This window comes from Oncorhynchus mykiss, chromosome 25 (assembly GCF_057628025.1).
Source record: "Oncorhynchus mykiss isolate SJ-2025 chromosome 25, ASM5762802v1, whole genome shotgun sequence".
Taxonomy (NCBI): domain Eukaryota; kingdom Metazoa; phylum Chordata; class Actinopteri; order Salmoniformes; family Salmonidae; genus Oncorhynchus; species Oncorhynchus mykiss.
In genome coordinates this window covers 69,050,499-69,122,587 of record NC_143046.1, presented here as the reverse complement: position 1 = coordinate 69,122,587, position 72,089 = coordinate 69,050,499, and the positions used below count along the sequence as shown (strand labels likewise).

Here is a 72,089-nt window from a genome sequence, read left to right as displayed (position 1 = left end):
CTCTCAGTCCCTGCCGCTGAAAAACATCCCCACAGCATGATGCTGCCACAACCATGCTTCACAGTAGGGATTGTAACAGGTTTCCTCCAGACGTGACACTTGGCATTCAGGCCAAAGAGTTAAATCATGGTTTGATCAGACCAGAGAATCTTGTTTCTCATGGTCTGAGAGTAATGAAGTGACTTTTGGCAAACTCCAAGCCGGCTGTCATGTGCCTTTTTTACAGAGGAGTAGCTTCTGTCTGGCCACTCTACCATAAAGGCCTGATTGGTGGAGTGCTGCAGAGATGGCTGTTCTTCTGGAAGTTTATCCAATCTCCACAGAGGAACTCTAGAGCTCTGTCACCTCCTTGACCAAGGCCCTTCTCCCCCGATTGCTCAGTTTGGCCGGGTATCCAGCTTTAGGAAGAGTCTTGGTGGTTCCAAAAGTCTTCCATTTAAGAATGATGGAGGCCACTGTGTTCTTGCGGACCTTCAATGTTGCAGACATTTTTTTGGTACCCTTCCCCAGATATGTGCCTCGACACAATCCTGTCTCGGAGCTCTATGGGCAATTCCTTCGACCTCATGGCATGGCTTGGCACTGTCAACTGTGGGACCTTATATAGACAGGTGTGTGCCTTTCCAAATCATGTCCAATTAATTGAATTTACCACAGTTGGACTCCAATCAAGTTGTAGAAACATCTCAAGGATTTTCAGTGGAAACAGGATGCACCTGAGCTCAATTTCGAGTCTCATAGCAAAGGATCTGAATACTTATGTAAAATGTCTACAAACCTGTTTTCGCTTTGTCGTTATGGGGTGTTGTGTGTAGATTGCTGAGAATTTATTTTTATATAATCCATTTTAGAATAAGGCTGTAATGTAACAAAATGTGGAAAAAGTCAAGGGGTCTGAATACTTTCCGAAGGCGCTGTATGTGCTGGAGACGCAGCAATAACTTCTGTCTTATCTTTAAAAGCTTTTCACGGTGTACAAGAAGCCCCTAAGCCTTTGTGTGCTGTGTGGGTATTAATCTGAGGTGATTACCTTACTTTACCTTCGCAGGGACTCCGTGGTGGAGCAGCAGCTCCTGGGCAGCAATCACTGCCTGAAGCTTAATTGACACAGTCTGTCTGTGGGGGGGATGCTGCTGGTTTGTTCCTGGCTGTGTTTTATGACAGCATAGCCTCTCCACCCCAGTGCTTCATGAGATGTTTACATAGAGTAGGGTGTTAGATGCAGCGTTAGATGACGGACTGGCTTTGTGTTAAGGGGTTTGAGGAGTCAAATCAAATTGACTCCTCAAATTCCTCCGTCCGTACTGGTGACTCTCTTTAGAACTAGTCAGAAAGCCACCTTTTCTGTACTCATCATAGCCCTGGAGCTTCCACTCTTATTCTCCCCTCTCCTAGGATTCACCATGCTAAAGTTGTAATGTCTGCTTCCAACTCACGCTCTCAAACACGTAGATCCCCTGAACGCAGCTCACTCTCCAGCTCACACTCTCAAACACACAGATCCCCTGAAAGGCAGCTCACTCTCCCGATCTTAATCGCCTGAATTCTGATCACCTGTTCACACACCTGTATGTCATTTACACACACACTATTTAGTTTAGTTCTTCGCACCCCATCAATGTGGGGTATTGTTTGTTTTGATACACATTTCTATTCAGAGCTCTGTTTTTCCCGTATTAGTCCTCATGTGTATCATAGTTTTTGCCATTACTAACGACGCTTTTTTGCCTATTCACTGCCTGTACGTTTGCCTATTGGATTTCCTGTCATCAACCTCCTTCCTGATCTCCCTACACTACATTACTAGCCTTTTCCCTGCCCGTATCGTTGCCTTTTTGGACCCTCTATGTATGACCTTCTGCCTGCCCGTGGACCCAGCTACCTGCCTCCTCCTGTGGTCCTTTACAAATAAACACCTGCTGCGCCCTGCACTTGAAACCAGCTCTCTGTCTCCCATCGTATTCATTACAAAAGTAATGTACATAATGGGAGGAAGGACTTCTATTCAATGTAATAATTTTCTAGAAAAAGCTTTTTTGGATTTCCTATAAAACAATGGTATTCAACGTTGTTGGTGGTTTCATTTGTTTTGGGTTCAGCCACGCCTAATTCAAGAATTGTTTGATGTAGACTTATTGTGGTATAAAAATGTTTTTAGAATTCATTGTATATTCTGTGGATTAAATTGGGATTTTGTAGTTCATTTAAAATAAATGTTTTGCTGCATATTTTAGGATACATGTGAAATAAAAAAAGTAAAATAACGTATAAAAAAATATTTCTTGCATTTGAAATACATTCCAACATAAATTACGGAAATAATGGCACCTACAGAGAGGGCTGCCGTGCTTGTAGCTCTTAGGAAACTTAGCAGTATTTTGTTTTTTTTCTGTATTATTTCTTACATTATTAGCCCAGAATTGTTTTTGTGTTATTACATACAGCCGGGAAGAACCATTGGATATCAGAGCGGTGGTAACTCACCAGCACTACCAGCATTACGACCAGGAATACGACTTTTCTGAATCGGTTGCTTTGTTCGCACGCCCCCAGGGCAATTGAACTTATTCCAGAGGCCAACCCAAAACCCCGCCCACAGAGGTGAAATACTCAGTGGTCTTCTTGTCCGACTTAGGATGCGCACACACCACCCACAGCTTCTGAGTATATTACTCGCTAATGTTCAGTCTCTGGATAATAAAGTTAATGAGCTCAGGGCAAGGATTTCTTTCCATACTCTGTTTCACGGAAACATAGCTCGCTCGGGATATACTGTCTGAGTCCGTCCAGCCAGTTGGGTTCTCAAGTTCATCGCGCAGACAGGAATAAATATTTCTCCGGGAGAAGAAGGGCGGGGGTGTATGTTTCATGATTAACAACTCAAGGTGTGATTGTGATAACATACAGGAACTCAAGCCCTTTTGTTCACCCAACCTAGAATACCTCACAATCAAATGCCGACCGTATTATCTCCCAAGACAATTCTCATTGGTTATAGTCACAGCCATGTATATCCCCCCACAAGCTAACACCACGACGGCCCTCAAAAAACTTCACTGGACTTTATGCAAACTGGAAACCACATCTCGAGGCTGTATTTATTGTAACTGGGGATTTTAACAAAGCAAATTTGAGAAAAAGGCTGCCAAAGTTTTATCAACACATTGACTGTAGTACTCGCGCTGCTAAAACACTTGACCACTGCTACTCCAACTTCCGAGATGCCTACAAGGCCCTCCCACGCCCTTCTTTCTGCAAATCTGATCATGACTCCATTTGGCTCCTCCCTTCCTATAGGCAGAAACTCAAACAGGAAGTACCCGTGCTAAGGACTATTATACACTGGTCTAACCAATCAGAATCCCTGCTTCAAGATTGTTTTAATCACACGGAATGGGATATGTTCCTGGTAGCCTCTGAGAATAATATCGACAAATACAGTGACTGAGTTTGTCAGGAAGTGTATAGGAGATGTTGTACCCACTGTGACTATTAAAACCTACCTTAACTAGAAACTGTTGATAGATGGCAGCATCCGTGCAAAATTGAAAGAGCGAACCATCGCATTCAACCATGGCAAGGTGACTGGGAATACAGCCGAATACAAACAGTGTAGTTATTCCCTCCGTAAGACAATCAAACAGGCAAAACGTCAGTATAGAGACAAAGTGGAGTCGCAATTCAACGGCTCAGACACAAGACGTATGTGGCAGGATCTACAAAGGGAAAATAGGGAAAATTCTTTGAGGTTAACACAGTGCCACCGACGAGGCCCGCTACCAAGGACTGTGGGCTATCTTTCTCCATGGCCGACATGAGTCGGAAAGCAAAGGTAAGAAGAAGAAGAGTAACTGAACTAAATGACTATCGCCCATAGCACTCACTTCTGTCATCCTGAAGTGCTTTGAGAGACTAGTCAAGGATCATCAATCAATCAAATTTATTTACAAAGCCATTTTTACATCAACCCATGTCACAAAGGATGCATGCTCAGTCCCCTCCTGTACTCCCTGTTCACCCATGACCGCGTGGCTACGCACTTTTCAACTCACTAATCAAGTTTGCAGATGACACAACAGTAGTAGGCCTGATTACCAACAATGACGAGACAGTCTACAGGGAGGAGGTGAGGGCCCTGGGAGTATGGTGCCAGGAAAATAACCTCTAACCCAATGTCAACAAAACAATGGAGCTGATCATGGACTTCAGGAAACAGCAGAGGGAGCACCCCCCTATCCACAGCAACTGGACCGCAGTGGAGAAGGTGGCAAGCTTCAAGTTCCTCATTGTATCACTGACAAACTGAAATGGTCCACCCACACAGACAGTGTGGTGAAGAAGGCGCAACAGTGCCTATTCAACCTCAGGAGGCTGAAGAAATTTGGCTTGGCACCTAAAACCCTCACAAACTTTACAGATGCGCAATTAACCTCTTGAAGCTAGGGGGCACTATTTTTATGTTTGGAAAAATAACGTTCCCAAAGTAAACAGCCTATTTCTCAGGACCAGATGCTAGAATATGCATATAATTGACAGATCAGGATAGAAAACACTAAAGTTTCCAAAACTGTAAAAATATTGTCTGTGAGTATAACAGAACTGATATTGCAGGAATACTGATGTTGAGGAAAATCCAATCAGGAAGTGCCTCTTATTTTGAAACCCTTCTGTTCCTATGCATTGCCTATCCTCCATTTAAAGGGATATCAACCAGATTCCTTTTTCTAGGGCTTCCCTCATGTGTCAAGAGTCTTTAGATATACTTTCAGGCTTTTCTTTTTTTTAAATGAGCGTGAAAGATCACATTGCGTAAGTGGATCGGTGGGGGCTCTCAGATTTGCGCTACAGAGTAAAGCGGCCATTGTTCCACCCGGGGTTATTGAAAAACCTACACACTCGGTTGATATATTATCGAATATATATTTTAAAAACAACCTGAGGAATGATTATAAAAAACATTTGACATGTTTCTGTGGACATTATGGAGACTTTGGAATTTCCGTCTGCGTTGTCATGACCACTCTTTCCTGTGAATTTCTGAACATAATGTGACAAACATACGGAGGTATTTTGGGTATAAAAATAGTCTTTATGGAACAAAATGAATATTTGTTGTGTAACTGGGAGTCTCGTGAGTGAAAACATCCGAAGATCATCAAAGGTAAACGGTTAATTTGATTGCTTTTCTGATTTTCGTGACCAAGCTTCCTGATGCTAAGTGTACATAATGCTATGCTAGGCTATCGATAAACTTACACAAACGCTTGGATTGCTTTCGCTGTAAAGCATCATTTCAAAATCTGAGACGACAGGTGGATTAACAAAAGGCTAAGCTGTGTTTTGCAATATTGCACTTGTGATTTCATGAATACGATTTTTTTTTTTGTATATTATTTGACTGTGGTGCTATGCTATTCAGCGGTTGCTGACGAAAATGATCCCGCGACAGGGATGGGTAGCGTCAAGAAGTTAAGAGCATCCTGTCGGGCTGTATCACCACTTGGTATGGAAACTGCACCGGCCGCAACCGCAGGGCTCTCCAGAGGGTGGTGCAGTTAGCCCAACGCATCACAGGGGGCAAACTACCTGCCCTCCAGGACACCTACAGCACGTGATGTCACAGGAAGGCCAAATAGATCATCAAGGACAACAACGTCTATCATTCTGAAAGCGAGGTGAGTACAGATGCCACAAAGCTGGGACCGAGAGACTGAAATACAGCTTCTATCTCAGGGCCATCAGACTGTTTAAATACTGTTAAATAGTCATCACTAGCACATTAAAGGCTGCTGCCCTATATACATTGACTTGGAATCACTGGCCACTTTAATAATGGAACACTAGTCACTTTAATAATGTTTACATATTTTGCATTACTCATCTCATATGTATATACTGTATTGTTACGGATACAGGTATCCTGTGTCTGTGTGTATCCTGTGTGTGTTTCTTTTCTCTCCTTCTCCCCTCACAGGTGAAAATCATTACTCATCAATCAGTCAACAATCAACCCATCAATCAGAAGACACACCTCCTCCTGTTTCCTACCCAATCACAGTTCCTTTCCCTTGGTTTAAAAACCCCATCAGTTGTTTGCTCTAGAGCTCAATCTCTCTGTAAATGCCATGTATGTAGATCTCTGTGTTTCACTCTCTCTTTGTGTCTTAACCTCTCTTTTGTTTGAGCACCTCCAAATCACTTTGTCATCTCCTGTGAGTATTGTTTTTGCTTATGGTGTTTGCTGGTGGGAAAAGGGGAAACCAAGACAAGTCGCCCATGGGCATACACTACCCGTAGGTGAACTTTGTTAAATACACTAGTTAGAACTGGGCGGACCACCCACTGTATTTTTGGTTAGTTAGCTGTTGTTAAAGTAGGCTAGTCTAGCTTAGGGGTGTTTTTGCATACTTATTGTTTCTTTCCTTGGGTCCAGCTCAGCCCCTTTTCCTGCTCCCCCCATTACCGTGTGTTTATAAATAAACCTTGAGTTTGACGGTAGATTTCAGTTGTCCTGGTTATTTCGTTCACACTTTTACTTTGTCACAATTATAATTTGCATGAGTTATGTTATGCATCTCATTATCATCCCCCCCTAGACTGTCGGGCCAAAAGGGATTCGTAACAGTATTCTATCCTATTCTACTGTCTCTTCGTCTATGCAGCTCTGACATTGCTCGCCCAAATATTGATATATTCTTAATTCCATTCCTTTTCTTAAATTTGTGTGTATTGTTGTGAAATTGTTAGATATTACTGTACTGTTAGAGCTAGAAACACAAGCATTTTGCTACACCCGCAATAACATCTGCTAAACACTTGTATGTGACTAATAACATTTGATTTGAAATTAAGTAATGCATGTAAAATGTATATTACAATATATGTTTAATACATGGGAAAATAATGTGTTTTAGAATATATTATCACATTAATTTATCAATGTATTTGGTATTATTTTTAAGTATTTGGAAATGCTTCATAAAATATATTTCAATATGCATTTAAATATATAAATTTAAATGTATGGCAAATCAAATTGTAACAATGGTAACTCTAATCAATAGATCTTTAGTACACTTTGATATCACATGCAGTTTTGTCAGTCTCATTAAGACTGCAGAACTGGCAGTGTAGAAGTTTAATCTTTAAATTATAGAACACAATATAACACAACTGGCATGATAATCAATCTCATGGGAGGCCAAAATGCACTAACTGAGACAAAGCCACGCCCCCAATAAGCCATGCATCCAAGTCTTATCGGCTGCTGCTGTTACAATATATTTTGTCAGAATGCATTTTTATGGTACTTAACACATACCAAAAGCACTAACATGTATTTAAATGCATTCAAATGACTACTAAAATGACTGCAAACATGATACATTATGGTGATACACTTTCATGGGAATATGACAAATAAACAAATAAACTTGACGAGAGCATTGCAACCAACGAGTAGAACTTAACATGTACTGGGTATTTTGCGCCCCTTTTGATATGTTAAGTAGAAACTATGCTTATTATTTAAAAGCCTGATATATGGAATCGAGTGCCCTTTAATATAGAACACATGGAGAATTAAATGAATCTGATTTTCAATATGAATAAACTCTTGCTAAAGTGCAGAAATTCAGCATTTTGACATGTCCCTTAGTGCACCCTCTGTGACTTCTAGGAAGATTTTAACCCACTAACCTACCCCCCCAAAATACTCAACGTTTTCACCATCATTGAAAAGCCCTAGTTATTTAGTTGCTTTGACAAAGTTATTCCTGAAGATGATTATTTATTTCATGTGATTAGTGATTCATTTATGCCTGTCCCTCATTTTAAGGTCAACCTTGTTACGTGAACTGAACTCTTGTTTTAATACGGTGAAACTATTCATTTTAAAACATTTATTTCAAAAGAAACATAGAACATCTAATAGTCACATCATTGTGTAAAAGCAGGTGAGCTGATTCTACAATTTTTTAATTTTTTTTTTTAGCAATTTTCTGGTGTTTTGAGGTGAAAAAGTGTTACCCATAGATAGACAGCCTAGAAATCTTTTAACAATTTATATATTTTTTGTAAATCTTGCATTCAATTGCCCCTCACTGTTAAACACAAAAAGCTTCAATTTCCCCTGTCACAAGGGTTCATGGCTGATTTTAAATAGTAATTACCAGTTGAAGGGTCATTCCAAGTGAATTTTTCCCACTTCCCACTTGGTTAATACCACTCAATGGAAGCACAAGACCTACACCTTCACTGTGACATAGTTTTGGAGCGTTGTACGATGTACAGCTTTTGTTTGAAACTGTTCTCGGACACTTTATTTGTTTCATTATTTAATTTAGCTGAAGAGAGGCACTTATTTTGCCAAACAATGGGAACATGTACTTTTTGAACGTGTACTTTTTATGACAAAAAATTTGGTCAATTATTTTTTTTTTACTCACCATCACAATTTAAATGATGTCACTGCCAAAGTTTTGGCTTGGTAGACAAAACATTTGTCTACATTGATCAATGCGTAAAGAGTCATTTATGTCGAATTAGGAACCACTTTGGTCACACTGTAGAGTAGATGACATAGCCATGCATTTCTGGAATACTGTCAGGCATTACATGCATTTGAGCAAAGATGCAAATGTATCTACATTCATCTATTTAAAATACATTTTACGTGGCATTAAATATATTGAAATGTATGGGGTAACGGATCCCTTTGGGTCGCCTTTGAATTTGTTGTACATATTTATAAAATTCTGTCTTTTCCATCCTAGATGGTGGAACTCTGTTTCACTCCAATTCACCAAATGTCATCATTATGAGAATGTATTCTATGGATTACATGATGGAAGTTTCAAAAGAAAAAGTAGGTTTGAATGAGAGCAGTGCATATTGGAGTCCTGGAAGTCTTTGATGGCCACACTACATTTACATACCAGTCCAAACAAACGTTAATGCAACAATCACCATGATAATAATCATCCTTAATGTCACAGATTAGGTTCAGCCCAGATTCCAGTAGACTAGAGAAAGACGATGGATTCCAGCATAGCAAGAGAGACAGGTGTAAACGCTGCTCTTATCAGTTCTAAACTATGTTGTGGGGCTATAAAGGAAATAAAGCCATAATGGGCTATTTCACACACCTTTGTGCAGGTGCACCTGCTGCTGTTCACACACTGAACCTGTAGGACTGCCGGTGGTCTGCCAGCCACACACCTGCTGTGTGTGTGGGCGTGTGTGTAAAGTGTTGTGAGTGCTCCTATTTATCAGACTTGTGGGGTGAGGTTGAGGTCAAGTAGTTTAGGTGGCATGGCTCAGCTTGGTCAGCGGGCTGTCAGGTGATCAAACACTCAGGTCCTCCAAAGGCTTCTGCCCTCTTGAGCAGAGGTGAGATAAAGATGCCCGTGAGAAAAATGCTCCCTCTTTCCTCTCTTCCCCTTCTCCTCTCCTCTTACCCGTGGGGGAATGGTCTGTTATTGTCAGGCTCCAGTCACTGTTTTTATGGCTATTTTATATGATCTCCACACCACCTGTAGGAAAGACAACAAAGGCAAGCCACAAGACTGACTAACATTGACTATTTATTAAAGATGAGACCTTGGTTTGTATTCTTCAGGATTTAAGACAGTTTCCTACAGCAGGAAAATAATTGTGCACCAACAGGAAAGGTGAATTATTATTATTATTATTAATTTACATTTTTGTAGGGGTTGATACATTTTTAGAAGGGAAGATGAAGTCTGAAATGTCAAAGTGGAAACTTCAGATGCTTTTTTAAACATAAAATACACTACATGTTTTACATTTCCTGCATTGCAGTAAAGTTCTCCTGATCAAATAAAGATCCTATGTCTGTAGGATTTGTAAACGTTCATACGACACCACTGTGTGTTCATGTGCTGTATGGTGTGCATACGTTAAAGGTGACTGTGTACAGTACTGTATATTTGCAGACATGATAAGGAAATGTATATGTTTAAAGTAATAATAAGAGAATCTGAATGACATTAAGAGTAATGACTAAAGTATTTCACCCTAATAGTTACAGAAGCTTAGACAATGTGTTTAGACATAATACTAGAACATTGTGAGACAGTGGGAACATTGTGTTTGTGTGTGATAAAGAGGAACTGACAACAGACATGCTTTGGTACTGTGAGACCAAGGACAGGAGATAAAGTTCCTCCACCCAGGGAGGAACAGATGCACTTCTAGACTTGTAGGAGTTATACAAACGGCTATGTGCATTATGATTTTTAGAGCTATCATTAATAAACAACTATGAACCTTTTGCAGAATCTGAGTCTTTGCCTAATTGTTATTAACCCTAGCTTTACAACCTCGGGGGAATTGGTCAAAGCTATAGTGATTATTGTCATCATTGGGATTGAAAATTCTCGTGACAAGGCACTCATTCTTTCTCATTTTCTTCAAGCCACTATACAGATGTAGGATCTTAATTTGAGCTAGTTTGCTACAGCAGGAAAATAATTATGCAGCAACAGGAAATATAAATTATTATTGTCACGCACTGACCGTAGAGAGACGTTTTATTTCTCTATTTGGTGAGGTCAGGGTGTTATGTGGGGTGGGCATTCTATGTTTTGTATTTCTTTGTATTTGGCCGAGTGTGGTTCCCAATAAGAGGCAGCTGTCTATCGTTGTCTCTGATTGGGAATCATACTTAGCCTTTTTCCCACCTGTGTTGTGGGATCTTGTTTTTGTACAGCTCTTGTAGCCTACGGAACATTACAGTCGTTTTGGTTTCAAGTTATTTTGTTCCTGGTTCTCATTTAATAAATATGATGACCACAAATTACGTTGCGCCTTGGTCTCCTTCAAACAACGGACGTTACAATTATGTTGATAATAATGAACAGACATTTTGTTGGGGTTTATACATTTTTTAGTATGGTAAATCAAAGTGGAAATTAAACTTTAGGAGCCTTTTTCAACCTCAAACACAACAGAGTAAGGAAATTAAGACCCTGCATTTGTAAGGCTATGCAAGATATGAACACAGAGGGAGAGGGACACCAGTGAAAGGGTAGATCATAAGAAAACAGGTGTGATACAGGCACGTGCAGTCAAAAAATGTGATTTTCCTGTACTTTATATATCCACACTGAGGTTGGAATAATATTGTGAAAATTATGATAATGTCCTTTTAGTGTAAGAGCTGTTAGAAAATAATGCATTTTGATGGGATTGAGTTCTGACCTGCCTGGTGACATCAATAGACCAATAAGAAAGAGTTCTAAACTTCTCTGTCAATAACAGATAGTTTTCAGTTTTCCACTCCCCACTCAGACCACTCCCAGACAGTCCTAACAAAATTCTTGCTTGAGAAATTAAACTTTGCTAAGAAGCTATTTTTGTTTATTTTTGACCATTTTAATTTAAAACACAGTAAGATACTTAATTGTTACCCAGAAATGACTTGATATTGACATATTTTTTTACATTGGACCTTTAACGACCGGATGCATGAAGAAATCAACATGGCAATACAAAAAAGAAAAGAGTGAGGGAGAGAGAGAAGGAGAAAGGTGACTCCTCCTGTGCAGGTACATACACGCCAGGCATGTGTAGCAGTATATACTCAGATATCTGATTTAGGGATTTGCAAAACTGACCAAAGTGGTTAGAGACGGCCACTCACCCTTGAGCAATGCAGTAAACACAAAGTGTTTCACATTGATGACAAATTAGTACTATTTCACTGCTTGAACAAATAGTATTGTGTCTGCATTGCACAACATCTCAGATCTTTAACACTGAAAGAGCAGCACATTACTGGGCCTATCTGTGCAGACTTTAGTGGACAGATATTTATGTTCCTTTGTCTTTGTTCCGCATTAGAGCAGGCCAGAAATGTAAAGGGGACTTTATATTGTTCTATATTTCTTGATCCCTCAGACAATCAGGTCCACAAAACACATTTTCAACAGTTGGTCATGAAGGGTAGGTTTTGAGGACACTCTCCCCAGGTTTCCTTAGCAACTTAGACAGATACTTGTCTGTATAACAAACAGCACTGCACATGGATTGTCAGGATAGCTGTAGTTGTGCATACCATAAGTGTTACTTAACGTTGTAATTTACCATCACAAATCCTACAAGAGGAGTAAAGTTGTGTAACTTTGTCAAACAAATGGACCTCATTCCTTTATCCAGTTTATCAGGACCACCAGTGTTTCCCATGGTTCTTTATCATGTGTGATAAGAGCCATTATAAAGGGCTGAACAGGGGAGATCCAAGGAGAGGAGAGGGGTGTAGGGAGAGGGGTATGGGGAGAGTATAGGGGTGTGGGAAGAAGAGAGGAGACACAAGGCAGCTGTCTGCACCTGCTTCCCTGGCCGGAAGAGAGGAAACATAAAGCATGGCGCTGGAGGAGATGGTTGCCATTTTACCGGCTCCTAACCAATTGTGCTATTTTGTGTGTTTTTTCGCATTGTTTGTAACTTATTTTGTACATAATGTTTCTGCCACCGTCTCTTATGACCAAAAGAGCTTCTGGATATCAGAACAGCCATTACTCACCTCCAACTTGACAGTGATTTTTTCTTTAACGAGTCGGAGGCGAAGGATTTACTCCAGATACCCGACCAGGCCCAAATCCCCGCCATTTGCATGAAGAGAAGACGTTGATACAGGGGACGCTGTGAGAATTCATCGGCGAGTGGGTAACCCGCCTCTACCATCCGTCCTATTGGCCAAACTGCAATCATTGGAGAATAAACTGGAGGAGCTCCGATCAAGACTATCCTACCAACGGGACATTTAAAAACTGTAATATTTGATGTTTCACTGAGTTGTGGCTGAACGACGACATGGATAATATACAGTTGTCTGTTTTTTCCGTGCATCAGCCAGATAGAACAGCTGCCTCCGTTAAGACAAGGAGTGTCGGTCTGTGTCTATTTGTCAATAACTGCTGGTTCGCAAAATCAAATATTAATGAAGTCTCAAGGTTTTGCTCGCCTAAGGTAGAGTTTCTCATGATAAGCTGTAGACCACACTATTTACCAAGAGTTTCCATCTGTATTTTTCGTAGCTGCCTATTTACCACCACAAACCGATGCTGGCTGTCACACCCTGATCTGTTTCACCTGTCTTTGTGCTTGTCTCCACCCCCCTCCACGTGTTGCCCATCTGCCCCATTATCCCCAGTCCATTTATACCTGTTTTCTCTGTTTGTCTGTTGCCAGTTTTGTCTTGTCTCATCAAGCATACCAGCGGTTTTCCCTGTACTCCTGTTTCTTGTTAGTTCCTGTTTTCTAGTTCTCCCGGTTTTTGACCATTCTGCTTGCCCTGACCCTGAGTCTGCCTGCCGTTCTGTACCTCTTGACACTGCCCTGTATTACTGACCCTTGCCTGCCCTGATCCTGAGCCTGCCGTTCTGTACCTCTTGACTCTGCCCTGGATTACTGATCTCTGCCTGCCCTTGACCTGTCATTTGCCTGCCCCCTGTTTCGTGAATAAACATTTGTTATTTTGAACTGTCTTCATCTGGGTCTTATCCTGAGGTCTGATAGCTGGCACTAAGACCACACACAACCAGCCGTATAGAGGTGTAAGCAAACAAGAAAATGCTAATCCAGAGGTGGTGCTTCTAGTGGCCGGGAACTTTAATGCAGGGAAACTTATCTCTGTTTGACCTAATTTCAACCAGCATATGCAACAAGAGGAAAAAACTCTAAACCACCTTTTCTCCACAAACAGAAATGCGTACAAAGCACTCCCTCGCCCTCCATTTGTCAAATCTGACCATTATTCTATCCCCCTGATTCCTGCTTATGTAACAGTATAACTTTAGACCGTCCCCTCGCCCATACCCGGGCGCGAACCAGGCACCCTCTGCACACATCAACAACTGACACCCACAAAGCATCGTTACCCATCGCTCCACAAAAGCCGCGGCCCTTGCAGAGCAAGGGGAACTACTACTTCAAGGTCTCAGAGCAAGTGATGTCACCGATTGAAACGCTATTTAGCGCGAACACTGCTAACTAAGCTAGCCGTTTCACATCCGTTACACTACAAGCAAAAACTAAAGCAGGAAGTACCAGTGACTCGCTCAGTATGGAAGTGGCCAGATGACTAACATGCTAAGATACAGAACTGTTTTGCTAGCACAGACTAGAATATGTTCCGGGACTCATCCGATGGAAATGAGGAGTATACCATATCAGGCACTGGCTTCATCAATAAGTGCATTGAAGATGTTGTCCCCACAGTGACTGTACTAGAGGTCGACCGATTATGATTTTTCAACACCGATACCGATTATTGGAGGACCAAAAAAGCTGATACCAATTAATCTGACATTTAAAAAAAAATTAATGTATTTGTAATAATGACAATTACAACAATACTGAATTAACACTTATTTTAACTTAATATAATACATCAATAAAATCAATTTAGCCTCAAGTAGATAATGAAACATGTTCAATTTGGTTTAAATAATGCAAAAACAAAGTGTTGGAGAAGAACGTAAAAGTGCAATATGAGCTAACGTTTCAGTTCCTTGCTCAGAACATGAGAACATATGAAAGCTGGTGGTTCCTTTTAACATGAGTCTTGAGTCCCAGGTAAGAAGTTTTAGGTTGTAGTTGTAGTGACTATTTCCCTCTATACCGTTTGTATTTCATTAACCTTTGACTATTGGATGTTCTTATAGGCACTTTAGTATTGCCAGTGTAACAGTATAGCTTCTGTCCCTCTCCTCGCTCCTCCCTGGGCTCAAACCAGCAACACAACAACAACAGCCACCACATCGAAGAAGCGTTACCCATGCAGAGCAAGGGAAACAACCACCCCAAGGCTCAGAGCGAGTGAAGTTTTGAAACGCTATTAGCGCGCGCTAACTAGCCAGCCATTTCACTTGGTCACACCAGCCTCATCTCGGGAGTTGATAGGTTTGAAGTTATCAAAACGCACGAAAGTGCTGTTTGAATTAATGTTTACGCACCTGCTTCTGCCTACCACCGCTCAGTCAGATACTTAGATACTTGTATGCTTGTATGCTCAGTCAGATTATATGCAACACAGGACACGCTAGATAATATCTAGTAATATCATCAACCATGTGTAGTGATTATGATTGATTGCTTTTTTTATAAGATACGTTTAATGCTAGCTAGCAACTTACCTTGGCTTACTGCATTTGTGTAACAGGCAGTCTCCTTGTGGAGTGTAACGAGAGAGATGCAGGTCGTTATTGCGTTGGACTAGTTAACTGTAAGGTTGCAAGTTTGTATCCCCCGAGCTGACAAGGTGAAAATCTGTCTTTCTGCCCCTGAACGAGGCAGTAAACCCACCGTTCCTAGGCCATCATTGAAAATAAGAATGTGTTTTTAACTGACTTGCCTAGTTAAATAAAGATTAAATAAAGGTGTAAAAAAAAAAAAAAATTGGCGCCCAAAAATACCGATTTCTGATTGTTATGAAAACTTGAAATCGGCTCTAATTAATCTGCCATTCCAATTAATCGGTCGACGTCTAGTATGTACATACCCCAACCAGAAGCCATGGATTACAGGCAACATCCACACTAACCTAAAGAGTAGAGCTGCCGCTTTCAAGGAGCGGGACTGTAACCCGGACGCTTATAAAAAGTCCTGCTAGGCCCTCAGTCGAACCATCAAACAGGCAAAGAGCAAATACATGACTAAGATTGAATCATACTACACTGGCTCCGACCCTTGTCAGATGTGGCAGGGCTTGCAAACTATTATGGAATACAAAGGGAAGCCCAGCCGCGAGCTGCCCCGTGACACAAGCCTACAGGATGAGCAAAATTACTTCTATGCATGCTTTGAGGCAAGCAACACTGAAGCATGCATGAGAGCACCAGCTGTTCTGGACGACCGTGTGATCATGCTCGCCGTAGCTGATGTTAGTAAGACCTTGTAACAGGTCCAGAAGGCTGCAGGGCCAGACAGATTACCAGGACGTGTATTCCGAGCATGTGCTGACCAACTGGGAAGTGTCTTCACTGACATTTTCAAACTGTCCCTGGCAGAGTCTGTAATACTTACATGTTTGAAGCAGACTACCATAGTCCCTGTGCTCAAAAACCCCAACCTGCCTAAATGACTACCGACCCGTAGCACTCACATGTTTATCCATGAAGTGCTTTGAAAGGCTGGTCATGGCTCACATCAACACCATTATCCCAGAAACCCTACACCCACTCCAATTTGCATACCGCCCCAACAGATGATGTAATCTCTATTGCACTCAACATTGCCCGACACCGATCTCAACAAACCATTTCTGTATGAGCCTCGCTTTGTGCACGGGGGTATTGTCATGCTGAAACAGGAAAGTGTAGGTAGCATTCACTTGGCATCCGCCAAACCCAGATTAGTCCATCGGGCTGCCAGATGGTGAGGCAATATTCATCACTCCAGAGAGCGTGTTTCAACTGCTCCAGAGTCCAATGGCGGCGGGATTTGCATCACTCCAGCCAACGTTTGGCATTACGTATGGTGATCTTAGACTTGTGTGCGGCTGCTCGGCCATGGAAACCCATTTCATGAGCTGGGTTTTTCCACCGAGGACAGACAATTTTTGCGCGCTACACGCTTCAGCACTCGGTGATCCCACTCTGTGAGCTTGTGTGGTCTACCACTTCGCGGCTGAGCCGTTATTGCTCCTATACGTTTCCACTTCACAATAACAGCATTTACAGTTGACTGGGCAGCTCTAGCAGTGCAGACGTTTGATGCTGACATGTAAAGGTGGCAACCTATGACGGTGCCACACTGAAAGTCACTGAACTCTTCCGTATGGACCATTCTACTGTCAATGTTTGTCTATGGAGATTGCATGGCTGTGTGCTTGATTGTATACACCTGTCAGCAATGGGTGTGGCTGAAATAAACAAATCCACTAATTTGAAGAGGTGTCCACCTACTTTTGGCCATGTAGTGCACATGGAGTTCACTATGCTTTGGTCATATTATTGCTCACACAATTTCTGTTTGGTGCAACATTTTAAAACATTGTAACTGGGAATCAAAATTGCATACCCATACTCCAATATTTCACAATAATGCCTTGCAGTCTGGAGGGCAGCCTTTTGCATCCCCCCAATTGTCCAAATGTGGAATCTGTACCCTTAAAGATATCATGGGCAGTAATGGTTTGAGAACATTCCAAGATGTGAAAGACATACTGTACACATCCCCAGGCAACTCCTTTTTAAATATTTACAATAGCTACTCTGTATGCTGGCCTATGGAGTCCCTTGATGGGATTTATAAATACATTATCTGAGCTCCCAAAAGGACTGATCTCTATAATATAAAAACAACTTTTGGAAAGCTCATATTCTGAGCTAGCCATTAAACAAGTATGGTCCACAGATCTAAGTGAATCTGAACAACCCTTTAACTGGAACAGAATATGGAAAAATATTACCTTGGCATCCTGTAATCCGAACCATAAATTAAAACATTTTAAATTTGTTCACATGCTGTATTTAACATCAATACATTTTTTATGATGCAACTGGCCCCAACCCCCAACTGTTCAGTGTCCCCTAAATCAGGTAGGCACATTCCATCATATGATGTGGGAGTGCCCTGCAGTTAAATGCATGAAGGAAATATTGAATGCGTTGCATCTGCTATGTTACTTAACGATGATAGCTCCTTGAATCTCTCAAATACTACTGGCAGGCAGCGGTACTGCGAAAAGGATGTTGACTCTTAGGTTGAAATCACCCCACTCTCAATCCGACAATGGATACGGTTACTATATGAAGTTATAACATTAGAATTATCAACAGCGAGACTGAATAGTGCTAGTCAAGGAACAATTGAGGCCTGGACAAATATACTCTCAGCTAAAGCCCAACACATACATACAGTGGGGAGAACAAGTATTTGATACACTGCCGATTTTTGCAGGTTTTCCTACTTACAAAGCATGTAGAGGTCTGTAATTTTTACCATAGGTACACTTCAACTGTAAGAAACGGAATCTAAAACAAAAATCCAGTAAATCACATTGTATGATTTTTAAGTAATTAATTTGCATTATATTGCATTACATAAGTATTTCATACATCAGAAAAGCAGAACTTAATATTTGGTACAGAAACCTTTATTTGCAATTACAGAGATCATACATTTCCTGTAGTTCTTGACCAGGTTTGCACACACTGCAGCAGGGATTTTGGCCCACTCCACCATACAGACCTTCTCCAGATCCTTCAGGTTTCGTGGCTGTCGCTGGGCAATACAGACTTTCAGCTCCCTCCAAAGATTTTCTATTGGGTTCAGGTCTGGAGACTGGCTAGGCCACTTAGTTGCCCTGGCTGTGTGTTTCGGGTCATTGTCATGCTGGAAGACCCAGCCACGACCCATCTTCAATGCTCTTACTGAGGGAAGGAGGTTGTTGGCAAAGATCTCGCGATACATGGCCCCATCCATCCTCCCCTCAATACGTTTCAGTCGTCCTGTCCCCTTTGCAGAAAAGCATCCCCAAAGAATGATGTTTCCATCTCCATGCTTCACGGTTGGGATGGTGTTCTTGGGGTTGTACTCATCCTTCTTCTTCCTCCAAACACGGCGAGTGGAGTTTAGACCAAAAAGCTCTATTTTTGTCTCATCAGACCACATGACCTTCTCTCATTCCTCCTCTGGATCATCCAGATGGTCATTGGCAAACTTCCGACGGGCCTGGACATGCGCTGGCTTGAGCAGGGGGACCTTGCGTGCGCTGCAGGATTTTAATCCATGACGGCGTAGTGTGTTACTAATGGTTTTCTTTGAGACTGTGGTCCCAACTCTCTTCAGGTCATTGACCAGGTCCTGCCGTGTAGTTCTGGGCTGATCCCTCACCTTCCTCATGATCATTTATGCCCCACGATGTGAGATCTTGCATGGAGCCCCAGACCGAGGGTGATTGACCGTCATCTTGAACTTCTTCCATTTTCTAATAATTGCACCAACAGTTGTTGCTTTCTCACCAAGCTGCTTATGGTGGAAAATAAGTATTTGGTCAATAACAAAAGTTTATCTCAATACTTTGTTATATACCGTTTGTTGGCAATGACAGAAGTCAAACATTTTCTGTAAGTCTTCACAAGGTTTTCACACACTGTTGCTGGAATTTTGGCCCATTCCTCCATGCAGATCTCCTCTAGAGCAGTGATTGTTTTGGGGCTGTTGCTGGGCAAAACTGACTTTCAACTCCCTCCAAAGATTTTCTATGGGGTTGAGATCTGGAGACTGGCTAGGCCACTCCAGGACCTTGAAATGCTTCTTACGAAGCCACTCCTTCATTGCCCTGGCGGTGTGTTTGGGATCATTGTCATGCTGAAAGACCCAACCACGTTTCATCTTCAATGCCCTTGCTGATGGAAGGAGGTTTTCACTCAAAATCTCACGATACATGACCCCATTCATTCTTTCCTTTACACGGATCAGTCGTCCTGGTCCCTTTGCAGAAAAACAGCCCCAAAGCATGATGTTTCCACCCCCATGCTTCAAAGTAGGTATGGTGTTCTTTGGATGCAACTCAGCATTCTTTATCCTCCAAACACGACGAGTTGAGTTTTTACCAAAAAGTTATGTTTTGGTTTCATCTGACCATATGACATTCTCCCAATCTTCTTCTGGATCATCCAAATGCTCTCTAGCAAACTTCAGACGGGCCTTGACATGTACTGGCTTAAGCAGGGGGACACGTCTGGCACTGCAGAATTTGAGTCCCTGGCAGCGTAGTGTGTTTCTGATGGTAGGCTTTGTTACTTTGGTCCCAGCTCTCTGCAGGTCATTCACTAGGTCCCCCCGTGTGGTTCTGGGATTTTTGCTCACCGTTCTTGTGATCATTTTGACCCCACAGGGTGAGATCTTGCGTGGAGCCCCAGATCGAGGGAGATTATCAGTGGTCTTGTATGTCTTCCATTTCCTAATAATTGCTCCCACAGTTGATTTCTTTAAACCAATCTGCTTACCTATTGCAGATTCAGTCTTCCCAGCCTTGTGCAGGTCTACAATTTTGTTTCTGGTGTCCTTTGACAGCTCTTTGGTCTTGGCCATAGTGGAGTTTGGAGTGTGACTGTTTGAGGTTGTAGACAGGTGTCTTTTATACTGATAACAAGTTCAAACAGGTGCCATTAATACAGGTAACGAGTGGAGGACAGAGGAGCCTCTTAAAGAAGAAGTTACAGGTCTGTGAGAGCGAGAAATCTTGCTTGTTTGTAGGTGATCAAATACTTATTTTCCACCATAATTTGCAAATAAATTCATAAAAAATCCTACAATGTGATTTTCTGGATTTTTTTTTCTCATTTTGTCTGTCATTTTGTTTGCCCCACTGTACATACATACATACATACATACATACATACATACATACATAAAATGACTTTTTCCACATTGTGTTACGTTTACAGCCTTATTCTAAAATGGATCAAATTGTTCCCCCCCCCCCTAATTAATCTACATACAATAATGACAAAGCAAAAACAGGTTAAGAAATTTTGCAAAAGGCTCCAGCCACTCAAGTCATAGACTGTTCTCTCTGCTACCGCATGGCAAGCGGTACCGGAGCGCCAAGTATAGGTCCAAAAGGCTACTTAACAGCTTCTCCCCCCAAGCCAAAAGACTGCTGAACAATGAATCAAATGGCTACCCGGACTATTTCCTATGTCCCCCCCTTTCTTTTTTACATTGCTGCTACTCGCTGTTTATCTATGCATAGTCACTACCCCTACCTACTGTACATGTGCATATCACTTTAATTACCTCGACTCACCTTTTCCCCCACACATTGTCTCAGTACCGGTACTCCCTGCATATAGCCTCGTTATTGTTATTTTATTGTGTTATTTTTTAACTTTCGTTTATTTAGTAAATATTTTCTTAACTCTTAGTTTCTTAAAAATGCATTGTTGGTTAAGGGCTTGGAAGTAAGCATTTCACAGTAAGGTTGTATTTGGTGCATGTGCATTTGGTGCATGTGACAAATAAAATGTGATTTGATTTGAAAGGGGAGAAAGCAAAATAACATTTGTTGCCTTTCATTTAAGTCATTGCACATCAAGAATGCATGCAGAGTATGTGTGAACGGGGGTCAAAAATGCTCTCCCTGGCTATTATTTGGCAAGCTTGAACAATTTCATTAAGAGATAACTGAGAAATGTACCTAAGGCACATAATAGAGTTCATGGGTACCTAATGGAAATTTGAATGAGTAATATTTTTGGTGGGTTATTTCCAGTCTCTATTTTCAAGTGTGTACAGGATGTGTCATTATTTGTACAACAATACTATAAGTGTCTTCTGAGCCCCAAGTGTGTGTATGGTCTTACTCTTGACTTATATTCAGGCTACTTAGTGTGTCCTCCTAATAAGACATAATAAAGAATATGAATTCATTGTGGGTATAGAGCTAAGCCCAGTGGTCCTGCAACATAAACAGTAGAGGGGGCTGATAGATATGTTTCTCTACTTACATGTAAGAGAAGATGCCTTCTCAGGTGTCCTGTATCTGTATCTTGGACCACTCTTCACATACTTTGGACATCAATGTCTTGTAATTGTAAATACTGACAATTGATTCAAGCCACATATCATTCCAGGCTATTTTTGCAACAATCATGGTAACTTCAACCTTTATTCTGTAGTAACATAAGCAAGCATTGTTTGTAAGAAATAGTCAGGTATAAAAACTGTGGACTGATCTTGAAAAGGAAAAACATAACATAGTTTGTCTAAACATATATTTGTTTCTTATCAAAATCGTACCAAACTCAGGCGTAATTTGCATGGCACTCCGCCCCCCGCCTCTATGGTTGGCTCGTGGCGGTTCCTCAACTGTTTAAGCCAAGAGTGTGCAAATGGTTTGTTTAGCTGTCAATCAAAGAGCCATACCCGGGCTTGGCTTCAACAGTGAAACCATGAGTGAAACCGACCGCTGGCCTTGCTGTCGAGTGATTCGACCGTGTTTCTGGTCTGGACCAGCAGTGCGCTGCCTCGGCTGTCCTTAGTAGTACGCATCTTATGTTTCTGCTTCATTCGGATATATAGTAGGGGAATAGATCACGCTTTCTCATTGTGCATGCCAGGAGAAGAGGATACAATCACCGGTCAACGGCAGATTCTTAGAAATAAAGACATTTTCCTAATGGTATCATACACTAATCAAACGGAGACATGTGGAATTGTATGGGGATTTCGAAGTGTCTGTCAATAGTGTGTCTTCTGTTGGTGTGGACTGAGGTAAGAACTTTTTTATTTTATATTGACAGATCAAACGAATTGATCCGCAGTTGCGCGAGTTTATCGTGCACACGAGGTCTCATTCAGTTTGTGAATTTAATTTTTAGAATTCCATTCCTAATGAAATTACGTAGTTAAATCATGTGATCTTGGAATTCTACTTTGGAGCTTCCCTATGGATGAATTCGTTTTGCATTCTTCTTGGATCAAGGCAATCAGCGCAATGTATAGACAGTGTGTTATTACATGCCTGTGTTATAGGCTAATCAAGGTATCTATTTCCGTGGGTAAAAATCGGATGTTTAAAAAAACATACATTTGTTGTATAAAGCAGCATTAATCATATCAAATAATTATAAATGAAAAACAAACAATTGCCCAAAACCTCTGCCATTACTATAAATATAATGTGCAAGTAGGTCTAACACCACTAGCATCACATAAAATGATGTGTAGAAAAGCATTCAGACTGAAACATCTAAACATTTTGAAAAAATAAAAGTTCAGGTGTACAACATGCACAACCTTCTGTAGCCTACTTAAAAATGGTACGCGCTTCATGTATTTATTTTATATTAAAATGCTATTCATAGGTGTCCCAGTCTTCGGGCTCTTTTGAGCTGCAGTTGATTGCTGTACAGAACGCTAACGGTCAGTTGTCGGACGGGGACTGCTGCGACGGAGAAAGGAACGCGCAGGATCTCCACTGTAGCAGGGATGAGTGTGATACGTACTTCAGAGTGTGTCTAAAGGAATACCAAACGGAGGTCACGACCACAGGCTTGTGCATCTATGGAACTGGATCTACTAACGTTATCGGTGGGAATACTTTTCAATTTAAGAGCACCAAAAACAACCAAAACCGAATCAACGACGGTGGAAAGATTGTCATCCCATTCCAGTTCGCTTGGCCGGTAAGTTGACGACAAGTCATTATTACATCTGTTGATCCACTGCATATGTCCTGCTTTTATTCATTTACTCATTAATAGTCAAATATAGTCACTAGTCAAGTCCAAACCGGATGAGGTTGTGAGTGTGCCATCTTCATTGCCAGTGGCCACTTGGCAACTTTGGAGAACACCTCAGTTTATGAGACTTGTCTGTAAATAATAACATATAAAACGTTTTCTCATGGAATACATGGTTTCTGGCTTAGTGAATTCCACAAAAACTATTTTTTTTGTGTGCCTATTTTACACAGCACAAATGTCAAGAACACATACACTTTTACTCGTATCTTTTCAAATTACATCTATTACATTTGCTTTTGCTTTGATTCCATAAATCACTGGCTACTGTGCCTTTCTCCTAAGGTCTGAAAATCGAAATTGCTGACAAAGTACAATTGTGCACATGGTGGTTGCAATCATTCATTTGTACATCATCATAGTAACATAGTACTAATCTGCAATTCCTATATTTGGCTGCTTCTACCAAACAAAGATAGGCCTACAGTCCAGCACATAGACATGGAAGCTCTCAAGTCATCAAGAGTGATATTGAACAAATACCTCTCCCCATGAACAACATCTCGCTGCTTGGTTGGCTGTGTGACCTATCCATTCATCAGTCCTTGTGGTCAGCTGTCAGGGGAGGGAAAGATGGAAGTAGTAACTTGGGCCCTGGGCAGATACGGTTACCACTAAGTTGTGTGTGACATAGGGAGTGGATATCGGTGTCACCACTATACTCAAACAAGTGAGATCCTAGAAGATCCCTATAGATCTGTGCTAGGGGATGCCTTTACCTCTGGCCTCTCAGGTTCACTGAGTCGGGTCAGTATTATCCTCAATGTAGACAGGACAAAAGAGAGGATTGTAGTGCCGGGATAACCCTTTCAAGTTTTCCATTGTTGTGATGGGCAGTCAAGGGCATATTAGTGGATGTGCTTTTCAATGTCCAGACATTGATCTCGAAATTGTTTTTAAAAGTCCAGAAGATGGTAAACAATGTTTTCTCCCATTAATAACTGTAACTGTTGGTTTATTGTAGCAGCATGTCTAGTGTTGTGTACTTTTAGTGTTGGACCTGAAACCATCAGGGTGTGCGAAGCTGGCCAGCAACCTCACACTCCGAACACTACATGACAGCTGCAGTTTAAATTTGATTTGAGGCTTGCTGTCAGTTGCTAGGAGACCCCTAATAGTCTTAGTATACCCCCTCTTTCCACATGTATTTTTACATGAAAAAGAAAAGCTACCCAGTTTGCTTTCAAAGCAAATTACAGACCTCTGTAGTAAACAACATATACAGCATACTGGTATGTTGTTGACTGATAACCCTAATAGAGTTCATATTATCAAGGCATGCCTTGTAGCCTATGACAGTATGATCAGAATTTCTGGGCCACTAGCTCCTGACATGAATTAAAGAGAAAAATGCCTTTTTTCTGCCACTCGATCATTTCCTCATGGTTAACCTCTCACCCTGTCTGTGTTTTTAGTGAAATCTTTCTCATGAAATGGAGGGGGGAGGGATGCCGGTAAAGAGAGAAAGGCTGCCTCTTCTCTTTCCTCTGTGAGAATTCAGTCACGACTCATGAGGGAGAGATATTTTTAGGATCCGGCTCAGTCACTTAAGACTCTGTGTTTGACTCCACAAGAAAAACATCAATTTAATTTGCTCCCTGTTCCTCCTTATTCTCTTATTTGTGGTATATTTAGAGGCAGTCTGTCCTTCCATCCCCCCATGGGAGTAAATCATAGGAATGAGGGGCAGTTACTCTCCATTTTTGTGGTTGTTTCCGCAACCGTCGGTTAAACGGTTATATGATACCAGCCCTGTCAACAAAGTCACTTCTTGTGATAGGGTTTAGTTTGAATGACCATGGTGGCTGAAGCGAATCTCGTCAGAGGTCTGATGTCAGTCAGAGGCCATACAGTATTGGGGTGTTGTTGTTGGGTTGACGTGCTTCACAGCATCTAATCCTCTGTCCCTGCCTCCTACCCCTCCTCTCTGTCTCTAGGTCACTTTAATAAGCCTAAAAGCATTGGTAGCGCTTCTCTAGTTGGGAGAGGCTGGGCTACATTACGTGAGTGTGTGTGAGGTAAGGAAAGGTGAGGGATAGTGTTGTTTAAAGCCCTGTGCTCCTTTAATTGTGGTCAGGAAAGGTCTGCTCATCTTTCTGCTGCCGCCATGACCCGACTCGAGTGACTTCCTCTGGTTCCACTTTAGATGACCTGATTTTGCCTGTAGCCCAGCCGTGTAAAATGTCTGATTACTGGCTGCATGTTTAATGTTTTGGAGACACTGTTATGAGGTTGGGATAAGGGATAGCAGATTGATGAATTTCTTATTTGTTTGTGTGTTTTATTCTGTGGATGTGTGTGCATGCGTGCCTGTTTTCGTGTGTGTGTGTGTGTGTGTGCGCGTGCTTGTATGTGTGCTTGGGTGTGTGTGCTTGCTTCCCCTTCCGTGTGTTTGTGTGTATGCACTTTTGCACCCATTTGCGTGTGCATGTGTGTGATAAATGCTAATGGTATGCATGTATTGCAGCCAGGTGCTGCTGAGCTCAGTGCAGCTGTGATTAAAGCATGTTATTTCACAGCCAGTAAGTGTCATTTCCACTTGCCCTCAGTACCTGTTCACATGGCTGTTGGAGCTCTGCTGGAGCCAGCCAGCCCACCAGGCCAGGAGGACTACAGCAAAGCCTCCCTCCCTCCCTCGCTCGCCCTCTGCTGCTTTGTGTTCAGGGCTAATTAAATCCTAGACTTTATGTATATCATTAACTGAGACCTCCCTTTACACACCACATCTCTCTATCCCAATACCTCAGCAGATGCCCACTGTAAGAGCATTGTATTGGCATTTTGTATGCATGTCTGTCTTATACTTTGGTGGTGAAATATTCTGATAATTTGTCATCAGGTTGTATTTTTGATCGTGAAATGGTTAGGTCATAATTGACTGTAGTGGGGTCTTTCCAAGAAATGAGTACCTTTTGCATCCCTTTGATATTTTGAGTACAAATTGTGCACCAATATAGCATTTTAAAAGCCTGTCATATTAAATGAAGTGCCCTTTAATTTAGACCATATGGAGAATTCAATAAATCATATTTTTCATGGGAATAAAGACTTGCTAAAGTGCTGAAATTCAGCATGTTGACTTATCCCTCCATCAACCCTGGGTCACCTCTAGGAAGATTTTAACCCCCTTAACCCCAACATTTCTCCAAGTTTCACCATCAGTGTAAAGCCCTGGTTATTTTGTTGCTTTGATAAAGTTATTTCTGAAGATTATTATTTATTATTTATTTATTCATTTTAAGGTCAACCCTGTTACCTGAACTGAATTCTCATTTTAATATGGTGAAAATATTCCTTTTTAAGTATTTTTTTTTTTTACAAAAGAAACATTGAACATCTAATAGTCACATCATAGTGTTAAAGCAAGTGAGCTGATTCTACTCTCTTTGGCCATTTTCTGGTGTTTTGTGGTGGAAAACTGAGTGGGTCTGGCATAACACGTCAACCCTCTTACCCTAGACAGGCAGGATAGAAATGTTTGAACAATGTCACTCCCTGTTGCACACAACAAGCTTCCATTCCTCCTGTCACAAGGGGATTTATGGCTGATTTAAGATGAAATTGTCAACCATGTTACTTTATTTGGCACTTGATAGGCACTTATTACTTTGTATGTAAAAAAAAAAAAAAATGAAATGGGAAAATATGTTTTTATTTAATGAAGTTGAACATGTGCTCTTTATGACAGAATGTAAAAATTTGACCAAGTTCCACTTTTCAAAAGGCATCGAATTGGTGGAATGACCCAGTTGAGTGGTTCAGTGAGCTTGTCTGTGTGTCACAGGAACTCAGGAATGCTGTTGTAACTCTGCTCTCTCCTCTGGGGTGAAGGGGGTGAGGGTTCATCCACATTAGGGTTTCTCAATTGTTGGTAGCCTAGTTACTCAATTCTTGTTGTTGCAGGGAACCTCTGTAAAGCCAGGATTTAACTCCAATTTATCATCCAGCAGTTATCAGGCCGTTTGTGTGTGTGTGTGTGTGCTTATTTTCTACAGATTTTATATTGTGTTATTGACTGTACGCTTGCTTATTATGTGTAACTCTGTGTTGTTGTTTTTGTCACACTGCTTTGCCTTATCTTGGGCAGGTCACAGTTGTAAATGAGAACTTGTTCTCAACTGGCCTACCTGGTTAAATAAAGGTTAAATATATATATTTTTTAATTGCTTGAGAGCCTCACAGTTTGCCAGTCCAGTGGGTGCACATTAATACATGTGCAAGAATACATGGTTTGATAGTGATTCCAATGTGATTGGGGTCTTAAACCCAGCTGAGTTTGCTCTGCTGTGCTGAGTGATTGGGGTTTTCCCAACCTGGGTTATCAGTTTTCCAAGCCCTTGGAGAACAGGAGGCTTCCCTTTTGTCACTGAGCCTTTCAGGCCAAACAATGAGTTTATACCTATGTTTTTTTATCTGCATTTATGGTGTTATAAAAACAACTGGAGGGATGGAGAAAGAAGATGGTGTTGGGTTTCCTGTCTGAAGTGATGGGCTGTTGGCAGAGGAGGCTGATTTATGACTGCATTGATGTCCTGGGAAAACTAAAGACAATGCTGCTCTATAGACAGGGATGGTAGAGGGTGTGTCAGGCTGTCTTTATCAGGATATCATCAAGGGGACTCACTACTTGGTGCATATATGTAGAATTTGAGCATGCTGTCATTCTCCAAAAGTTGTCATTGCTTGTAATCTTGGTGTCAGAATAATCTGAGATGTTAATCATGAAAAGTGTTAACCACTGAGGATAAAAAAAAAAGTTTAGTTTTTCTTGTTACTAAATTGGAAAAGATGATGCAAGACCTACTGCACCATGTGGAAAGCTCAATTATGTGACTGAAGGAAAGTTTCAACAGCTTGGCTAATAAAAATGAGAAATAGTTTCAACAGCTTGGCTAATAAAAATATGCTGGGTCATTTAGCATATTTTTATTTTATTTGTTTTGATGTAATTTGTAGAATGAGGATCCTGTGTAGGAGATGCCTTATTTAGAGTGGGGCTTTTTTGTTAATAACATGCTAAATTAGCCAGCCTCACTGTACCCTACTGGGACCCACATGTTTTATTCATTTCAATGTCTTAACAGGTGTGAGATGACAGGTGTTGCTGTTTTTCCCCCTCTCATCTCAATATTTTACTAAAGTTGTTAATTGGGTGTTAGAATGATGCCAGGCATACTTTCTGTGAGACCCTATTGCTATTAGTGTTAAAGGTCCAATGCAGCGGTTTTTATCTCAATATCAATTCATTTATGAGAAACAATTAAGTACCTTACTGTGATTGTTTTCAATTAAAAGGGTCAAAAATAAACAAAGGGCAGTTTCTCAAGCAATATTTTGCTAGGACTATTTGGAAGTGGTCTGAGTGTGGAGGGGAAAACTGAACATTTCCTGTTGTTTTCAAAAAGGTTTGGAACCCTTTCTTATTGGTCTATTAACTAATTTATGCCTAAGCTCCATCCCACCTTAACAGGCAGAAATTTCAGGCTGTCTTTTAAAACAGCTCTTAAACTAAAAGATCATTATCATAATTTTCCCATCTTCACAGTTTTATTCCAACCTCATAGTGTGAAAATATACACTGAGTTTACAAACCATTAGGAACAACTGCTCTTTCCTGTATCACAACTGGCGTGATTGAGAGTCCCATAGGTCGGCGCTCAATTGGCCCAGCGTCGTCCGTGTTTGGCCGGTGTAGGCCATCATTGTAAATAAGAATTTGTTCTTAACTGACTTGCCTAGTTAAATAAAATAAAAATAATTCCATGACAGACTGACCAGGTGAATCCAGTTGAAAGCTATGATCCCTTATTGATGTCATCTGTTAAATCGACTTCAATCAGTGTAGATGAATTGGAGGAGACCGGTTAAAGAATAATTTTTAAGCCTTGAGACAATTGAAACATGGATTATGTACATTCAGAAGGTGGATGGGCAAGACAAAATATTTAAGTGCCTTTGAACGGGGTATGGTAGTAGGTGCCAGGTGCACTGGTTTGAGTGTGTCAAGAACTGTAACACTGCTGGGTTTTTCACACTCAACAGTTTCCCGTGTGTATCAAGAATGCTCCACCAACCAAAGGACATCCAACCAACTTCACACAATTGTGGGAAGCATTGGAGTCAACATAGGCCAGCATCCCTGTGGAACGCTTTCAACACCTTGTAGTCCATGCCCCAACGAATTGAAGCTGTTCTGAGGGCAAAAGGGGGTGCAATTGAATATTAGGAAGGTGTTCCTAATATTTTGTACACTCGGTGTATATTAAACACAGGTAAATCACATTTTTGACTGCACTGGGCCTTTAAAAGATAATGCTGAGTTGAGTCATCTTCTTGATTTTAATGTAGAAAACCCCTAGTTAAAGCAGTACTACTGTATCTGTAGTGGGTTGAGACACAGGCGATGGAAGGGGTACAGTCATTTATTCATTGAACAGGTGAAGACAGTGAGGAGTGGGCTCATTTTTCTCCAGCTAATGAAAATGCAAATCCCTCTGACTCATGTAAAATGGTCTGGAAGGTGTCAAGTGACGACTACTGTGACTGCTGCCCTGGCCTGGTCCATCAGGTTGTACTACAGTCAGACATGCACCCCACAACCACACACTTTGCACCAGCCTCTCCCAGCCTCCAGTCTCTCCTCAATGCAATGACACATACACACAAGAAGCCCACCAGTGAGTCAGAGCCCGGAGAGACTACTGGCTGATTGGAAGTCAGTCTTTGAGACATTTATGATTTAAGGAAGATTGAATAAGATATCACACTGTTATTATCACTCCATATCATAGATGACGCCTTGGGCTCCCCAGCCTCATAAATCATAGCCAGTCATATTTGACTGACAGGGCAGGAAGGAGAATGGGAGGCAGTAGTCTGATCACTCAAAGGCCAGTAGTAGTGGGGAGACACGGGAGGACAGCAGAGGGGCAGGGAGGCAGCCTCTCACTGTGCCATGCCCTCCACTGAGCTTTTCATGAAGAATGCTCATTGTGTGATGTAAAAATATGTATTGTAGATGTGATAAAAGTAGATGGAGTATTACATCACACACTGTGGTGATGAACTAGTTTATGTGACTCAGGTCTGGACCTTTGAGTTATCTGTGGCTGTGTAAAAGAGATGTCTGTGGTCAGATTGTCTCCTCCTCCTATCTGTCTCCTGGGGGACTGACTGAGGGCCCACTACTGGGACAGCTGATGATGCAATGGAAGGTTTACTTTTGGGGGAAGGTGAAGATAAAGCCAACTGTATGTCCTTGGACCTTTAAAGAGTTAATTATTTGCATTCGGAAACGGCCAGAGTTAGTGGCATGTGTTTTCGGATCAATCTGGAGAGAGGCCATACTAGCTAGATTAATGCAGACTTCAGTTACATACAGGGTTTGTTTAAATAGAAGTGATAAAGGGGGACTGTGGTATAAGTCACTACTGGGGGACGGGAGATCAAAGAACGAAACTTCTCTGCCTTCCATATACTCAGCAGTTTAGCATTATTAGAAGTCATATTTGTGAAATATGCAGTTTCCTCCAACAGCTTTGAGCATCCAAGAATCTAAATGACAGAAATGTTTAGCTCCTTTTTCACCCCTTCTCTCTAATCTGACCAGTACTGTGTAATCTACCTCGCCGACCTTCTTTTGGTGGAATGGGCTGTACTGGCCACAATCACCTGACAGAAAGCCAGCTCCTTTCTGGCTTTGGTGTACTGGTACCCAAATAACTCCCCAGGAATTTCAGTTTCAGAAACCTGCTGCTGTTAGATTTTGAATTGTTTCAGTATGTGTGTGCCACTTCAGGGGAATGATATCACTGTACAGTAAGTACAGCAGTGAGACTTGAGCTAACAGCTTAATCACCTGTTTTGTATTAGAATGTGTTCAGTGCCGGTGGTTCAACTTCAATTTGTTATCCCTACAGTAGTAGTTGCACTTGTTAACTTCCCTCGGGCTTATATCCAGCTAATCAGTGACAGCAGTGTGGGAACCAAGAGCTATTTTCTCACCAGCAGCATCCACAAACGGTGTATCTGTGTGTGTGTGTGTGTGTGTGTGTGTGTGTGTGTGTGTGTGTGTGTGTGTGTGTCAGTCAGAGGAGGCTGGTGGGAAGAGCTATAGGAGGACAGGCTCATTGTAATAGCTGGAATGGAATAAATGGAATGGAGTCAAACCCGTTGTTTCTATGGGTTTGATAGTTTTGGTACTATTCCTCCTATAGCTCCTCCCACCAGACTTTTCTGGTGTGTGTGTGTGTTATCATCATGTATTCCTTGTGTAATGCATTCCACATTCTGTGTGTGTGTGTGTGTGTTTGTCAGTGTGTGTGTCTGTCAGTGTGTGTGTGTGTTTGTCAGTGTGTGTGTGTGTCTGTCAGTGTGTGGGACTGGGGAGTAAGAATTCTTACAACCCCCTAATGATCCCGTCTGTGTCTCTCTTCCAGCGGGCGTACACTCTGATTGTGGAAGCGTGGGACTGGGACAATGGTACACACAGCAGCAGTGGTATGTACAGTATACTTCACCTTTCCAGGTATTTACTACCACATGAAAGGAGAGTCAGCCAGGCCTCAGTGTCTCCCATCAAATAAGTCATTAGGTGAGGGGTGAAGGATGTGTGTAGTGTTTATTTTGAAGTGACAGGGGTATTTACTTTGACATAAAAAGACGGGGAGGTCCATGGCAGCATCTCAGAACCAAGGTTACAGGTGATGTCAAAAAGGAGATGTGCGTGATTTATGTGATTTATCTACTCTAATTTAGACCAAGGACCTTTCCTCTCTCATTAGTAGCTGTTGTGATTGAGGAAAAAAATCTATACAGTTACATATCGCAAAATAATTTTGGACAATATTATATCGATACTTTATCCGCAAATATCGATTTGAAAATTTTTTGAAAAATATATTTCAAAAAATTTGCTAGGTAGCGTCAGCAAGTCGGCTGTACCTGCGCCAAAACTCTGGGATTTTTCATCCTATAGCTTGGCCTCAATCTTCTTTTTAAATAGCGAACCAAAATGTTTTCAACACTTTTATTTCCATGACTGATTAAAACTAATTTTCTCATGCTTTTTCTAGTCTCTCTTTAGCAGACATACCGTATCGTGAGCATGTTTGGAACATCAAATCTCAATAAAATCGCAGTATTGAATAGCAATACAAAAATAATTGTGAGAATTGTGAGAATCTCAATACATATCGTATCAGCACCTATCGTGATAATATCCTGAGGTTCCCGGCAATTCTCAGCCCTAGTCACTGCAGGGATGGGGCAAGTGAAGATGTGTGTCTCTGTGAGAAGAGCTTCATTAAAGGTGACTAATTGTCTCAAGGGGGAACAGGGAGCTCCTTCCACGTCAGGCCCAGTTTGGACGCGGGATGCCTATTCACTGCTATTTGGAACACAGCTGTATCCTGTTTTTACTTGCTTCTCTCATTTCAGTCCTGTTTGGCTTTGTTCTGGAAGCTCTGCTCAGAGGAAGAAAGGTTAATTGTGGAATGTGGAATGTAATCTATGTCACTCAAGTCAAGTGTGTTAGATTTAGGGCAACATTGAACCTCAGGCGAGATCAATGGCTGACCTAACCTGACAAGGTTGTTGTGTTTTTCTCTCCGGTGAACAGGCGATACACACCAATCCAAGCTTCTATAACAAGCTGTCCTGTTTTCACTGCTGCATAACTCTTAGAGAGTCAGCTCTATATATTCCCAGGAACAATGCAGCTTCACACAAAGCAGCTTCTTAGCAGCACAAGAGGAAGAAAAGTCCCCAATAGAAAAAGCCCAGACTCCAGATGATTGAAATGGACTGTCAAGTTGAGCTGCCATATACCAACCACAGCAAACAGATCCATACAACAACTACAGTGGCAAGAAAAAGTATGTGAACCCTTTGGAATTTCCTGGATTTCTGCATAAATTGGTCATAACATTTGTTCTGATTTTCATCTAAGTCCCAACAATAGACTTGCTTAAACTAATAACACACAACAATTAGACGTGTTCATGTCTTTATTGAACACACTGTGTAAACATTCACAGTGCAGGGTGGATAAAGTATGTGAACCCTTGGATTTATAACTGGTTGACCCTCCTTTGGCAGCAATAACCTCAACCAAACGTTTTCTGTAGTTGTGGATCAGACCTGCACAACGGTCAGGAGGAATTTTAGACAATTCCTCTTTACAAAACTGTTTCAGTTCAGCAATATTCTTGGGATGTCTGGTGTGAACCGCTCTCAAGGTCATGCCACAGCTTCTCAAATCGGGTTTAGGTCAGGACTCTGACTGGGCCACTCAAGAAGGGGTATTTTCTTCTGTTGAAGTCATTCTTTTGTTGATTTACTTCTGTTTCCGTTCGTTGTCCTGTTGCATCACCCAATTTCTGTTGAGCTTCAATTGGCGGACAGAGAGCCTTACATTCTCCTGCAAAATGTCTTGATAAACTTGGAAATTCATTTTTCCGTCGATGATAGCAAGCTGTCCAGACCCTGAGGCAGCAAAGCAGCCCCAAACCATGATGCTTCCTCCACCATACTTTACAGCTGGGATGATGTTTTGATGTTGGTGTGCTGTGCCTTGTTTTCTCCACACATAGTGTTGTGTGTTCCTTCCAAACAACTCAACTGTAGTTTCATTTGTCCACAGAATATTTTGCCAGTAGCGCTGTGGAACATCCAGGTGCTCTTTTGCGAACTTCAGATGTGCAGCAATGGTTTTTTTGGACAGCAGTGGCTTCTTCCGTGCTGTCCTCCCATCCAATAAACCATTCTTGTCTATTGTTTTACATATCGTAGACTCGTCAACAGAGATGTTAGCATGTTCCAGAGATTTCTGTAAGTCTTTAGCTTACACTCAAAGATTCTTCTTAACCTCATTGAGGATTCTGCGCTGTGCTCTTGCAGTCATCTTTTGCAGGACGACCACTCCTAGGGAGAGTAGCAACAATGCTGAACTTTCTCCATTTATAGACATTTGGTCTTACCATGGACTGATGAACATCAAGGATTTTAGAGATACTTTTGTTACCCTTTCCAGCTTTAATCAAGTCAACAATTCTTAATCTTGGGTCTTCTGAGATCTCTTTTGTTCGAGGCATGGTTCACATCAGGCAATGCTTCTTGTGAATAGAAATCTCAAAAATGTTTTTTTATTGGGCAGGGCAGCTCTAACCAACATCTCAAATATCATCTCATTGATTGGACACCAGGTTAGGTAACTCCAGACTCCAATTATCTTTTGGAGAAGTCATTAGCCTAGGGGTTCCCATACTTTTTTCCAGCCTACACTGTGAATGTTTAAATGATGTATTCAATCTAGACAATAAAAATACAATAATGTGTGTGTTATTAATTGAAACACACTGTGTTTGTCTATTGTTGTGACTTAGATGGATATCAAATCAAATTTGATTACCAATTTATGCAGATATCCAGGTAATTCCAAAGGGTTCACATACTTTTTTTTGCCACCGTATAGCTCACCTCTCTGTCTCAGTGTTTGACCCCATCTCAGGTCAGTATGTCAGCTGTAACCCCTCCACTTTTAACTTGGCTAACTTTTAGTGGTGGTAAGTGATAGTACCAAACCTCTGTCCCTCTAAAAGTCACAAGGATGTATAACACATGTTTAACCTGTTGATCTACACAGTCATTCTCTGGGATGCTGTACATTCCTATGCACCAAGCTGCCTGGCCGTTCATATTGCCAGTGTGATGGTTAGCATGGCGAGGTTAGTTCCCGCCTGGCTGGCCTGAGGGACTGACTCACTGGGAGACTGTTTGTGCTCCATGTCCATGTCTCTATATAAAGCCTGTGAGCACATCACCTAGTTAAGCCATTCATTATGGACCACAGCCCTTTTTCTTTCCACTGATGTCTTTCTGCTAATTACTGTCCCAGCAGTTGCTGTGCTACTGCATGTCACTTCAATATCCCAGCCTGGACACTCTGACTGGACAGCCTGAACTGCTGCTTCAGCCTGGTCTCATAGACTAGATGTAACATAGTGCATGTAAATCCGGGACAATCAAATTGTATGATATGTCACTTTTGCTATGGTTACATAAGACAAAGTTACTTAAGGCAAAAAACTAAAGTAGTGTGGTTGGTCGGGATGGATGGGTAGACGTATAACATGACCGAAGGTTGCGTGTTCGAATCTCCTCACGGACAACTTTAGCATTTAAGCTAATAAGCAGCTTTGCAACTACTTACTACTTTTTAGCTCTTTTGCAACTACTTAGCATGTTAGCAAGCCCTTCTCCTAAGCGTAAAGTTAACAATTTTGTCTAACTCCTAACCCTAACCCCTAACCCTAACTCCTAGCCTGGCTAACGTTTGTGTTAGCTACCTGGCTAAAGTTAGCCAAACCAAATTGGAATTCGTAACATATCATACGTTTTGCAATTCGTAACATATTGTAAGAATTGCAATTTGTAACAAATCCTACCCACTGCTATTCGTAACATATCGTACAAAATGATGGACATCCACAAATGAATACATTCCATACGAAATGTAACATATCATACTAATTGGAGTGTACTGGATTTACCTTTGCTATGTTACGTCTACCCCTGAGTCCAGGTTGGCTCCTCATACAGTATAGCCTTGACACAATGACAGGCAGCCTATTACAGGGCGGCTCTGGACTGCTGCTGAGTAAGCTTAGACTGTTGCTAATGTAGCTGAGTGAGCACTGTATTGGTTTGGAACAACTTCAATTAATATGTAGACCTGAGCAATGGGTTGGATTGGGTTGGACATGGCAGTGGAATATGGCAGTGGGTTGGACTGGGCATGGAGTTAGATAGGGCAGGGGGGCAGTTGGTTGAATAGGGAAGTGGGGGCATGGGGTTGGATAGGGCAGGGGGGACATGAGGTTGGATAGGGCAGTGGGGGTTGGATAGTGCAGGGGGACATGGGGTTGGATAGGGCAGGGGGAATGGGGTTGGATAGGGCAGTGGGGGCAGGGGGGCATGGGGTTGTATAGGGCAGGAGGGTGTGGAGTTAGATAGGGCAAGGGGTGCAGTAGGTTGAATAGGGCAGTGGGGGCAGGGGGTTAGATAGAGCAGGGGGGCAAGGAGTTAGATAGAGCAGTGGAATGAATAGGGTAGTGGGGGCAGGGGGTCAGATAGGGCATGGGGGCAAGGAGTTAGATAGGGCAGTGGAATGAATAGGGCAGTAGGGGCAGGGGGTCAGATAGGGCAGGGGGGCAAGGAGTTAGATAGGGCAGTGGAATGCATAGGGTAGTGGGGGCAGGGGGTTGGATAGGGCTCAGAAAAATAGTCTCTGGTAGGGCTGTTTATCCTCCAGGATGCCCTAGCGACTGGTTCTGTGTTTAAACACTAAACAGACAGGCTGCACCATTGTTTCTCTCTTAGGTGGTAGCATGGATATTAGTGTTAGTGTTTCTTAACACACAGTTTAACATTATAATCAGAGAACAATAGAGGGGATGGAGAAATCAAATTAATATGAAGGGATTAGAGGAAATTGTGAGCTGCTATCAGGAGTACCGGTAAATTAAGTTTAGAAAAGGTTGTCTTGTGGAGTATTTTTTAAATCAGTCAATGAGTGATCTAATATTACTTGACTACTAATGTTGTGTCCATATCCAAGTTTAGCATGCTGAAAACAGCCTGACAACAGACATTGGCTTATGACAACAATGCCACTAGTCACGCGCTACTAAATGATGTGGCTGTTTGAAAGCACAGAAAATGATGTCGCTCTTGACTTAGTCAACTGCTCGGTGTTGAAGCCTCCTCATTGTTTGTGTAAGCCCGTGTCGTAGTCACCACACACACACCCCTCCGCCTGCTCTCCCTAGTAACAGCGGCCTCTCTCTGAGTGTCTCCTTCAGCACTGAGAGAGACAATGATTGGTCTGTATTTTTATATCTAATTGTTGGAAATGAGCAGAGTGAGTGCCTGAGTTTAAATTAACTCGCAGTTAAATTGAGAAAATCAGGACAGCAAGTAAAAACATTTTCTGTGTTTTTGAACTCCTTTATAATGGGTAACAGTTGGAAGTAAACTGGACTGTACAGTAAATAGGATAGACATTTTAAGAAATAATAAAATAGTAATACCTGGACAACTGAAGGTAGGTTATACAGAATCCTTCTCATGAAAAGGCCTAGATTTCCTCCTGGCTACCTGTCCAATAACAGGCCACCATCCAACTAGGGGAGAGGGCCTGTGGTTTGGCCCCTCCTCAGTGCTCAGTCCTGGGCTGTGTATGTGGCTGCAGCAGCCAAGCCAGTTGGGTCATGGTGTTTCTGTTCCTTGAGAAAAAGCTAAAGGCCCTTTCCTATGTCGCCCTTCCTCGTCTGTTCCCGTCTCTTATTATTTCCGTCCTGGCTCCGGAGGAGAGGGGAGAGAGGGAGGGAGTGCCACAAAAAGCATTTCACAAAGCAGGAAAACTGAAAAAGGATTTGGTTATCAAACTCCTGCAGCCCTGGCCCTACACCCTGTATTTGTGTTTGGTTTATTGTCCTTATTTTTTATTTCATGCTCTTGGAAACAGAGTGGTGTTTGACTTTGGGTTGCCCTCTCTGATCTCCAGCAGCAGATAAACACCAGTGTTCTCTCAGATGACTTTCTCCTGCTTCTCGACACTACTAGAACTTGTACTGAGGCATACTGGTTCTAACATTGAATAAGTGGCTAGTTAGCCTGAACTACCTCTTTGACTGTTTAGTTGTATGCATGTCAAGTGTCCATTATATAATGGTGAAGAAATGTCTTGGTTTTTGTTTGTTGATGCAGGTGAGGATCTGTTAATTGAGCGGAGTGTCCGTAAAGGAATGATCAACCCTGGCGATGACAGGCAGACTATCCAACACAACGGTCCTACAGCCAACTTTGAGTATAACATCCGTGTGCGCTGTGACGAGAACTACTATGGCAACAAGTGCAACAAGCAGTGCCGGCCACGCAATGATGACTATGGCCACTACGTGTGTGACCAGTTTGGGAACAGAGGCTGTTTGGAGGGCTGGATGGGGCCTTACTGTACAGCTGGTGAGTAGGGGAGCAGGCTGACACAATCCATGTACAAGACACTTCAGAGTCAAAATACACACATTGAAACTAATGTTTAGATATCGCTCTGATGATACTAGAAATTAATGGGTGAATCCTTTTGTCTTTGTTTCACAGCTATCTGCAAGCAGGGCTGTAACCTGCTGCAAGGATTCTGCAATGCCCCAGGAGAATGCATGTGAGTCTGGGTTAACTTTCTTCTTTGTACCATCGTGTCTATGTTAATAAGATACTGAAATATTACTCCCTTTTCAATTGAAATCCCTTTGACTGAGAATTGTGTCTGGGTGTATTGGCTGGTTAATGGGCAGTAGCTCTTTTTGTGTTCAATGAGGATGATAATGATGACATTGATGATCGCATACCAGAGCTCGACCCCCACATTCCCCCCTCCCTGTCCCCCCTCTCTATGGAACGTACAGTGTATTAGCCCCCCCCCCCCAGTCTGATTCAGGAGCCATTGTTCTTTTTCCTGTCCCAGACCTGGCCTGTAGCTGTAGCCTGTTTTTCACACAGCGTTTCCTCCCCTCCTCCAGTGGTGTGTCAGGGCCCCTCTGCCCATTTCTACTCTGCAGCCCCATTCGCCTCTTCCTATCCTGGGCCTGTTTTGGCTGTCATACCCCTCATGGGAGTATGGAGCCCATCCAGCAGCCTTAGTCACGTACATGTTATTCTGCACGGCTGAACCAACCAAGTATTCCATGTCAAATCCTCTTGCAAGACCACCTTCTTGTGCAACTCTCTGAGGTGCATTCTGTAACACACCTATGGATCTGTTCAATAGGGATAGCCGTGAGTGAGACGGGATAGATTTAGTTCTCATCTCATAAAATAAAGACTTTTCATGGCTGGAAGACAAGAAAAGACTGGAATGTGCCTCGACATGTGATTTGAAGCTCAGGAGGAGGCTGTGTGTATCCCGACCGTGAACAAACAACACGCCTTCTCCTGGAGTAACATTCCATGCCTGGTGTCTGCGAAGGAAAACAAAAAATGTGTTGGTGGTACAGTATCTGGTTTCCTTACACACAGAGCATTCACAACCTACCCCCTTACAAAAAAAAATGTAAACTAAAAATGGTTTTCGGACACATGTAACATTTCACATTTTAATGTCAACTAGGGCTGTCAAACAATTCAAATTCAAATTGTAATTGAGTGTATCAAAGGATTTGCTGTGATTAATCACAATTTAATTTATCCATGTCAAAATCCTCCAAATCCACAATTGCTCAAATTGACCTGTCATTTTAGATTTTTTTTTATACAATTACAAGAATATTGCCGTTTTGATATTGTGACCTCTAAATATTCACACTCTAAATAATATGGTTTCACAGCTCAACATGTGAAAACAGCTATTTCACATGTGAAAATGTGATTTCATGTGTTAAAATGCGATTTTCACATAGTTTTTAAAGTTTTTTTAAGGGACCTCAATCTGCATGCAATCTGCATGTTAATTTCCCAGAGTCTTTCTGTAAATAATTCTTAGAGGCAGAGAGCGCGAAAGAGAGCGAGATAGTAAGCTACTGCGGCTGCAGGTGATGTGCAGGCAGGTTGAGCCCCTGAGCCAGACCGTGATAGGGATCTGGAGCACAGGTTGGTGGCAACTTAATTGGGGAGGACGGTCTCGTGGTAATGGCTGCAGCGTTCCATTAGCTCCGACCCGGCCATTATTACGAGCCGTCCTCCCCTCATCAGCCTCCTGTGATCTGGATGGTGTGGCTTCAAAGGGCTATTTCCACAGTGTGGGTCTAACAGAGTTGGGCCTGTCTGTGCTGGGCTGGGCCGGGGATATTTACAGTGTTGCTGGCTGGGCTGAAAGAGTCCTCCATTGTGGGGCTGTGGTGAGGTGTTTGTTTGGTGATGGTAATGCCACCTTGGCCACCTTGGTCTCTCCCTGTTTCTACTGTGGACAGGGCCTCTCAATGCTGCTAATGCTGCTAATTAACCTTTACACTTAACCTCAGCATGTTAACATACAGTTTGGTATACAGTAGCACACCACTGCACACTTCAGTACTTTTATACCTGTACATTAGTAGACTACAATACAAAGTTGTACTGCACTGTGTGTTGTGTTTGACTGCAGTGCTGCTTACTAGCGAAAATGTTAGCACACAGCAGTACACTCACTCACTCACTCCAGTACAGTATATCAACTAGTAGTGTAGGGTTTGGTTGGCATCTATTTACAGGAGAGTGGTCTTTAAATAACCCAGGGCGAGAAGTGACAGCACAGGTGGGGCAAGGTTACCGCTGGCCTTGGAATAACAGAGCGCAGCTATAAACCAACAGATTAGCTAACCGTTCGCCGGCTGCCTCCGCTCGCAAAGCTGCTTGCCTAGGGGCTTCAGGAGGCCCCCACTCCTAGACTTCCTCTATCCCCATCCCTATCCCACACGCCATGGGAACAGGCTTGACCCCATCACTGCCCTGGAATGTCCCTGGTGCTCTGTCTAAAGATTAGGAGCCCCAGAAGGGAAGGGATGTCACTGGTCACCTTGATGAAGACGTTGTGTCTGTCTGGCTCCTGATCGAGATCACCTTGACTTTTACATGGACACATAGGTCTGTCATGTGGTTGACGTATTGTAGAAGGCCTTGTCCTATTACATGAGTCCTGGCTTATTTATGAGCCATCTCTTCATGGGACTGATGTTTTTAAAGTATTTCACATACAGTATGACCACACAATGGGTCCATTCCCTATGTGTCTTTAATGGATGTCTCTGATATGACTTGCAGGTGTAAATACGGTTGGCAGGGTCCGTTCTGTGACGACTGCCTGCCCTACCCAGGCTGTGTCCATGGGACCTGCGTCAAGCCCTGGCTGTGCAGCTGTGAGAAGAACTGGGGAGGCCTGCTGTGTGACAAAGGTGAGACATTAGAGCAAACCAGACCAGACCTGGCCCACTGTACTATTAACACATCCTCTACAGTGACCTTTGACCTCCCTGTAGTGTCACACAACACAAGGTCACCTCTGAGTTCCCCTCAGCATCAGGTGGTCAACAGAGGTTGACTGCTAGAAACAGGAGATCACTTCAGAGTAACAAGATGGAGAGGTGGATGGAGAGGCTACATTTAGCAATATGTAACAGTGTGCTTTCATGTCTGATCCTATGAAGTCATGTGATGACAATTGATTTCATCTGTAACATATAATTTACCATCCTAGTCCTTTAGATGTGTTCATATGAGACCATTAAAGTGTGTAAATGTAATCATTCCTGTATGATTCTCTCCAGATCTGAACTACTGTGGGACGAACAAGCCGTGTAAGAACGGAGGAACGTGTATGAACTCAGAGCCAGATGAATACAACTGTGCCTGTTCTGACAGCTACTCGGGCAAGAACTGTGAGATAGGTGAGTCAGTCAAGAAATTAAATTCTGTTTGTGCCAATGAGCACGGTTACATGCACACAATAATACGATTATTGTGGATAATCAGATTAATATAATAGTTAATTTAAAATGTTCACATGCTTTGCAAGTAGAACAATTTCCCTAATAATTATGTTTTTATGGACACATCTGAAATCAGGCTACTGATGGGACTTTAGATAAATTGCAGAAAATCGCCAATAAACATAAATATTCTACCACAGTGACCATGTTATTTTTGCGAAACCTTTTTGATTCTGAGTTCAGACCAATAAAGTTTGTATGTGAATACTTTTTCTAAGATGCATACTTTCAGTTTTTCCAAACTCACTTCACTTGTAATAAGAGGGAGGCTCGCTCGGATGGTGCTAGCACATGCGCAGATCAAACACACAGCTGGAACGCTGATTAAGGTTTTCTAATCATTTGAAACATTGCTCTGAAAACCAGGTGTTTTAATCGGTGAATGCTTACTTCGATTTTGACCTTACGCCGATCAAAATAAGCAGAGTGAGGTGTTTACATTACTATTTCCATACTCGGCCTACTGCCACAAGTGTTAATGTGCATGTAAACGTACCCAATGTTTAATAGTTTATCATTTGCTTGTGTATTTTGTTGTGCTATTTATGTAATCTGTCACTCTGACTCGTGGCACATTTGTCTCCCCATGTCATCCTGTTATCTTCAGTGGAACACTCATGTGTGTCCAACCCTTGTGCTAACGGGGGCACCTGCCATGAGATCCTGTCTGGGTTTGAGTGCCACTGTTCTGCAGGCTGGTCAGGGCCCACCTGCGCTAAAGGTGAGTGAGTCACGATCTCGCCCCTCCCAAGGTGTGTGTGTGCCCCCATGTTTTTCCAAAGCTGAACCCTTACATCGTGTGTGTGTTCCAGACATGGACGAGTGTGCGTCTAACCCCTGTGCTCAGGGTGGGACCTGCATCAACATGGAGAACGGATTTGAGTGCCTCTGCCCCCCACAGTGGGCTGGGAAGACCTGCCAGATAGGTAAGCCTGGGAAGGAGAGGTGGCGGCGGGTCTGTAGTTTATCATTCACACTAGAGAATTCTGAGGGCACAGTCTCTGCCTGGGAAACTGGAGCAAAGCATGTCCAAATGGCTAAAGATGAATATTATGTCCTGGGGAGCATAACTTGAGACTATTTGCATGCTAAATTAAATTGTGTTTGATTTGAATTGAATGTGATGTGATGTGACTTGAAGTGTTATTGAATCTCGCCTTGTTGGATCTTATGCCAGGAATCTCCGTGCTCGTCCAGTATCTGTTTTTTTGTGTCTCACCCTGTTGAGCCAGTCCTATTACTATGGTGTGGATACTAATTTAAAATGGATGCATGCATGTCCATGGAGAAAGCTGGATATTATGTGCAACCTGAGCTAGGTTTCTTGAGTAAAACTATAAATAACGCCTAGCCTGGCAACTGCTAACCTTGGGGCCTGATGTAGCCTGACAGTGGGTTATCTTTGGCTATAGACCGGGATAAAAGGGGTATGTATACTAGTCTCCACCAAGAGTAGGGCCTCACCCCAAAACCACTATTTAGCTCCCTGGAGTAGCAAAGGAAAGGAAACACTTTATAACCTGTAAACATGCTCAGGGAGGAACCCAAGCTCCGGGTCTTGTGTTACGTGGTCCGCTATTCTCAGTGCGCAGGTGGTTCCCCTTTCAGTGAGCGGGCGGTACCTGAGAGAGGGGTGTCGGATGTCCGCAGCCCAACAGGTGCTCCTCACCTCTGGGGAAAAGCGGTTGTGTTCTGGACTGTCTAGGGAGAGGGTGTTAGTGACCATTGCCTTGTGAACTGACCTCTGGGAAGCTCTGGATGTCAGAGAATAGATCAGTTCAGAAATAGGGTAGGCAACTGAAATAAATGTTTAGGGTAGGAGGCAGAGCCAGCTAAATAGATGGCAAAGATGGCAAAGACATTACATTTCATTTAATAGAGTTTAGAAAGTTTTCTAAAGACAGGTTTAAGGTTAGAATTCTTATCAGGGGCTTTAGTTTCTGTGTAGCCTTGCACTGTAGAGATTTGCTTGGTGGTGGGGCTTGGAGGCTGGTTCTTAGATCTCTCTCATCTCTCTGTTTTCACTCCGCAGACGCTAATGAGTGTATGGGGAACCCATGCCTCAATGCTTACTCTTGTAAAAACTTGATTGGTGGATATCACTGTGCCTGCTTTCGAGGATGGGCCGGCCAGAACTGTGACATCAGTCAGTATCCGTTAATCATTTGCCTCTGTCCCCTTTGCCTGCAGCTAGCTCTGACATTTACCTGGGCCACTGGCCTACTGTTCTGTTCCTATCTCAGGCTTTCTGCTTTATTATGGCCCAAATACTTATCGAGATCCATGGATAGTGTTTTTACATTACTATGAGAAGCACATCCTGTAGATATTGTTGACGGTTGTGTAGTTGACCTCACTGGCTTTCACGGCATGCACTAACCAACAGCCTCATGTCTTCCTGCACCTTGAGAAAAATCTTATTTTGAGTTTCTTTGAAGCATTAAGCATTAATCAAGTTGCACATTCTATGTTTTGTTTGTGTATCACATGCATGCAACACCTGCATGTTCCCCTGTCCTATCTGTAGACCTGTATTAGTAAGTTCTCTCTTTTACACTCTGCAGATGTCAACAGCTGCCATGGACTGTGTCAGAATGGAGCGACTTGCAAGGTAGGAAATTGTATTCAATAAGGCAATCTAGCCACCATGTTTGATGCCCTCCTTTCATATTACATCTATGGTTAGCATTATTCTGGGTACAGGAGCCTCTGAGTGACAACTTGTTCCCTTACGCTTTGTACAGGAGGGGCGTAGAGGCTACGTGTGTGCCTGCTCACCGGGGTTTGTGGGCCGGCACTGTGAGGTCCAGAGGAACAGCTGTGTCAGCGGCCCGTGTAGAAACGGGGGCAGGTGCCACACCCTGCTGGACGGCTTCATGTGTGAGTGCCCACATGGATACACTGGCACTACCTGTGAGGTGAGCTATGGTCCAGTCCAGACCTTTGACAAATCTGATCTTGTCTTTTATACATAACAATGATCTATTTATCCATCCATTCATCCACTCATCTTTCCATCTGTGCATTCGTAGGTGCAGAGTAACCCGTGCAGCCCTAACCCTTGCCAGAACAAGGCCCAGTGCCACAGTCTGATGGAAGACTTCTACTGTGCCTGTCCTGATGACTATGAGGGCAAAACCTGCTCTGAGCTCAAGGACCACTGCAAGACCAATCCCTGTGAAGGTACAAACCAATCTATAAACCTATTGATGTCATCTCAACTAAAATAATTCAAACCCCTGTAAAAGTACTAACCAGGCAGTAATCTTTCTAGCCTAAACTGAAACCTGATCTTAAGATGCTTATTCCTCAGGTCAACCTCAAGATCAACCCTCATTTCAACCCAATCCTCTCAGGTGTATCTCACTAACAGTCTCTTGTTGTTCCTTCTGTTTTGATCCCAGTGATTGACAGTTGTACTGTCGCTGTGGCCACCAACGACACACAGGAAGGGGTGAGGTACATCTCGTCCAATGTATGCGGCCCCCACGGACGCTGCATCAGCCAACCTGCTGGGAACTTCACCTGTTCCTGTGAACCGGGCTTCACTGGAACATACTGTCACGAGAGTGAGTAGACACACACACCATCATCATCACACATCATAATCATCACCATCATCATACCATGAGACTAAACATCCCATTCCTTACTGTAACACACCACTGATTTCATCAGTCTCATTATTGTCTTCCTCATCATTCCCATCCTCATTCATAGTCTCTCCCCTCTCCCTCCCAGATGTAAACGACTGTGTGTCGTCTCCCTGTAAGAACGGAGGAACTTGCATCGACGGGATCAGCTCTTTCCAGTGCTTTTGCCCTGACGGCTGGGAGGGCATGCTGTGTGTCATGGGTATGTGTGTGTGTGTGTGTCCCTGGGTGGTTTTACTCTATCTCTCCATGGTGTGTGTGTTTCTCTAACTGATCCGTGGTGGTGGTGTTCCAGATGTGAATGAGTGCAGTAGGAACCCCTGTAAGAACGGAGGTCGCTGTGTGGACCTGGTCAATGACTTCTACTGTCAATGCCAGGACAACTGGAAGGGCAAGACCTGCCACTCACGTGAGAGCCAGTGTGACTCCAGTACCTGTAGTAATGGGGGGACGTGCTTTGACCACGGGGACACCTTTCGCTGTACCTGTTTGTCAGGGTGGGGCGGCAGCACCTGCAACACGGGTAAGAATCTATTACTGCTTGGTTTTAGCTCTGTCATTCAGGGGAAAGTCCAATAGATCTCTGGTCCATATACGCTCCATAGGAGTAATTGTGTTGTAGTTGCTGAAACATGAATATAGGTTCTAAACTCATCCTATTTGATTTCTCTTGTCAGGCAAGAACAGCACGTGTGACTCTAACCCATGTGAGAACAGAGGGACCTGTGTCGGAGGGGGTGATGCCTACACCTGCATCTGCAAGGATGGCTGGGAGGGGCCCACATGTGCTCAGAGTAAAGCACAATTTACTGAATTATTTTCAGGTTATAATCATAAACTAAAACATAGGTCTGATTTTTATTCTGTCATCCCCTCTCTTCACAGATACTAATGACTGCAACCCTACCCCCTGGTAAGTTGAACATATTGAATAAACCAAAATACTTTTAATATCTTTTAAGGCTATCCCATCTCTTCACAGACCCACATGCACTGATATCAGAGCATAATCTCTCAGCGTTCTGGTTTTAAAACAGGAACAAATGACTCCCACACACCGCTCATCTCGCAAATTTAATTTAACGCTTAGAGATTTCCTGTTAAAGCTTGTTCCGTGGAGGTGTATGTGTGAAAGGGGAAGTGTGTGTATCCCTGACACCTCTTCAGAACAGTGCAGGGCCTGACAGCTGGGTATTCCAGGATCCATTAGATCAGAGGGACTGAGTGGACAAAGGCTCCTGCCACCACAAAGACTGACAGGAGGATGAGCACAGTGGGTGGGGGGACGCCCCTCACCCCTCACCCAATTCTTCACTACTTACCCCTGAGCATGGGGTGGTGTAGGCAATGGGGGGGGGGGGGGGAGCAGCATATATGGCCAGCACAGTATGGGGTCATTTTGGGATTTGCATCTGAAGATGGACATTGATAAGGGATCAGCTTTAGTGACCACAGTCTCTGTCTCTAGTCTCCTACCTTGGGATTCTGCTGCTGGGATCGAGACCTGAGATTGTGAAGGCTTTCTTCTCTTTGTAGTCTGAGTCTTCAGCCTTTTGTATGCTGCTACACGCCAATGGTATGGGCTGATGTATTGATGTGTGGTTCTGTTTCCTTCCTCCAGCTATAACAGTGGTGTCTGTGTGGATGGTGTGAACTGGTTCCGCTGTGAGTGTGCCCCGGGATTCGCCGGACCAGACTGCCGGATCAGTGAGTCCCTGGGAACCAGAGGGGTGTGGTGGGGTCAGGTTGGAGGGTTCAGGGGTGAAAGGAGACGGTGGAATTTTGAGCTGATTGTTTGTGAGGGACAGATTAGGAAGCCTATCTTAACCTCCAACCTCTCTTGTGAGGACAGGTCAGCTGTATTCTGCAAACAGGTCAGTTCAGTCTGACATTCTCAGACACAATCCTCTATCCTTTTCCCCTTTTCAGAGAGGGTCTATTTTTCACGTGGGGATGCCAGATATGAGAACCAACCAGCCCCTACCCTGTTGTGATGATATTATAGCTAGGTGCCTTGCAGTAGACTAGAGATATGTGTGTAGTAATGTTCTCGTTTCCCCATCAGACATAGATGAGTGCCAGACGTCTCCCTGTGCCTATGGTTCTACCTGTGTGGATGAGATCAACAGCTTCCGCTGTGTGTGTCCCCTGGGCTGGGCTGGGCCTCGCTGCCAAGAGTGTGAGTACACTGCAGCAATAGAGAAAATGCCTTAATTACTGTATCCATGGAGTAGGGGAACTTTCTTCCATTGAACCCATGTGTGGTAGGAAGAGTTTCTAAGGATTGAGCCTGATATTGCCTTAGTCCTAAACCTGCTCCTCTCTCGCCCCTCTGCAGTCATAGGGATCGGGAAGGCCTGTCGTTACTCCGGCCTGCAGTTCCCTCATGGCAGTCAATGGGAGGAGGAGTGTAATACCTGCCAGTGTGTCAACGGCAGTGTGCGCTGTTCTAAGGTGAGACTTGCATGGTTTTGTTACACACAGTGAAGGTGTGTGTGTGAGCTGCCTTTCTGACCTCTGTTTGTGTATGTGTGTGTGTATAGGTGCAGTGTGGCCGACGGCCCTGTCTGCTCCATAGAGTTGCTTCCGGTCCAGACAGCATTGCCCCCTGTCCTAGAAGACAGGAGTGTGTAGAGCACAAATTCCTCACCTGCTTCACCCCGCCATGCCACCAGTGGGGCGTGTGTTCTACCCCTGACCCTCCACCGGCCCTCCACACTCAGTGTGAACCCAACTGTGGTTATTTGGACAACAGCTGTGCCCGCATCACACTCATCTTCAATAGAGACAAAGTTCCACAGGTGAGTGCACGACATCATTACCTGACTAACATTAAATAAGATATACGATTATTGACTTAGTTTTACTAGACCTGAATCTCCGACCACATCCTCTGCCAGAGAATTAAAGTGTGTGTGTGTGTGTGTGTGTGCGCTGATCAAAGGGTACCATTGTGGAGAACATCTGTTTGGAGCTGAGGTACCTTCCCATCACCCAGACCCTGGCTAAGGAACGTACGCTCCTCATTCTCTGTGACCTGTCCTACTCCAACAGTGATGCCGTGGAGGTTGCCATGGTGAGTGCCTCACCTCAGCCCCCCACCTCAAGACTATGAACTGTTGCCATCTGCCAATGATCCCCTCTTACCTCCTCCTCACCTCTGTCACCCGCCAGAACAGGCACTCTCTCCTCTTTTTCAGTTAGCCACGAGGGCCTTGACCCATTTTGTTCTCTCTTTCACTTTATTAAATCACATACTTAATTTGTCATTATAAATGGGTTCCAGAGTACACTTGTAAAATTGGAAGCTTTTCTTTTCCTCTTTGTAAGTGTGGAGAGCATTTTGAAGCACGACGCCCTTCGCCTGAACATCTGGATGACATTTAGCTTTACTTTGGAACACCTTACTGTTTCTCTCTCTCTCGGACTGGTGTGGCCACCCAGGCTCTCCTTTCCAGTAAGACACGTGAAATTAGACTCTACACGGCACTAAGCCCTTAATGGAGGGTGTTGTGTCTGATGTCCTCATAGCTTAGTACTGAGTTTAATAATAGACCCTCTAAAGGCTTACAGTGATGTTAGTTGTGCTTTGTTAGACCATTATGGAAAAGTCTAAACTCAACATGATCGTGATGTTGTTTTATTTCAGCCTAATTTGAGTCTTGTGTTCTGGATCTGAGTTTGGCAGAGTAGTCCCATCCAGCTGACTCTATGTATCTGTATCAGTACAGAGGTTTTATGGAGACCCAGAAACGGTGTGTTCTCAGTAAGAGCCCACAAATCAAATCAAAGTGTATTTGTCACGTGCGCCGAATACAACAGGTGTAGTAGACCTTACAGTGAAATGCTTACTTACAGGCTCTAACCAATAGTGCAAAAAAGGTATTCAAATCAAATGTTATTTGTCACATACACACTGTTAGCAGATGTTAATGCGAGTGTAGCGAAATGCTTATGCTTCTAGTTCCAACAATGCAGTAATAACCAACGAGTAATCTAACCTAACAATTCCACAACTACTACCTTATACACACAAGTGTAAAGGGATAAAGAAGATGTACATTAAGAGAATATGCACATTAAGAGTGATGGTACAGAAAGGCAAGATGCAGTAGATGGTATACAGTACAGTATATACATATGAGATGAGTAATGTAGGGTATGTAAACAAAGTGGCATAGTTTAAAGTGGCTAGTGATACATGTATTACATAAAGATGCAGTAGATGATATAGAGTACAGTATATACACATACAGTGGGGCAAAAAAGTAAAATCCAGAAAATCACATTGTAGGATTTTTAATTAATTAATTTGCAAATTATGGTGGAAAATAAGGTTGTTGTTGATATGGACACCAAGGAACTTGAAGCTCTCATCCTGCTCCACTACAGTCCCGTCGATGAGAATGGGGGCGTGCTCTGTCCTCTTGGTTACATTGAGGGACAGGCTGTTATTCTGGCCAGGTCTCTGACCTCCTCCCTATAGGCTGTCTCGTCGTTGTCGGTGATTAGGCCTACCACTGTTGTGTCGTCTGCGAACTTAATGATGGTGTTGGAGTCGTGCCTGGCCATGCAGTCGTGGGTGAACAGGGAGTACAGGAAGGGACTGAGCATGCACCCGTGGGGAGCTCCAGTGTTGAGGATCAGCATGGCAGATGTGTTGCTACCTACCCTCACCACCTGGGAGCAGCCTGTCAGGAAGTCCAGGATCCAGTTGCAGAGGGAGGTATTTACTCCCAGGATCCTTAGCTTAGTAATGAGCTTTGAGGTTACTATGGCGTTGAACGCTGAGCTGCAGTCAATGAATAGCGTTCTCACGTAAGTGTTCCTTTTGTCCAGTTGGGAAAGGTCTGTGTAGAGTGCAATAGAGATTGAATCATCTTTGGATCTGTTTGGGCGGTATGCAAATTGAAGTGGGTCTAGGGTTTCTGGGATAATGGTGTTGTGAGCCATGACCAACCTTTCAAAGCACTTCATAGCTATGGACGTGAGTGCTACGGGTCTGTAGTCATTTAGGCAGGTTGCCTTTGTGTTCTTGGGCACGGGGACTATGGTGGTCTGCTTGAAACATGTTGGTTTTACAGACTCATCAGGGACATGTTGAAAATTTCAGTGAAGACACCTGCCAGTTGGTGAGCACATGCCCGGAGCACAGGTCCTGGTAATCCATCTGGCCCCGCAGCCTTGTGTATGTTGACCTGTTTAAAGGTCTTACTCATGTCGGCTACGGAGAGCGTGATCACACAGTCACCCGGAAAAGCTGATGCTCTCATGCATGCCTCAGTGTTGCTTGCCTTGAAGCGAGCATAGAAGTGATTTAGCTCGTCTGGTAGGCTCGTGTCACTGGGCAGCTCGCGGCTGTGCTTCCCTTTGTAGTCTGTAATAGTTTGCAAACCCTGCCACATAGACGAGCGTCGGAGCCGGTGTAGTATGATTCAATCTTAGCGCTGTGTTGCTGCTTTGCCTGTTTGATGGTTCGTCGCAGGGCATAGCAGGATTTCTTGTAAGCTTCCGGGTTAGTCACGCACCTTGAAAGAGGCAGCTCTACCCTTTAGCTCAGTGCGAATGTTGCCTGTAATCCATGGCTTCTGGTTGGGGTATGTATGTACAGTCACTGTGGGGACGACATCCTCGATGCACTTATTGATGAAGCTGATGACTGATGACTGATGTGGTGTACTCCTCAATGCCATCGGAAGAATCCTGGAACATGTTCCAGTCTGTGATAGCAAAACAGTCCTGTAGTTTAGCATCTGCTTCATCTGACCACTTTTTTATAGACCGAGTCACTGGTGCTTCCTGCTTTCATTTTTGCTTGTAAGCAGGTATCAGGTGGATAGAGTTGAGGTCGGATTTACCAAATGGAGGGCGAGGGAGAGCCTTGTACGCGTCTCTGTGTGTGGAGTACAGGTGATCTAGAATTTCTTTCCCTCTGGTTGCACATTTAACATGTTGATAGAAATTTGGTAGAACAGATTTAAGTTTCCCTGCATTAAAGTGTCCGGCCACTAGGAGTGCCGTCTCTGGGTGAGTGGTTTCCTGTTTGCTTATTTCCTTATACAGTGTGGTATTAGTGCCAGCATCTGTCTGTGGTGATAAATAAACAGCCACGAAAAGTATAGCTGGAAAATATCTAGGCAAGTAGTGTGGCCTGCAATTTATCACAATATACTCTACTTCAGGTGAGAAAAATCTAGAGACTTTGTGCACAGCTGCTGTTTACAAATATGCACAGACTGCCCCCCCTCGTCTTACCGGAGTGTGCGTGTGCTGTTCTATCTTGCTGTTGCAGCGTATATCCCGCTAACTGAATATCCATGTCTTCATTCAGCCACGATTCCGTGAAACATAAGATATTACAGTTTTTGATGTCCCGTTGGTAGGATATTCGCGATCGTACCTCGTCTAATTTATTGTCCAATGATTGCACGTTGGCGAGTAGTATTGACGGTAACGGCAGCTTTCCCACTCGCCTTCTGCGGGTTCTCACGAGGCATTCGGCTCTTTGTCCTCTGTACCTGCTTCGCTTCCTCTTGCAAATAACGGGGATGTCGGCCGTGTCGGGTGTTTCGAGAATGTCCTGTGCGTCCTGCTTGTTGTAGAAAAAATCTTAGTCTAATCCGAGGTGAGTGATTGCTGTCCTGATATCCAGAAGCTCTTTTTTGCCGTAAGATACGGTTGCAGAAACATTATGTACAAAATAAGTTACAAATAACGCCAAAAACCCCCACATAATAGCACAATTGGTTGGGCGCTCGTAAAACTGCTGCCATTTCTTCCGGCACCATTTTGGTTTAGTCCTCTCTAAAGCCTAGAGGCTGTTAGATGTCAGAATGGGGTGAGGGGTTGTGTGTGTGTTTGTGAGTGTTTGAATGAGCAGCTGCTTTCCCAGAGAGAAGAAAGAGGAGTCTTGCTGACTGACTGACTCTCTTATCATTCTTCACACTGACTGTCTGGCTGGCCTGGGAGCCACAGCTGGCCTGTTCTCCATTGTTCATCCTAATTAAAGTGCACAGCATCCAGCTAATCTCCCTCTGCTCCCCCTGGACTCTCTGGTCCACTTATTAGGCAATTAACTAGACCTGCTTTGTGCTCTACAGGGGCGCATGTGAGAAGTTAGGACTAGGAGTGAATCTAGGAGTGAATCTCTCTCACCTATTGTGTTGACTCACCATTTATCCTACTCTCTCCCTCTCCTCCAGTCTTATGATCAGGATGGTCAGGAGCGGGATGGAAACCGTGATCAGATTCAGGAGGCTGCCAGTGCCATCATCAGTGCCCTGTCCAAACGACACAACAGCACCGTCATGCTGGCTGTGGTGGAGGTCAAAGTGGAGACGCAGGTCATGCCCCAGTCTGTGGGTGAGTGACTGGACTCGACTTGGTTTAACTTTTGCATGTTTTGATACTGTGCTTCGATTAGGTAGCATTACAGTACATGATAGTAAAGTATAATTGTATGGTCTTTCTGTCTCCAGACCACCTGGTGCCAGTGCTGTGCGTGGTGTTCAGTGTGCTGTGGATCTTCTGCATCGTGGTGTGTGTGTGGTGGACCCGTAAGAGGAAAAAAGAGCGTGAGAGAGAGTCTGCAGTGGAGGACAGCACTGTCAATAACCTTCTGGAGCCGCTGAGGGTCATCTTGCCACAGCGCATAGACAACCTAGACAAAGACATTCAGTACGAATGCAAGAAACTCATGAGCCCTCCAGACCGGACGTGTGACGGGGCTGAGGGAGAGGAGGAAGAGGAGCTGAGGAGGGGAGGGATGAAGCTAGACAAGTGCTCCACACAAAAGTGCTCATTGGCAGGAGTGCAGGACAGAGTGATGTGCAAAGGGGGGGTGATCTGTACGATGCGTAGCGCCCCTGTGAAAACCCCCCACCGGACAGTGCACAGTTCCAAAGACAACCGGTGTAAAAACCTCAGCGCTGCCAACTTCAGTGAAGATGTCAAAGATCATTATGTATGAGTACGGCTAGAGGTGGGACTTCTCAAACTAAAGATGATGTCTCTATGTAATAGAAAAAGACAAGCACCAATAGTAAAGATTTAAGACATGTTTTGCATTTCATTTGACTTTATTCTCTGTCTGCAACATGGAGCCTTCTTATTTACTTAAAACATTGCAAATTCACATTTCAGTAACCAAAAGAGACCTTCATTTTTTCCTTTCTTTTTTTTGGTTTACAAATTGTTGCTTCTTTTAAAGGAGAGACCTTTTTTTCACATTGTGTCACTGAGAAGATTGTGTATCATGTGACTTTGGCGAGAGCACTGCCATTGGAGGCAGGCGTTGCACTACTACATTACTACTAATGTATTTAGTCCTTATCTGCCTTAACCCGCACTGTGGGCATTTACTTTGTTCTCTTGGTATAATAATGTTATTTGTATAAGTAAAATTATGTAAAAGGTTTATATAATTGATGTCATCACTATTATTCGACAATGTAGAAAATAGTAAAAATAAAGAAAAACCCTTGAATGAGTAGATGTTCTAAAACTTTTGACCGGTAGTATATATATATATATATATATATATATATATATATATATATATATATATATATATATATATATATATATATATATATATATATATATATATTTATATTTATATATATTTATATTTATATATATTTATATATATATATATACACACACACACACACACACACACACACACACACACACACACACACTGGTCAAAAGTTTTAGAACATCTTCTCATTCAAGGGGTTTTCTTTATTTTTACTAATTTCTGCATTGTAGAATAATAGTGATGACATCAAAACTATGAAATAACGCATATGGAATCATGTAGTAACCAAAAAAGGGTTAAACAAATCAAAATATATGTTATATTTGAGATTCTTCAAATAGCCACCCTTTGCCTTGATGACAGCTTTGCACACACTTGGCATTCTCTCATCCAGCTTCATGAGGTAGTTACCTGGAATGCATTTCAATTAACAAGTGTGCCTTCTTAAAAGTTAATTTGTGGAATTGAATGTGTTTGAGGCAATCAGTTGTGTTGTGACAAGGTAGGGGTGGTATACATAAGATAGCCCTATTTGGTGAAAGACCAAGTCCATATTATGGCAAGAACAGCTCAAATAAGCAAAGAGAAACGGCAGTCCATCATTACTTTAAGACATGAAGGTCAGTCAACACGGAACATTTCAAGAACCATCAAGCGCTATGTTGAAACTGGCTCTCATGATGACCGCCACAGGAATGGAAGACCCAGAGTTACCTCTGCTGCAGAGGATAAGTTCATTAGAGTTACCAGCCTCAGGAATTGCAGCCCAAATAAATGCTTCACAGAGTTCAAGTAACAGACACATCTCAACATCAACTGTTCAGAGGAGACTGTGAATCAGGCCTTCATGGTTGAATTGCTGCAAAGAAACCACTACTAAATGACACCGATAAGAAGAAGAGACTTGCTTGGGCCAAGAAACACGAGCAATGGACATTAGACCGGTGGAAATTTGTCCTTTGGTCTGGAGTCCAAATTGGAGATTTTTGATTCCAACCGTCTTGTCTTTGTGAGACTCGATGTGGGTGAACGGATGATATCCGCATGTGTATTTCCCACCATAAAGCATGGAGGAGGAGGTGTCGTGGTGTGTGGGTGCTTTGCTTGACACTGTCTGTGATTTCTTTAGAATTCAAGGCACACTTTACCAGCATAGCTACCACAGCATTCTGCAGCGAAGCGCCATCCCATCTGGTTAGGCCTTAAACACACTATCATGTGTTTTTCAACAGGACAATGACCCAACACAATTCCAGGCTGTGTAAGGGCTATTTGACCAGAAGGAGAGCGATGGAGTGCTGCATCAGATGACCTCAAACAAATTGAGATGGTTTGTGATGAGTCGGACCGCAGAGGGAAGGAAAAGCAGCCAACAAGTGCTCAGCATATGTGGGAACTTCTACTTCAAGACTGTTGGAAAAGCATTCCAGGTGAAGCTGGTTGAGAGAATGCCAAGAGTTTGCAACACTGTCATCAAGGCAAAGGGTGGCTATTTGAATCTATAAGAATCTCAAATATATTTTGATTTGTTTAACACTTTTTTGGTTACTATATGATTCCATATGTGTTGTTTCATATTTTGATGATAACAAAAAACTATTGAATGAGTAGGTGTTGTAAATATTTTGACTGGTAGTGCATATATATATATATATATATATATATAAGACCTTTGGAAAGCTATAAGCAGTATAACACCTGACATCAGCATTAGTTTAGAAACATAAACATATTTTCCATGACATGTCAATGCTTCTAAAGACCGTGTGTATATCCCTATAACATGCCTTTTGCTCTATCACTTCCTGCAGGCCTATGCTTTATTATTTCACTATTTGCTTTGGTAGAAAGTTCCTTCAGCCATTCTTTTATTATTTCATCTGATTCAAAGAATTGATCCAGAACTTAACAATTCATATAAAGGGAAAAGATGTCCTTTCACAACTCTTCATATTACCATAAAAGTGTTTCTTTGAACAATGTATATATGTAAATATAAACATGTCTGTGTATATTTGAATTTAGTAACTTAAGTAATCCTTTTTATTATAGTTATTCTAAAGAATAAGGTTGTTTATGTTTTGTTCGTTTTTTATTATGTTTTATTAGTGTCTGTTGACACAGGCCAGGTTTTATACAGATTTATGGACAATATCCAGGGTCCCACATAATCACAAAAGCATTGACAGAAACACATTATTCTAAGTGCTTGTTTGTTTTGCTTTCTGATTTGATTATGTTCCAACACTTAAAATTGTCAGTAAGCACAGATGTTAGTTCTAGTTCTAGGCTTGTCCTTGTCTGCTGCTTAAGTCAGAGCTATCGATTGGGAGTTTCCCTTGTGAATGCTGGCTCACCATCTCCCATTAGCTATGCTACTGTATGTGAATGTTAAAATGTCCTATTATAATGCAGGGGTCAGAGGAGGCTGGTGGGAGGAGCTATAGGAGGACGGGCTCATTGTAATGGCTGGATTGGAATTAATAGAACGGTATCAAACATATGGAAACCATGTTTGACTCTGTCCCATTATTCCATTCGAGCCATTACAATGACCCCGTCCTCCTATAGCTCCTCCCACCAGCCTCCTCTGGCATCGGGTGTACCAGTGAATGGATGGTTTGTGTTGATCTGATACAGAAGCAGTGCTAGCATGCTCTTAATCATCGTGATTTGGGTCAGAATCAGGAGTAACTACAATTAAATATCAAGGCCATTAAATTCATGATCAGAGCAATCCAGTGGTTTAATCTTTGTCTGGGCAGGATCACTCAGTTACCCAGCCCTACAGTGGTGCATTGGGTTTCTGCTTTCAATACTAATGAAGGGAACAAGTTTTATTATTGTTGTTGTAGTTGTGGTTGTTGTCCAGTGTTTGTATTGTGTTCTGCTTCTGCACTAAGAAAGAGGAAGTTAATCTGTTGAGCATTACCTCAGTGGTGGTAGTGAAAATTATTTGTTGTTCTTTACAGTTTAATATTGTAATTCTCTGACAAGAATTGTGTTTTCTATTTCTTGATGATGCAACAATAAAATAATTCAAATCATTACCCATATCCAGTCAGCAGAATCCCACTAGCCCCAGAGAATGGGCTGAATGTGCAGAACATTGTAATTATTTTGTACAAAAGAGCAGTTGCGTCTTGGTTTGTTAGTGGATTTTTTGTTTGTTTTTAGAACAATCCAATTATTTATTAAAGTATTTTATACCAATATCTTTGTTTTGTACTGTTTATAGCATTGGAATTTGAACTTCTGTTTCAGTTTTTCAATTTTATCACCATTAGCCTGTCACGGATTCCTCCGGAACAATCATTACGCACGCACACCTGTCCCCTATTTCCACTGATTAGTATTTGTATATATGTGCCCTTTGGTTTCCATTGGGCTGTCGATTATTGTTACAATGTCCATTGGTGCGTGTGAGAACCTGTGCTGTGTGTTTTGGGCTTTGTGTTAATCATTGTGCGCGTGTTATTTATTCGAGGTACTCCTCGCTCCTTTTTTTGCGTTTCAACCCTTTGTTTTGTGTATAGCGTTTGTTTGGTCTTCGTCCCCGTGCCTTTACACGGCACGCCATCATTTTGGGTGTAATAAAAACTCTATTATGCATTCCAGCTTCTGTCTCCCGATCCTTCTTGCCAACGTGACAAGCTCTAGCACTGGAAAACAAATTGAAATGTGTTGAAATGTAGTTTACGAAAGTTCAATCAGGAAGGCTGGTCTGAATGGCTTGTCACATTTAATTAATCTAGCAAACACAATATAATTCACATCGCTTGTCTTACCTCATCAGCATTGCAGGTATTTACTGTATATGGTAGTGCCATAATGTTACCTCGCCAGCATAGGGTCACGTCTCTCCTTTTACTTTACTATTAGCAAGCGTGCGGAATGTCATTCATCTATTAACTTCAGCCTATGAGCATGGCACACTAAGGCAATTCCACCATGCTTGATGATTAACCTATGGGCTCACTCGTGAAATAATCACTTTTCTTTCTTTCAACTAATGGGCATAAATCTATTGGAGTATCCATATGTCAACTTAAACCTTGTGTCTCTCACTTGCTGTTTTGCAGCGACAGTCTTCTAACAACTTTCCACCTTTCCACCACCACCAACTGAAGGCCCCACCACCACCAGCTGCCCCACATAGAGCAATCTGTCATCAGCATCTGGCTCAGAGGAGCATACCTCAGAGACAAGGTCTACCCAAAACTATTCAATAAAAATCCATATTTCATTATGTCTCTGTTGTCATTCAGTTAAGCCTGTACTCAACTGAATTTGATTTGACGTGTTTTCACTTTATCAATGGAGCTGAATCTGCTGTTTCTATAGGATTCATCTTTCTGTAGCTGATTGGCTATCTATCTACAGACGCCCATTCAGAACCACCAATAAGGTAAGTCCCTTGCATGCAGACTCCCATTCAGAACCACCGATAAGGTAAGTCCCTTGCGTGCATTCATCTGCCCTAAATGCTTTACATTAGTAACATATTAACTACATGACGGCAGTAATGCAGCTGCATAGGGACTCTGCAATGCTCCATGGTTTGATGGTAAACCCATCAGTCGTCTGGGAAGGATGGGAAACATGTCTGGAATCCAGGATCAGATATCAGTTAAGTCACGTGTGTACAGCACAGGATTTACTTACCTACTTGGTCGTACAATAAAGGAGAGAGAGAGGAGAGGGGGGAGGAGAGAAGGAGCCAATGGCACCCATTACAGTATATGTCACTGTACAGTATGTGTTCCTAGCATTCATTATGTAAGTCAACACCAGATTCCACGAGATACTGGCTTCGGTCAAGGGTATCTGTCCAAGACAGGTTACCCTCATCCACTCCACATAGTATCACACTGTTTTAGCTGTGATTGCAACCCCAAGAATGGCACCGAAGGAGATGTCTGCCGTTTTACGATCCCGTAACCAATTGTCCTATTGTGTATGTTTTATAACCGTAAAGCGGTCTTATAACCATGAAGCGCTTCTAGATATCAGGACAGCGATTACTTACCCCGTACTGGAGGAACACTTTTTCTTCAACGAGTCGGACAGGAAGGATTTACTTCAGATGCCCGACAAGGCCCTCATCCCAGTAATGCGCAGGAGAAAGAGGTATCGGGGACGAAGGTCCTGGTACCTTGAAAGGAATCGTCGCCGAGAGGGTAATCTACCTTTACCATCGGTCCTATTAGCCAATGTACAATCAATCGATAATAAAATAGACGAACTATGATAACATACATCCTACCAATGGGACATTAAAAACTGTAATATCTTATGTTTCACCGAGTCGTGGCTGAACGACAACATGAATAACATACAGCTGTGGGGTTTAAGCTTTTTTGGCAGGATAGAAAAGCGGCCTCTGGTACTGTAAGACAAGGGGTCGCAGTCTATGTATATTTGTAAACAACAGCTGGTGCACAAAATCTAAGGAAGTCTCAAGGTTTTGCTTGCCTGATGTAGAGTATCTCATGATAAGCTGTAGACCACACTATTTACCAAGAGAGTTTTCATCTGTATTTTTCGTAGCTGTCTAAACCAATGCTGGCATTAAGACCGCACTCAATGAGCTGTATACGGCCATAAGCAAACGGGAAAATTCTCATCCAGAGGCGACGCTCCTAGTGGCCGTGGACTTTAATGCACTCAAATCTGTTTTACTTAATTTCTACCAGCATGTTAAATGTGCAACCAGAGGGAAAAAACTCTAGACCACCTTTAATCCACACACAGAGACATGTACAAAGCTCTCCCTCGCCCTCCATTTGGCAAATCTGACCATAATTATATCCTCCTGACTCCTGCTTACAAGCAAACCTAAAGCAGGAAGCATCAGTGACTCAGTCAATAAAAAGTGGTCAGATGATGCAGATGCTAAGTTACAGGACTGTTTTGCTAGCACAGACTGGAATATCTTCCGGGATTCTTCCAATGGCATTGAGGAGTACACCACATCAGTCACTGGCTTCATCAATAAGTGCACGTTGTGACCGTATGTTCCCCATTCAGAAACCATGGATAACAGGCAACATCCGCACTGAGATAAAGGGTAGAGCTGTCACTTTCAATGTGTGGGACTCTGACCCAGAAGCATATAAGAAATCCCACTATGCCCTCAGACAAACCATCAAACATGCATGTTTATTGATGAAGCCAGAAATCCCACTATGCCCTCAGACAAACCATCAAACATGCATGTTTATTGATGAAGCCAGAAATCCCACTATGCCCTCAGACAAACCATCAAACATGCATGTTTGATGGTTTGTCTGAGGGCATAGTGGGATTTCTTATATGCTTCTGGGTCCCACACATTGAAAGCGAAAGGGTCGAGCTTAATGACAAGTTTGAGGGTACTTTGGTGTTAAATGCTGAGCTGTAACATAGGTATTCCTCTTGTCCAGATGGGTTAGGGCAGTGTGCAGTGTGATGGCGATTGCATCGTCTGTGGATCTATTGGGGCGGTAAGGAAATAGGAGTGGGTCAAGGGGGTCAGGTAGAGTGGAGGTGATATGGTTCTTGACCAGTCTCTCAAAGCACTTCATGATGACGGATGCGAGTGCTACGGGGCGGTAATCCTTTGGTGACCCTCTTGAAGCATGTGGGAACAGCAGACTGGGATAAGGATTGATTGAATATGTCTGTAAACACAACAGCCAGCTGGTCTGCGCATGTTCTGAGGACGCGGTCGGGAATGCCGTCTGGGCCTGCAGCCTTACGAGGGTTAACACGTGTAAATGTTTTACTCATGTTGACTACAGTGAAGGAGAGTCCACAGGTTTTGGTAGTGGGCCGTGTCAGTGACACTTTATTGTCCTCAAAGCGAGCAAAAAAGTTGTTTAGTCTGTCTGGGAGCAAGACATTGTGGTCCGCGACGGGGCTGGTTTTTCTCTTGTAGTCCATGATTGACTGTAGACCCTGCCACATACTTCTAGTGTCTGAGCCGTTGAATTGCGCCTCCACTTTGTCTCTATACTGACGCTTAGCTTGCTTGATTGAGGAGGAAATAGCTATACTGTTTGTATTCGGTCATGTTTCCGGCCACCTTGCCCTTATTAAAAGCAGTGGTTCGGGTTTTGGTTCAGTTTGCGCGAATGCTGCCATCAATCCACGGTTTATGGCTGGGGAATGTTTTAATAGACACTGTGGGTACAACATCACCGATAAACTCACTCACTGAATCAGCGTATCCGTCAATGTTGTTGTTCGCCGCAATGCAGAACATATCCCAGTCCTTGTGATCGAAGCAATCTTGAAGCGTGGAATCCGATTGGTCTGACCAGCGTTGAACAGACCTGAACGCGGGAGCTTCCTGTTTTAGTTTCTGTCTATAGGCTGGGAGCAACAAAATGGAGTCGTGGTCAGTTTTTCCAAAGTTAGAATAATAATGGTCTAGGGTTTTAGGAGCCGGTTGTGTGAGAGAAGAATATGTGAACTGACAGAGAAATTTGCATTAAACGCAAAGTGGTGCCAGGAAAATGACCTCTCAGCCAACGTCAACTAAATGAAAGAGCTGATCGTGGACTTCAGGTGGCAGCAAAGGGAGCACGACCCCATCCACATCGACGGGTCCACAGTGGAGAAGGTGAAATGCTTTAAGTTTCACTATGTATACATCACTGACGATCCGAAATGGACCACCCTCGCAGACAGTGTGGTAAAGAAGGCACAACAGAGCCTCTTTAACCTCAGGAGGCTGTAGAACTTCTGTTTGGCCACTAAGACCCTCACAAAGTTTTACAGAAGCGCCATTGAGAGCATCCTGTTGGGCTGTATCATCTCCGAACGCAGGGCTCTCCAGAGGGTGGTGCGGTCAGCCCAACGCATCACCGGGAGTACACTGCCTGCGCTTCAGGACATCTACAGCACCCGGTGTCACAGGAAGGCCATGAAGATCATCAAAGACCTCAGCCACCCGAGCCATGGGCCTGTTCACACCGCTATCATCCAGAAGGCGAGGTAAGTACAGGTGCATCAAAACTTGGACCAAGAGACTTAAAAACAGCTTCGATCTCAAGGCCATCAGACTGTTAAATAGCCATCAGTACCCTGACCTGAACATCTTCACTATCTTGGTTACCACTTGGTTACTCATCCCTGTACATTAGAGGCTGCTGCCCTATGTACATTGACATGGAACACTGGTCACTTTAATAATGTTTACATACTGTTTTACCCATTTCATATTTATTCATATTTATTTATTAAACTATTGCTGTACATACAGTATACTATTCTATCCTACGTATTCTTTGGATATACTATAAATTCTATCCACATGCTGTCCGTAATGGCTATACGGCTATATCTATACTCCGGACTCCGACATTGCTTGTCCAAATATTTATATATTTCTTATTTCCATTATTTTACTTTTAGATTAGTGTGTATTGTTGTGTATTGTTAGATATTATTGCACAGTTGGAGCTAGGAACACAAGCTACACCCGCAATAACATCTGCTAAATATGTGTATGCAACCAATCAAATTTGAATTGATAATTTCTCTATGTCATTCCAATTCAGGTGTATGTGATGATTATCTGACTTTTCAAATGTGAAGACTGCAGCTGAGCTACATCCTTTCTCACAAAAACAGAGCATCAGATGACTGGCCTGTAATTGTGTTCTGATGTCAGTTACTTCAATCATTATCACAAAGCTGTAGCCAAAATGTGATGGATTATCTGGTCTGTTCAAAGTTTAACCAGCCTCCTAACCTCCTCACAGTGTCACTCTGTTGGATAATCTGTTAAGGAGGATGATGCATCTGGTGGAAAAAGGACTGCCCATTCCAGGATCTCCTAGGATCCCACGAGTGAGGGGTATCCACATGAGGTAAACACAGTGGTGGTGAGTCAGTGGAACAGTAGTGTGTCCAAAATGACACCCTCTTCTCGAAATGGCACACTCTTCCCTATGAATAGCAAACCCAGGTCTGTAATAGAATGATCCAGGGTAATGTAGTGACCACATCAAGTAAACACATGGGACTGGGTCAGTAATAGACTAACCCAGGGTAGCGTAGTGAGGGCTAGCCCAGTGCCAGTGTATCTCATGCAGCACCAGAGTAGCCAAGGTATTCTCTCATCTGCTAACCTGCTGTTGCTGCTTTTAGTCTGACCCAGATACAAGGACGTGAACCCACCCAGGCCTTAATGACTTTACCCGACGATACTCCTCGTAGTAGTCCCTCTCTACACAACTATTTTTGCACAGATCATTGGCACAGATCACAGTCAGACACAGGAAGACCAGACTTCCTGGTCAGGCACGGGATGGTGAAACAGAGCTACTGTTGGACAAGGTCCTCTCACTGTCAATCCTAATAAACACAGTCTCAAATAACATCACCTTATTACCACAAAACAACTGGTTATTGCTTAATGAACTGATCACTACATTTTTATTGGAGGGATTTCTCAATGGCACCACCAGATTTAGCCTTGGGAAGAGTGATAATGGTAGGAATTCAAAGTGGAGGGAGGATCCTGGATAGCGTGTACGTAGAGAGAAAAATGTGTAGGCCTGATTCTCAAGGATAGTGGGAAAGGGAAAGAGGCTGGGTTTAGTGAGATTCCTCCTCATCTCAGAGGGAGCTGCTGCCACACCTTTGTCTGTGCTTGCAGCAGGTCCACGACTCCTCCCGTTATGGCCCAGGGAGGGTTCGAGTTGAATCCACAGGTTCAAACAGAGATGAAAGGCGTTGTTAGGATGGTGTCAATATGACCGCCTGCCAAGTAAGCCCTACTTAGTGCAATCCCAGATGTTCCTGACACTGAATATTCTCCCGTGAAATGCAACGAGGGAGCTTCTGCCAGACCTTTCACATCAAAGTCTGGGGAGGAGGACTCAAAACGATGAGCACCGTCCTCCTGCAGCTCCAGGCTTTTCATGCTGAGAAAAACCTCTGTGATTTAGTACAGTAATAAGAGGGTAGGGTCCTACATCAGAATAGTTGACGTTGATTAATTTGTCCTGTGAGTATGCAGTTTTAGGCAGGAGGAAAAGTAACAGTACATTACGGTACATAAGGCATCCCCCTCCTAATAATGTAATTATCTATGTCAGAGATGTCAGTCAGTCCCCCGTCCTGTTAGAAAAACATCTGTATTAAACAACACAACATCTACCTGGTGAAGCAGCCAGTCACTTCTCTATAACAAAGCCCAGTCTGAGAGCAGTGCTAGGGTTTAGAATTTCTTCATTGGAAAACATGCAGCTCTCACTGACTACTATAAGTGATCAACTGGCTAGTTTACTTCAAGCACAGTAAACAGTAAAAAAAGTTAAATAAAAAAGTATGTTTTCAAAAAATCCTGCTGGTCCTACGGTTCCAGCCACTTGTTAACTTTATAAAATCATGATCTAAGTGTATATAATGTGGCCTACCACTCATACATGCACATTATGCCCTGGGCTACATCATTACAGACAAGCCCCAACCAATAGAGGAATGCCATAACTCAATATCTTTCTTCATCCCTCATTACAAATGGACTGGATCTTCTTTATGTAAACGTTTTACTGCGACTGGGAGAAGATATATTAGGGTATTTTACCAAGGGGGAAAGTATAGCTATTATGTGCCATGACTGTCATGACTGTCCTGATCAGGTCAGGTTACAGGAGACCACAACCCTACAGATTAGGGGAAGATGTGGGGGTTTTATGACCCCTCACGCCCCTGGTAAATCTCAGGCCACAGACAAATTCCTTTGTCCTATTACTATGAAGAACCAGCCTCAGAACATTAAACATGAAATAAAGGGGCTTTGGAACAATGGTTTCCGTCAGCCACAATGGTGGTCACGACAATAGATGGAATATGAAAATGTATGTCATTTTTGTTTCGTTATTAAAGGTTAATAGATGACATTATTACGAAAACATTGTAACGTGAAGAGTTTTCCTAGTATATGTTTGATGTTTATTCATTCTACGTTGTATGGAAAATATCCAAATCAAAGAGAAGGTTTTGGGAAAGATGAAATGTTAAGTTAGTTGTCTAAAATGGGGTTTGAGTAAAATCTAGACCTTGCCTCATTAACTTGGTACGCCCAGAGAACTGCCCTAAAGGCAGTTATGCTCACTTCTGACCCAAGGGTTTAAAACCTGTGAGTATAGAATTTACAGAGAAGACTACGTGACCCAAGCTGCAGCCAAGGTCTAAAAAGTAAACGAACCAAGAACGCAGCACAAGTTTGAAGACAAAGAAATCCTTTTCTACCCAAGCTACGGATGAGTAGCTGTGTCTCAGCGGGTGAATTCAAGCCGGACCCCCTTAGCATCCAATCCCAGTGAATCGTGGTATCTAAAAGGTTTCATTCCTATGCTGTGAGCTCTGAGATACAGAGCTGTCTGTCCTCAGAAGACCCTTTCCATAGCAAGGGTGAGGGAACAGACTCCTGAGGCAAAAAGACACTGACATCGGGAGGACGATCAGAGAGGTGCGCCGGAGAGGTGCGTCATCGAGCAGCCTGAACGTTACTCTGAATGGTCCACGCAGAGAATCCTCGGAGATCATCCCCACGTAATTACATCATTTTATTCTGACCCATAAGTGCGGCAGTTTGGGGCAAGGCTAGGGTTAGAATAAGCATAGCTGACAAATTCACCCAAATGTATATTTCTCTTGTGTACTTTCTTTTTTCTCTCTCTTTGAAATCCACATCTTGGGTAACGCGCCATAGTGTGTTGGTCCGTTCTAATCAATAGCCTATAATGTGTTTTGTCTATATGTATCTTTTATCATAATTTTAGCTTTTTAGAAAATAAATATTCAACTAAGATTGGTGTGGTACGAACTCATTGGTGAGACCCGGGTTCGTGCAGATTCACGGGTTATACGTTCAGAATGAGATTGTTCAGAACGAGATTGTAAGAGGTAACTGGTTAATTAGCGGCTGTTGTAAAATCGATATTCTGATATTCTTTGAGTTAATTTGGGAAATAGAAACTCAATAAAAACTAGTTTTCCCATGGTGCCCCAGGTTAATGAGTTAATAATTGCTTGATTCAGTTAATCACACAATTAGAAACTTGTAATCATTCGATGAGCAACAGTCGTCACATTAACTAATACAACGTCACGACATATGTGAATGTATAATATACTGATGCAGATGTGACACAAAGTGATACAAGTGTTTGAGCATTAATTATGTAAATGACATACTCATATATGTTTTACAGTGTTTTGTCAGTACATTTATACATTTAGCTGTTAACATTTTAGTAAGAATTAGGGTAACAATATTGTATCCATTTCCTAAAAAGCCCAGCAATGTGTCATGGCACTAAACTGCTTCAGTCCAGACATAGCAAGCTTTTAGTCAGCGCCAGTTCAGTGAACGCTGCACAGACAGCCACCCAGTCGCACGAACGTGTTGACTTTCTGACCTCTCTCTCTCTCTCTCTCCTTCTCATTGTCTGTATCTGCCTCTCTCGCTCACCCTCCTCTCTCTCTCACAGAGATAGGATGGCCTTACATCATGCTAATTGCATGCACGATGGCCGGAGTGGCCAGTGCCTGAGAGGTTGGCTCAGGACCACCGGATTGACTGAGCTCTGTGTCACCAGTTGGCCGGAGGTGCAACAATAAGGTTTAATGCGTGATTAAGTCCCATATTGCCTGTCATTATGGGAGAGCTAGTCAAGCATGAGAATGGTGAGGCTCTTACAAACTGCACTCTGCTCTACAGCTCATCTTGTGTCTTTTTCTCTGGGCTTCTCTCGCTGTGCCTCTCTTTATCTCACTGCTCTGTCTCCCTCTCTTTCAACACATTACTTTCACTGCAGTAAGGTGTGGAATCCATATTGCTACTGTCAGAGTACATTTCTGTACATTCTGGACTATGTTAGAGAAGGAATTTAATCCAAACCCACAACCACAGGTAGCAGCTGAAAGGTCATAACTGACAGCATCAAAGGAAGAAGATATTTACTAAAGGGATGATACAAATCTGTTTTTTCTCTGAGTCAATTATTAAAATCCACCCCCACATGTTGAGCATCTGGTTTGGTATTTTAATCAATGGTGTTCTGATCTGCCCATTTGTTTCTATAACCCAGAAAAGTCAGAGAATTCCAACACCATGACAGCATTAACATCTTCTAAATCAAAAAGTGAACATAGCCAGAAGATCCATATAGACGACACAGTATATTCACAGTCATTATGACATGTTTTAGGTGGTTCAGAAAAAGACTCATGCTCATACAGTTCATACAGGCATTTTTTTTACATTAGGCCCACTGTGATACTTACAGAAGTTTTGTATAATTTAAATTAAGGAGTGGGCCATTAAGAAGGAACAATGCATTATGATTATTAAGTCAAACACAGTGTATATAGCTGCTGCGGTATCAGGGTATGACATATGTCACGCCCTGACCTTAGAGAACCTGTTTATTTTATAGGTCAGGGTATGATTTGGGTGGGCATTCTAGTTTTCTATTTCTTTGTTGGCCGGGTATGGTTCCCAATCAGAGGCAGCTGTCTATCGTTGTCTCTGATTGGGAATCATACTTAGGCAGCCTGTTTTCCACCTGAGTTTGTGGGATCTTGTTTTTGCACAGTAGCTGTTTTGCTCTGCAGAACTTTACGTTCGTTTATCTTTTGTTGTTTTTTTGTTGTTCATTTTAAATAAAGAAGATGTACACTTTCCATGCTGCGCTTTGGTCTCATTCCGACGACGGACGTAACAACATAATTGATAAGCTCAATAATCTAAGGACCCTGGGACCTAACACATCCCTCTGCAACTGGATCCTGGACTTCCTGACAGGCCACCCCAGGTGGTAAGTGTAGGTAACAACACATCCGCCACACTGATACTCAACACGGGGCCCCCTCAGGGGTGCATGCTCAGTCCCCTCCTGTACTCCCTATTCACTCATGACTACACAGTCAGGCACGACTCCAACACCATCATTAAGTTTGCCGATGACACAACAGTGGTAGGCCTGATCACAGACAATGATCGAGAGCCTATGGGTGACAGCCTATGGGAAGGAGGTCAGAGACCTGGCCGTGTGATGTTAGGACAACAACCTCTCCTGCAACATCATCAAGACAAAGGAGATGATTGTGGACTACACGAAAAGGAGGACTGAGGAAGCCACCATTCTCATCGACGGGGCTGTAGTAGAGCAGGTTGAGAGCTTCAAGTTCCTTGGTGTCCACATCACCAACAAACTAACATGGTCCAAGCTCACCAAGACAGTCGTGAAGAGGGCACAACAAAACCTATTCCCACTCAGGAGACTGAAAAGATTTGGCATGGGTCCTCAGATCCTCAGAAGGTTCTACAGCTGCACCATTGAGAGCATCCTGACCGGTTGCATCACTGCCTAGTATGGTAACTACTCGGCCTCCGACCACAAGGCACTACAGAGGGTAGTGCGTATGGCCCAGTACATCACTGGGGCCAAGCTTCCTGCCATCCAGGACCTCTATACCATGTGGTGTCAGAGGAAGGCCCTACAAATTGTAAAAGACTCCAGTCACAATAATCATATACTTTTTTCTCTGCTGCCGCACTGCAAGCAGGACCGGAGCTCCAAGTCTAGGTCCAAGAGGCTTCTGAACAGCTTCTACCCCCAAGCCTTAAGACTACTGAACATCTAATCAAATGGCTACCCAGACTATTTGCATTGCCCACCCCCTCTTTTACGCCATTACTGTCTGTTATTATCTATACATAGTCACTTTAATAACTCTACCTACATGTACATATTACCTCAATTACCTTGACTAACTGGTGCCCCCAAACATCAACTCTGTACAGGTACTCCTTGCATATAGTCTCACAATGGTTATTTTACTGCTGCTCTTTAATTACTTGTTCCTTTTATTTCTTATTCTTATTTTCTAAACTGCATTGTTGGTTCGGGGCTTGTAAGTAAGCATTTCACTGTAAGGTGAATACACCTGTTGTATTCGGCGCATGTGACTAATAAAATGTGATTTGATTTGAGTTGCTGGATAATTGCGGGAACTGGAACACGCTATTGTAGATGTCGATCCAGAGCATTCCTAACAAGCTCAACGGGTGAATTGTTTGGTGAGTATGCAGACCATGGAAGAACTCTGACCTTTTCAGCTTCCAGGAATTGTGAACAGATCCTTGCGACATGGGGCCATGTATTATCATGCTGTGAAACATGAGCTGATGGTGTCAGGATATGCAGACAGGAGATTGGAGCTGGTTGGTATTGAGTGCCTGTCTCTACTGTACATCCGGGTCTCTCCACTCTTGGTGATTACCCAGCTCAGCTTGTCCCTGCCAACACAAACACATCTCTTCTCATCTCCAGCCTGGGCCTAAAGAATTTGCCATTACTTAAAAGAGAGGAGGACATCATTTGAGAAACTATAAGATGCTATTGAACCATTAATACATGGAGGGGTAAATTCTCCTTTGTTTCCCTCTCACACATTACTGTCAATGCTAAGCCGCTTTCTGCCTAAACATTCGTCTACAGTACGTACCTACCTGTGCTTGTTTAGGCAAACAGGAGAGCCCGGGTCAATCGTATATAGATAGATAGTTTGCGTTGATGGATGAAATACTTTTGCATTGTGTACTACAATTCTGTGGTGTGTCATGGAATCAAAGTCGTTGTATCAGGGGCCTTCAACAGTGGAAATAATGAGACACTGTGGATCTCACACACACACACTCACAAACGTGTACAGATGCACCATTGAGAGCATTCTGTTGGGCTGTATCACCGCCTTGCACAGCAACTGAACCTCTGCCTTATCTCAGCTCACTGGTCACCATAACAATACCCACCCGTAGTATGCGCTCCAGCAGAAATATCTCACTCACAATATCCCCAAAGCCAACACCTAATTTGGCCACCTTTCCTTCCAGTTCTCTGCTGCCAATGACTGGAACGAATTGCAAAAATCCCTGAAGTTGGAGACTTATATCTCCCTCACTAACTTTAAGCATCAGCTATCGGAGCAGTTTACCGATCGCTGCAGCTGTACATAGCCCATCTGTAAGTAGCCCATTCAACTACCTACCGCATCCCCACATTGTTTAATTTACTTTTTTTGCACACCCGTATTTCTACTTGCACATCATCATCTGCACATCTACACTCGTGTTAATTTGCTAAATTGTAATTACTTCACTACTCTGGCCTATTTATTGCCATACCTCCTTACTCCATTTGCACACACTGTATAAAGATTTTTGTATTGTGTTATTAACTGTACATTTGTTTATCCCATGTGTAACTCTGTGTTATTTTTGTCGCACTGCTTTGCTTTATCTTGGCCAGGTCGTAGTTGTAAATGAGAACTTGTTCTCAACTGGCCTACCTGGTTAAATAAAGGTTAAATAAAATACATTTTAAAAAACATCCTCAAACGCAGGGCTCTCCAGTGGGTGGTGCGGTTAACCCAACGCATCACCCGGGGCACAGTGCCTGCTCTCCAGGACATCTACAGTACCCGGTGTCACAGGAAGGCCCAAAAAATTATCAAGGACCTCAGCCACCCGAGCCACCCGAGTTCACCGCGCTACCATCTAGAAGGCAAACCGGGAGTACAGGAGGGGGCTGAGCACGCACCCTAGTGGGGCCCCTTTTTTGAGGATCAGTGTAGTGGAGGTGTTGTTGTCTACCTTCACCGCCTGGGGGCAGCCCATCAGGAAGTTCAAGACCCAGTTGCACAGGGTGGGATTCAGACCCAGGGCCCCAAGCTTAATGATGAACTTGGAGAGTACTATGGTTGAAGGCTGAGTTGTAGTCAATCAACAGCATTCTTATATCCTCTTTCCCAGATGGGGAAAATTTGGGGCGGTATGCAAATTGCAGTGGGTCTAGGGTTTTGGGTAAGATGGAGGTGATATGATTCTTAACTAGCCTATCAAATCACTTGATGATGACAGAAGTGAGTGCTATGGGGTGATAGTAATTTAGTTCAGTTTCCTTCGCTGTCTAGGGTACAGAAACAATGGTGGACATCTGAGGTACTCACCTCTCAGACTGTGACTTTACTGTACCCCACAAGGGACTCAGTACTTACATGTTGAGCTTTTTGAGTGTAGGATGGGTGGGAGGTGTGTTTTTGTGTGTGCATACCTTTGTGTGTTTCAGTTGATTGTAAAGCAGTAGCAGCTTGGGAAAGCTTTGGGTGTGGCATTGTAGGGGGTGTGGGTTTTGTAGAGGGGGAGTGGGGGTATAGCTCCAGATTGTCTGTGGGAGTGGCAGGCAAGGAGGCCAGGGCCAGACTCTCTCCCCCACTCAGACTCCCAGACTTAGCAAAGGAGCCAGTCTCCTCAGCAAGGCCTTAAATAAACCACACACACATTTCATTGTCATTAGCGCACACTCACACACTCCCTTTCATCCCTCTTATTACCAACACACTCCAGCACTGAACCAACAGGCTAATACAATAAATGCAGTGTGTCCCTGATTCTTTGTCAGCACCGCAACAGTATGGAGTGAGTCAACCCCACAACCCCACCCAGTGGCGACACATCTGTCACGTTGTATAGGAGACAGCCACAGGAATACGAAATAGTTTTTTAAATTTCACTACCCAAAACAGCGTACGTCATGAACATGACGGGGATGAAGCCCAAAACAAACACGTGTATATACACTGCTCAAAAAAATAAAGGGAGCACTTAAACAACACAATGTAACTCCAAGTCAATCACACTTCTGTGAAATCAAACTGTCCACTTAGGAAGCAACACTGATTGACAATAAATTGCACATGCTGTTGTGCAAATGGAATAGACAACAGGTGGAAATTATAGGCAATTAGCAAGACACCCCCAATAAAGGAGTGGTTCTGCAGGTGGTGACCAGACCACTTCTCAGTTCCTATGCTTCCTGGCTGATGTTTTGGTCACTTTTGAATGCTGGCGGTGCTTTCACTCTAGTGGTAGCATAAGACGGAGTCTACAATCCACACAAGTGGCTCAGGTAGTGCAGCTCATCCAAGATGGTACATCAATGCGAGCTGTGGCAAGAAGGTTTGCTGTGTCTGTCAGCGTAGTGTCCAGAGCATGGAGGCGCTACCAGGAGACAGGCCAGTA

At 43.0% G+C, this 72,089-nt stretch overlaps 1 protein-coding gene across 4 annotated transcripts; it reads left to right on the top strand.

Moving 5' to 3' along the window:
- Window positions 1–21,848: 21,848 nt before the first annotated feature.
- LOC110505636 (protein jagged-2) lies at window positions 21,849–53,512 on the top strand. 4 transcript variants are annotated; one of them, XM_036962825.2, is made up of 25 exons: window positions 21,849–22,251; window positions 22,845–23,165; window positions 31,721–31,781; window positions 38,052–38,306; window positions 38,445–38,505; window positions 41,079–41,209; window positions 41,582–41,701; window positions 42,411–42,524; window positions 42,616–42,729; window positions 43,836–43,949; window positions 44,368–44,414; window positions 44,548–44,721; window positions 44,836–44,986; window positions 45,208–45,372; window positions 45,545–45,658; window positions 45,752–45,979; window positions 46,134–46,250; window positions 46,342–46,369; window positions 47,078–47,163; window positions 47,522–47,635; window positions 47,795–47,910; window positions 48,000–48,257; window positions 48,401–48,532; window positions 52,659–52,818; window positions 52,935–53,512. In XM_036962825.2, the coding sequence occupies exons 1-25, from the start codon at window positions 22,186–22,188 to the stop codon at window positions 53,423–53,425; spliced, it is 3,738 nt and encodes a 1,245-aa protein (XP_036818720.2). In that variant the 5' UTR covers window positions 21,849–22,185; the 3' UTR covers window positions 53,426–53,512. The 4 variants fall into 4 exon arrangements, with proteins under 4 accessions (XP_036818720.2, XP_036818721.2, XP_090076985.1 ...); XM_036962827.2 differs by having other exon boundaries at window positions 21,965–22,251; window positions 31,721–33,157; XM_036962826.2 differs by lacking the exon at window positions 43,836–43,949 and having other exon boundaries at window positions 21,900–22,251.
- Window positions 53,513–72,089: the final 18,577 nt, after the last annotated feature.

What these genes read in the sequence shown, in the direction of transcription:
- LOC110505636 (XM_036962825.2), top strand. Translation starts at nt 22,186, where the DNA reads ATGTGGAATTGTATGGGGATTTCGAAGTGTCTGTCAATAGTGTGTCTT. An exon ending in AGAATGGAGCGACTTGCAAG is followed by an intron (nt 44,415 to 44,547) that starts GTAGGAAATTGT and finishes CGCTTTGTACAG; the next exon opens with GAGGGGCGTAGAGGCTACGT. An exon ending in GGGGCCCACATGTGCTCAGA is followed by an intron (nt 46,251 to 46,341) that starts GTAAAGCACAAT and finishes CTCTCTTCACAG; the next exon opens with ATACTAATGACTGCAACCCT.